The sequence below is a fragment of the Staurois parvus genome, unplaced genomic scaffold, assembly GCF_062004578.1.
Source record: "Staurois parvus isolate SC_StPar_1 unplaced genomic scaffold, SC_StPar_1.0 ptg000575l, whole genome shotgun sequence".
Classification (NCBI taxonomy): Eukaryota; Metazoa; Chordata; class Amphibia; order Anura; family Ranidae; genus Staurois; species Staurois parvus.
The window spans coordinates 3119007-3191095 of record NW_028318371.1 but is presented as its reverse complement, the minus strand read 5'-3'; the positions used below and the strand labels follow the sequence as shown (position 1 = coordinate 3191095).

General features: G+C 46.0%; 1 protein-coding gene across 1 annotated transcript; it reads right to left on the bottom strand.

Moving 5' to 3' along the window:
• Positions 1–47156: 47156 nt before the first annotated feature.
• LOC149450342 (beta-1-syntrophin-like) lies at positions 47157–60787 on the bottom strand. The gene is made up of 3 exons (XM_089692000.1): positions 60393–60787; positions 53318–53525; positions 47157–47291 (listed from the first exon to the last, which is right to left on the bottom strand). Exons 1-3 carry the CDS (start codon positions 60785–60787, stop codon positions 47157–47159), a joined length of 738 nt encoding a protein of 245 aa, XP_089548126.1.
• Between the last annotated feature and the right edge of the window lie 11302 nt (positions 60788–72089).

Here is a 72089-nt window from a genome sequence, read left to right as displayed (position 1 = left end):
CCAGGAAAGGAATTGGTGGCGGGGGAGGGGGGCGGGCATCCCTCCTCCTGTAGAAGAGATCGCAGTCATAACTGAAGGCATTGTTTTATATATATATTTGGAAATGGTGGTCCAGGCATCCTGCAGCCACATCATAGCCAGCGTGGTGGGAAGAACCATTGTTTGAGATGGGGAAGAAGGCAGTCAACCCATCCAACCTGGTTGGCTGGAGAGCAGTAAAGCTGGCTATACACTATTAGATTGTCAAACGTTCATCTGCAAATCCTTTGTACATGTGTTGACCGTGTGAACATCCGACTTCAAAATTTCTCTTCCTTTTAACACTCAGTTTTGGAATGAAATGTAATTTCCTGAACAAAATCCGCATTCTCTGTTAGAAGGTCATTTATTTAAAGCAATCTTCCATCCTGATCCTTTGAATTTTCTCATCACTACATTTGGAAACAAACATCGATTTGAACCCACTACCCTTTGGGAATTCAAATCAACACCCAAAAAGAACAATTTTCAAACGAACATCCTGGTGTACGGCCAGATGCATTCACCATCTCGTTTACGATGGTTTGCTTGGTGCTGAGCTCCACCAATAGCTATCGGTATTCCAAAGCCATGGATCATAGCACACATGGATGGAGCAATGTGCAATCCTACCAGACTGATTGCTGCTACAGGCTCCTTAAAGGGTTGCTTCACCTTTCCAGAAAGAATGAACAGAATGAGAAGGTGAACAAACACTTGAAGTAGTTACTCCATGCGGACCCATTTATTCCGGTGGTGGTCAACTTGCTTAATACGAAGAGCCTCAAGTGCAGTCCTTGACATTTTAAAAGAAGAACTCTGGGATAGGCATAAAAATCACCCATTAGTACACCACCCTACACAAAACACTAAACAGATAATAAAATGTTGAGAAGCTTTACCATTTAGGAGAAAAGTCTCATTGAATTTTCATGACCTCATCTCTGTAATTCAAAAGATAACAGTATCTTCTGTACCAAGGAGGAGGAGTAACAGCCGGGATGACATCATATCCTCTCCTCTCTCTGCAGTAAAAGGAAACTACAGTTACCATCAACAAAATATTTAAATAATTACCGCACTCTAATATCATCAAAAAGGTGTACCGTATATACTCGAGTATAAGCTGACCTGAATAAAAGCCGAGGTACCTAATTTTACCACAAAAAACTGGGAAAAACTATTGACTCGAGTATAAGCCGGTGGTGTCAGTGGGGGGAGGGACACCAATGATTGGGCACTATTCCTCCCACTGACACCAATGATACTTACCTTGCTGACCCCTGCTCCAGCCTGGGCTCGCTCGCTCCCTCCCTCTCCCATGGTACACACTTACCGGTCAGATGCCTTCCTTCTCCGGCCGCTCTCCTACTCTTCACTCGCTCGATCTTCGCGGTGCCGCTCGGCTCCTCCTCTCCAAGCTCCACCTCCTCGCCGGTGTTTGGGCACCTGTGTGCCTCTCCTGAGCTACAGTTCCGGCGGCCAATCACCGGCGAGGATTGATCCCGGGGGTGTGTCCAGATGACAGGGACGGCATGTCATCCCGCCCACACCTGGAGACGGATAGAGGAGCGGTGTCTCGGTTCCTAAGGCAATCGGAAATATGTGTTTTCCGATGGTCTTAGGCGACCCCTGTGAAAGTGTCGTTCGACCCCCAAAGGGGTCGCGACCCACAGGTTGAGAACCGCTGCTTTAGAAGCAGCGCCCCCTGCTAGACATCTACAGACGTTGACTCGAGTATAAGCCGAGGGGGCCGTTTTTCAGCACAAAAAATGTGCTGAAAAACTCGGCTTATACTCGAGTATATACGGTAATCAAAAAGTGCTTATAAATAAATATAAATAATAATAATTATTGATGTGCCGTGGCTAATTAAATAAATAAATTAAAGCATGTGAAAAATTGATACAATCATATCATATTAGCAGATCCCTATATGTACAAAAAATAGTGCAGCGCTAACACCCTATACTAAAATACAAATGAGATAAATGGAAATATCACATATAGAATGCACAATAAATATTCAGTGTTAGGTGCTCATAAAATGAATACTATGTGCAGCAGTCCATAAATGCCAATGATGGTGAAAAATCACAGCAAAACTCCGTGAGGTGATCACAGTGCCACACAGTGTGCGGTCAATCCACGGATGGCCAAGATGGCCCCTCACCTCCTTGATGCGACCCACGGGGCCAAACAGCTATGTAGGTGACCTTATACACCCGATAAGGTATCATCAAAAGATGGAACGTATGGATAGATCCCTCCAATATCTTCTCCTATCTCCTAGGTACTCGATTCCACAAAACCATTTAAGATACCATTAAAAACAAAGAAGATCCTCCATAGTGTAATCCAGTTTTAATAACATGAATAGAAATAAAATGCCCATTCACATGTACAATGACAAAGATCAGCTTTTTCCCATATCATGGGTGTGTTTCCATGGTTCTCATGCTAAGAAATGCATGCAGCTCCACTTGCTCCACAATCCCTCCAGAAATGGCGCCGACGCCAGAAATGACGTCACCGCGCCACCGGAAATGATGTCAGCGCGTACCTTAACGCGTTTACATCACGATCCACGTGACTTCTTTAGAGTGAAACGCCCATACTGACACATCAGCCATTTATAGGCTGCAGGGGCGTCACCCTGCCCAGTGGGAAGACGCCCACCGCAGCCATGATAACGGAGCACAATACACTACTTGCAGCGATGCATTAATGCCCACTATGTCCTTATAACTGGCAGAAAAAAACAAAAACCCCAACTTTAATATTTAAAACCAAAGCACTTTAAATGGCAAAACCCCCTCAGAAAGGTAATCTAAATCAAAATTAATTTCATGGGAATTTGCAAAGAGTGTGTATATATATAAAATCATGAAGGTGCGGGACAGCCTTCAACATAGAAAGAATAGGCTAAAATACCTGCAATCTTTACCATAAATAATCAGAAGGTGCGGGAAATCCTTCCTCCTATAAAAATCTAAATATGTGTATATATAAACATATACACACATGTATATTTGTCTTTATAGCATCATGCCCCATGTAAACACACACATCCCAGGATCACAGATATAATGAACTATAATCCCCTCATGTTTTGCATTGTATTGGTATTGTTCTGTCCCCCTTTGTAATGTACAGCGCTGAGCGAACTATTGGCGCTTTATAAATACTGTATAATAATAATAATATATATTTAAAAACATAAAATGCCATTACAATAAATAAAAATATAAAAATAAAAAAATATAAATAAAAATAAAATAAAAATGAAATAAAATAAAAATTCCACATATCCTCAGAGTTAGCAGCATATATTCAAATCTTCAAAAAAAACCTCCCAAAAAATACATTATTTATTTGTCACACAATTCCGCAGATAAAGAAAAATGTTCCATTCCTAATAGTCACTGATGAAGCAGTTAAGGTCAAACTCCACATTGAGACCCTTAGGTGTCAAAGTTCGCATTAAAAAAATCCACTTTGATTCGGCTCTACTGAGTGACCTCACTTTGTGACTGCCCCTCCGATGACCATTATATTTTTCAATCCCCCAAAATTGGAGAGAAGAAGGATCCTTATTATGATGAATCAGAAAATGCTTTGAAACTTTATGTTTCAGGAAACCTTTTTTAATGTTCTGTATATGTTCACGAATACGTTTCCATAACGGTCTCTTTGTCCGACCCACATACTGCAACCCACATTTACATTGTAGGCCATATACCACCCCCTCCGTATTGGATGAAATGAAGTCTCTGATCTTAAATTCCTCTCCACTATGGGTGGTTGTAAAGGTTTTACGCCTCGTGTTAGTACCTCTCGTCTCTTTACAGGCAAAGCACCTCTTACAGGGATAAAAATCAATATGGTCCAAGAAAGTGATTTGTTTTTCCCCGGTGAGTCGAGAACATTTTTCACTAGTTTTGTCCGAAGTGTGGGGGCTTTCCTATATATAAATTTTGGATATTGGGTCAAAATATTATTTAAAATGGGGTCCATCCTCAACAGTGGCCAATGTTTTTTAAAAATTCTTTCTACCCTTTTATAATGTATATTATAGTCCAGAATTCTGGCCACCTGATTATCTTTAGCTACCTTATTGTCCCTAGTATTATCCAGCAGTAACGACTCTCTTGGCATATCAGCCACCATCTTATGTTTGGCCTCCACTTCCTTATATGTATACCCTTTGTCACAAAATCTGTCTCTTATCTTTTCAGCTTGTTCCATATATACTTCCTTGTCCGTACAATTCCTTCTCAATCTAACAAATTGTCCCTTGGGGATGTTACAAAGCCAAGGAGGAAAATGGCAACTGTCCCAGGGAATATAGCCATTACGGTCCACATTTTTTGTATTGATAATTCCCTCATTTAGATTGATTTCCAAATCCAAAAACTGGATCCGCACATCACTGACCTCCCAAGTTAATTTTATATTTTTATTGTTAGAATTGAGCGAATCTAGAAACATAGATAGAGCTTCAAAATCACCTTCCCAGAGGATAAACACTTCATCTATATAGCGGGGAAGAACAAATCTGTCACTTCCTTGGACCATATTGGTTTTTATCCCTGTAAGAGGTGCTTTGCCTGTAAAGAGACGAGAGGTACTAACACGAGGCTTAAAACCTTTACAACCACCCATAGTGGAATTTAAGATCAGAGACTTCATTTCATGCAATACGGAGGGGGTGGTATATGGCCTACAATGTAAATGTGGGTTGCAGTATGTGGGTCGGACAAAGAGACCGTTATGGAAACGTATTCGTGAACATATACAGAACATTAAAAAAGCTTTCCTGAAACATAATGTTACGAAGCATTTTCTGATTCATCATAATAAGGATCCTTCTTCTCTCCAATTTTGGGGGATTGAAAAATATAATGGTCATTGGAGGGGCAGTCACAAAGTGAGGTCACTCAGTAGAACTGAATCGAAGTGGATTTTTTTAATGCAAACTTTGACACCTAAGGGTCTCAATGTGGAGTTTGACCTTAACTGCTTCATCAGTGACTATTAGGAATGGAACATTTTTCTTTATCTGCAGAATTGTGTGACAAATAAATAATGTATTTTTTGGGGGTTTTTTTGAAGATTTGAATATATGCTGCTAACTCTGAGGATATGTGGAATTTTTATTTTATTTTATTTTTATTTAATTTATTTTTATTGTAATGGCATTTTATGTTTTTAAATATATATAGTTCATTATATCTGTGATCCTGGGATGTGTGTGTTTACATGGGGCATGATGCTATAAAGACAAATATACATGTGTGTATATGTTTATATATACACATATTTAGATTTTTATAGGGAGGAAGGATTTCCCGCACCTTCTGATTATTTATGGTAAAGATTGCAGGTATTTTAGCCTATTCTGTCTATGATGAAGGCTGTCCCGCACCTTCATGATTATATATATATATATATATATATATATATATATATATATATATATATATATATACTCTTTGCAAATTCCCATGAAATTAATTTAGATTTAGATTACCTTTCTCAGGGTGTTTTGCCATTTAAAGTGGTTTGGTTTTAAATATTAAAGTTGGTGTTTTTGTTTTTTTCTGCCAGTTATAAGGACATAGTGGGCATTAATGCATCGCTGCAAGTAGTGTATTGTGCTCCGTTATCATGGCTGCGGTGGGCGTCTTCCCACTGGGCAGGGTGACGCCCCCGCAGCCTATAAATGGCTGATGTGTCAGTATGGACGTTTCACTCTAAAGAAGTCACGTGGATCGTGACGTAAACGCGTTAAGGTACGCGCTGACATCATTTCCGGTGGCGCGGTGACGTCATTTCTGGCGTCGGTGCCATTTCTGGAGGGATTGTGGAGCAAGTGGAGCTGCATGCATTTCTTAGCATGAGAACCATGGAAACACACCCATGATATGGGAAAAAGCTGATCTTTGTCATTTTACATATGAGTGGGCATTTTATTTATATTCATGTTATTAAAACTGGATTACACTATGGATGATCTTCTTTGTTTTTAATGGTATCTTAAACGGTTTTGTGGAATCAATCAATAAACGCCTTCACTTCCACTCCCACCAAAAAGTCACACTTTCTCCCTAGAAAGCATACAATCCAACAAATCCTTTTCGTGATAAAACATATAAATCCCCCATAAAACTCAAAATAAAATCTACAAATATAATCAATTTATACAATCAAAATAAATGTTAATCACTTAAACTTAGAAATTTAAAAATTGTGTTCAATTAAATTCACTCCCAGTTATGTCTCAAAATCACAAAATAAAATTCATAAAACAAAATAAAATAAAATCCCAATGTGTCCAAAATCCAAGTTCCAAATTTTTCACTTCAATCCAGTTAAAGGAAATTGATCCTAAATATTCCATGAAAACCTCAAAAAAAAGAAAATTCATAGTGTATTATCTTTTTTAAATATATGTACTTCACTCTGTGCAAAACACAAAATCACTCAAAAAAAAAAAAAAAACTCGTGCAAGTAATATAAATGTATACTTATTCTCCCACTGCATAAATCAATAAATAAGTAAAACCCAAAACGTGAAAAACTCGTGATCACTCCAACCACTTGTGAATAGTGATCCTAGGTACTAGTACCCTCTATAATCCAGCCAAAAGTGATACCAGGTACTATTACCCTCTTGAAGTTATTCTCAAGCATGGGCTAACATAGGGAATCCATATCTTTCAATCCTTCATTTCAGGGGTATTCCTCCAAACTCCTCATAAAGAAATAAAGGCTCTTAGGCAGAGTCCACATTATAGAAACAAATTTAATCGAGCCTTGCTCCAGTGATACAGTGGCTGAGTACCAGGGACAGGTCTTAAATGTCCCATGCGCTTTAACATGCGCTATCTGGTTAGTGCATTAGTTGGCTTTTCTTTATCATTTCTGATATCTACTATCCCTGGCTCCTCAAGTGTTGGAGACTGTATACGTATTTAGCACATCTGATGAACTGACGCCGTCTTTTTGCCGATCCACATTCATATGGGATCTATCATATGTGTAATCATTGTTTTAAGTTAGCGCTGCACTTTCATATTTTACCATTTACTCTGGAGGTTCACGAGGTGCCTTTTAGTGCCAGCAGCTACCCTATCAACATCCACATACTGCGCTCGATTTTATATATATATTTTATATATAAGTTTATTTTATTTTATCTAAATTTAATCGTAACTTACATTAAAAACAGGAAAATCCAGCTTCCAACATTGCTCTCTCAATGGCTCTGTACTAACTGAACAAACATTTGGTTGAAACCACATGTATACAACCAACAAAATGGCCGCGGCGACACTTCCGGTTGGCGTGCGTGCGTCTTGACGTCACTCCCTAACGCGTTTCGTCACTTCCGGACTTCGTCTGAAGGGATACCGACGTCTCATTGGCCTCTCCTTTTATCAGAATGTCTCTTAATTAACTGAGGCTAACACCGCCATTTTGGATGATGGAAAAATACCGCAAAACATGATTCTACCTATCGCAAATCCGGAAATGCCGGATACCTTCCTTATTATCTCAATCTAACCTCACTACATAATAGGTTTACATTCAAAATCTCTCTACATACAAATACATAAGATAAAGTATATTATAAATCTATCAACAATTATATCCTATTTCACCACATACGATATTTATTCCTATAATTAATTACATTTATTTTATAAACTAATACTTAGATAGTCACCCTAACAAAAATTATAAATATAAATAAATAAAATCAGTAAATACAATCTTTAATATCCCTTCATCATTAGAAATCTATTAAATACATTCAAATACTCCCTGTACTGGTCCTTCTTGTCATAGCCCTCTACATTACACTCCAGTATACAAAATAAATAAAATATACTTAGAACTCATCATTAATTCAGTACTATTACAACAAATACCCAAGTTATTAAAACCACAGCTCATATATAACTCATCTATATATATAATATAATTTAAAATAAATAAAATAGACTAAAATAAATAAATAAAATATAAAACCCCCACTCATATTATCTCAAGCTCTATATCCTATCTCCTCAATTAAAATATATCCGACCAAATATTTTACTATCTATCCGAAATGAAGCAATTTAAATCCAACTCTATATTTAATCCCTTAGGTTTGAGTGTATTTAGCCGAAAAATCCAAAAGGTTTTGTTCTGAGATAATTTCTGAATTCTATTACCCCCTCTCCAGTGTCCTTCCACAGTATCAATTCCACAAAATTTTAACAAACTCGGATCCGAGTTGTGAAATTCTTTGAAATGTCTCGAGACACTGTGATCTTTTTTGCCCTTTATAATATTCCTAACATGTTCTTCAAGCCTCACGCATAAATTTCTCTTTGTTCTACCTATATATTGGAATTGGCACGGACATTCCAACATGTATGTAACATACCGTGTATTACATGTAATGAATTGTTTTATAAAAACCTCTTCTCCGGTTGAGTAGGACCTAAAGGATGAAATCACCCTATTCCTAATTCCAGTGGTTTTACACATCCTGCATTTTTTGCAAGGATAGAATCCTTTTAAATCAAACATTTTAATAACCTTTTTATTTGGTGGGGAAATTATTCCTTTAACCAGAGTACTTCTTAAATTATTTGTTTTCCTATATATAAAAGTTGGTTTCTTTGGTAAAACTGGACCCAGGACATTATCTTTCTGCAATATTGGCCAATGTCTCATAAAAACCTTTTCAATTTCTTTAAACTGACAATTAAAACGCGAAATGAATGCATACTCTATTCTTGTATTATTTTCTTTCATTTTCAATTTTTTCTTAACTTTTCCATCCCCTAAATAGTTCTGACTGATTTTAAATCTCAAATCCTCCAATTTATTTGGGTCATAACCCTTGGACAAAAACCTGTCTTTGATGATATCAGATTGTGCAATATAGTCTTCCAACCTAGAACAATTTCTCATAATTCTTGTAAACTGTCCTTTCGGTATACCCTGAATCCAATGAGGATGATGACAGCTACTCGTAGGAATGTATCCATTTCTATCCGTATCTTTAAAAAAAGTTTTAAAACATAATTTATTATTAAATTTAAAAATAGTTAAATCCAAAAAATTGGCCAATTCGGTACTGATATTATGAGTAAATTCCAATTCATAACTATTAGTCCCGATAAAATTCAAAAACCCTTGTAAACTCTCCTCTGTCCCTTCCCAAATTACCAGAATATCATCAATATATCTTTTCCATATTTTTAACCCTTCCCAACTTTTACCATAGATTTCTTTATCCTCCCACTTAGCTAAAAAAATGTTGGCCAGACTTGGGGCGAATTTAGCGCCCATTGCAACACCCTTCTTTTGCTCATAATAATCTCCGTTATACCAGAAGTAATTCTTTCCCATTGTAAATTCCAACAATTGGATAATGAATTTCCTCTGTTTGATATGCAAATCAGTATAGTTTTTTAAAGCCCACTTGATAGCTTCTACTCCATCCTTATGCTTAATACTTGTGTATAGGGAGTTCACGTCTATGGTGACTAGATACATTTCTTGAGTACTTTCCATTCCTTCCAATAAATTAATAACATCCTGACTATCTTTCAAATATGAATATAAATAAACAGCACAAATTTAGATGATTAATCAATATAATAAAAAATATACAATAGGTGCATAAATTAATCGTGTTTGTCCTTAATCTTAAACAAAGACACCCAAAAGTCCATGTGCTGAAAACATAATTAAATTGTAAAAATAAAAGTGCAAACTTCTTTTCTTCAAAAAATACTTTCACCGTCCACCCGTGCACAAACCAACATCGAATACACTCACCAGAACTTGGTGAGTAAAAGACCTTTAAGGAATTTTTAGGGATCCTAAACCCTCTTTGGTGCCACGCTAGGGAAAATCTTCACCCTCCGAATAGACTCCACCATCCAACCAAAAGAAAAAAACTCACATAGCATAATATTGTCACACAATAGTAACTTTTTCCAAATGGAGATTAAGGCCACTCACATGTTAAACACTTGTTAAAGGCATGTTTATTATGTATAATAGGCTTCAGTTCCAGCAAATATACAAACTTTTCCTTCTAGGAATCTCACATCCCTAGAAGGAAAAGTTTGTATATTTGCTGGAACTGAAGCCTATTATACATAATAAACATGCCTTTAACAAGTGTTTAACATGTGAGTGGCCTTAATCTCCATTTGGAAAAAGTTACTATTGTGTGACAATATTATGCTATGTGAGTTTTTTTCTTTTGGTTGGATGGTGGAGTCTATTCGGAGGGTGAAGATTTTCCCTAGCGTGGCACCAAAGAGGGTTTAGGATCCCTAAAAATTCCTTAAAGGTCTTTTACTCACCAAGTTCTGGTGAGTGTATTCGATGTTGGTTTGTGCACGGGTGGAAGGTGAAAGTATTTTTTGAAGAAAAGAAGTTTGCACTTTTATTTTTACAATTTAATTATGTTTTCATCACATGGACTTTTGGGTGTCTTTGTTTAAGATTAAGGACAAACACGATTAATTTATGCACCTATTGTATATTTTTTATTATATTGATTAATCATCTAAATTTGCGCTGTTTATTTATATTCATATTGTTTGTGTTTTCACGATTGGCACAGCAGCAGTTTTAGAGTGTTATTTGGAAAGTTTTGGCGCAGGAATAAGTTTTTTTGTATAAACATATCTTTCAAATATGACGGCATTCTCTTAACCACTGGTTGTAAATAAAAATCAATGTATTGTCCCACCCTTGAATGTATCGAACCAATCCCATTAATGATGGGCCTACCTGGAGGTTCTATCAAACTCTTATGAATTTTTGGTAAAATATACATATATGGTACCTTACAAAATGAAGGAACCAGATATAGAGCTTCTTTTTCATTAATAATCTTATCTTCCTCTGCTTTTTTAACTAATTTCTGGAGCTGTTTTTTATATAAAATAATTGGATTTTTTAAAATCTTCACGTTTCAGTATCACTTAAAATCCGGTCCATTTCATCTTCATATTTGATTCTATCCATTATCACCACCCCTCCACCCTTATCTGCTGGTCTAATAACAATGTTCTTCTTTTTCTTTAACCACTTGCCTACCAGGCACTTATACCCCCTTATTTACCAGGCCAATTTTAAGCTTTCAGCGCTGCCGCACTTTGATTGACAATTGCGCGGTCATGCAACATTGTACCCATATGAAATTTTGATAATTTTTTTCTCACAAATAGAGCTTTCTTTTGGTGGTATTTAATCGCCACTGGGCTCTTTACTTTTTGCGCTATAAATAAAAAAATTGCAAAAAAATTGAAAAAAAAAAAAAAACGTTTCTTTGTTTCTATTATAAAATTTTTCAAACAGGTAATTTTTCTCCTTCACTGATGTGCGTTGATGAGGCAGCACTGATGGGCACTGATAGGTGGCACTGATAGGCAGCACTAAAGGGCACTAATAGGCAGTACTAATGAGGTGGCACGGATAGGCGGCACTGATAGGCAGCACTAATGAGGTGTCACGGATAGGCGGCATTAATATGCAGCACTGATAGGCGGCACTGACAGGCATCACTGCTGGGCACTAACTGGTGGCACTGACTGGCACAACCGCTGGGCACTGACTGGTGGCACTGACTGGCAGCACTTCTGGGCTGCACTGGTGGGTGGCACTGGTGGGTGGGCACAGGTGGGTGGCACTGGTGGGCACAGGTGGGTGGCACTGCTGGGCACAGGTAGGTGGCACTTCTGGGCACAGGTGTGTGACACTGCAGAGTGGCACAGGTGGGTGCACTGCTGGGCACAGTGCACAGATGGGCGGAGCTAGTGGGCACACTGCTGGGCACAGGTGGGCGGAACTTGTGGGTGGCACTGCTGGGCACCGATCATCAGGGCACTGATCATCAGTGCCCTGATGATCGGTGCCGATCCCCGCTCTGACAACTGCCGGTTCTCACGATCTGACAGCGTGAGGAAAGTGCAGCCGAGAACCGGCACTTGCATTTCCCTGTGATCAGCGTGTCATTGGACACCGCTGATCACGTGGTAAAAGGCCGCTGTGATTGGCCTTTTACCACATCACGTGATCAGCTGTGTCCGTAGGACACAGCGATCATGGAGATCGCCGGGTGCGCGCCCCCTGGGGCGTGCAGGAGAGCGTGTTCTGGGAGGACGTCATATGACGTCCACCCAGAACTGGCCGGCCGCAGTGCAGCCGTCATTCGGCTATCTGCGGTTGGCAACTAGTTAAAGCGACCAAACCCTGATGTATAGATTCTACTTCCTTAAAGTTACGTACATTTGCTTCATATAAATCATCTACTACCATCTGCTTGAATACTTCTATATTCATATTCCTAGAATTCGACGGGTTAAAAGTAGACTTATTTTTTAAGTCACTATCAGCATATTTAGACCTTGACATGGGGTTCGCAGTTTGCGTTGGGCCTGGTAAGGAAGCAAAATATTTTTTAATATTTAATTGCCTAATATATTTATATCGATATATGTCTCAAACTTATTAAAATTCAATTTTGGAGCGTACTTAAGACCCTTATCTAACACCAAGATTTCATTTTCTGTCAAAGGAACCGAACTTAAATTATAAATACCTTCTCCTATACCTCCTTTCTCTTTCTTTTGTTTGTATTCCCTTTGTCTTGTGTTTGGTCCCCTGTATAATAGTTCTGGGGTCCGCTTCCTTCCTCCTCTCTTGGAGCATAACTTTCTTCCCATTCCCTCCTCTGATAATATGGAGGATTCCTCAGTCCTCCTCTTCCCCATTGGGGTTGATAAAATGGTCTCATGAACGGTGGCGGGCCTGGGGGACGGCCTCTGTAGTTCCTCTGAAAAAAATTTCCCCTTCCTCTATTCCTATTTGGGGTATGAAAATTACCCCTTGGGCTATAGTAATTATTCCAGCCCTCTAGAGGCTGAAACCTATTTTGTACTGGGATACTAAATGCCCGATTAGATGAGTTCTTAGGCTTAGGGTTATCTCTCCCCGACACTGCTTTTGATTCCACTCTTTTCCCTGGGATTGACAAACTGTCCTTATTCCTATTTTGACCCTGGGAAATCTGTCCTTGTACTGGCCTATTCCTTTCATTATCCTCTGATAATGATTTAGCTGGTGATGATTCAGTTGATGGACAATTATTAATAGTAGCCGATTCTTGCCATTTATAAATTTTGTTAGCCTGATAATCACCCATATCTCTAACAAATTTTTATGTTTCTTTTTCTTAATTTCCCCATCTTTCTTATTAAGCTGTTCCTGTAAAGTCTGAAATAGTCCATTTAGATCCCTTTTATCTTTAAATTCTTCAACCTTCTTTTTCATCTCCTCCAATTTTATTTCTACCGTCCTTAATTTCCTCTTTTTCCTCTCTATCAGCATAGTAAGTAATTGTTCCTCACATGTGTGAAAGAATTTCTTCCACTCAGTCAAGGAATCTTCATCATTAAGTCCATCATTGGGAATTAGATCCCATCTTAATCTCCTTGGTACTATACCCTCTGCAATGTATTTCTCAAATGTTACAATATCCCACCATAATTGCAACTTCCTTTCCATAGTGTAGCCCACTTTTTTCATCAATAACTCAAAATTTGCATCACAGGCTGAGTAGTTGAGAATACTTCCTCCAAATTTATTTTCGTAGTATCCATAAAATTAAACACATCCATTTTCAATAAATCCGAAAACCAATATTCAAATACCCAAAATTCTATAATAATCTCTCTATTCTTAACCCAAATCCACCTACCCAAACGAGAACTTAACACCCCCTGGTGTAAAAATCAATCAATCAATAAACTCCTTCACTTCCACTCCCACCAAAAAGTCACACTTTCTCCCTAGAAAGTATACCATCCAACAAATTTATACAAATTTTGATTGTATAAATTGATTATATTTGTAGATTTTATTTTGAGTTTTATGGGGGATTTATATGTTTTATCACGAAAAGGATTTGTTGGTTTTGTGGAATCGAGTACCTAGGAGATAGGAGAAGATATTGGAGGGATCTATCCATACGTTCCATCCTTTGATGATACCTTATCGGGTGTATAAGGTCACCTACATAGCGGTTTGGCCCAGTGGGTCGCATCAAGGAGGTGAGGGGCCATCTTGGCCATCTGTGGATTGACCGCACACTGAGTGGCACTGTGATCACCTCACGGAGTTTTGCTGGGATTTTTCACCATCATTGGCATTTATGGACTGCTGCACATAGTATTCATTTTATGAGCACCTAACACTGAATATTTATTGTGCATTCTATATGTGATATTTCCATTTATCTCATTTGTATTTTAGTATAGGTTGTTAGCGCTGCACTATTTTTTGTATTTTTATGTTCTTTCCTTGTGGTTGAGGCGAGTGTGTGCTGCTTATTAATAGGCGTTCCATTGAGCGCAGGAGTTTTTTTCATTATCTAGATCCCTATATGTGCAATCCTTATGACAATGTGCAAATCTTCCATTTGTAAACCTCAAGAAAAATCAATAATATAATATAAAAATGCAATAATCTGAAAGATAATTAAAAAATAAAATAAAAAGTCTATTGTGAGAAAACTGTCCCAATGTGCAAATGAATCTCCAGCCTGAACAGATATACTCTCCTTCGGTGTGAAGATCTTTGCAGTGATGTTGTAAACCTGTGTGGCTGCAGGACTGTGAGGGATATTCCCTCCTTTGATCCACTCCTTAGTCCTCTGCCTTTGTATTCCTCGTATGTCTCATACAAAGAGATAAAAGATATAGTGTCTCATCCCCGGGGTAAAGCAGCTTTAATGTGCTTCCATGTCGCACTCACATTTAGTAGAATACAATTGCGCTTTGTATATATAAGATCCCACAGCTTGCAGCTAAAACAGAGCAGAGGGGGTGTGTCCACACACCTTCAGTACTCGCCGTATCGTAGATAGAATGCGCGGTGACGTCACTGCCCCTTGGGGAGGGGGAAGTGACGTCAACGCGCATTCTATCTACATGCCGGCTTAATGGGAAGTCAGATCATCTGCCAGGTTATTGTGTCTCATCGACTTACAAGGAATCCCCAGTTCTGATGAAAACTACCAACATACAAAGGTAATGCTGACTTCTTCACCATGGTCCGCCCTCTAAGCCGACACAGAAAAAACGCAAGATCCGCAAACTCCATGTAGGCCCTTTGCCCCATCATTAACCCTTACCAGCCGGGGGAGCCGGCCCTTTAACCTTTCCGCTGCCAGAGACATTTTTGCTTTTTCTGCACACATTTAAAACATCATTTTAGGCCTGAAGATTAGTTAAAACCCCCAAACTTCACACATTTTCTGAAAGCAGACACCCTGGAGAATAAAATGATGGCAGTTCCAATTTTGTATGTGACGTGTTATTTGTGCAATGGGTTATCAGGGGCACAGTAACTAAAGTTAAAGTGGTTGTAAAGGCTCAAGGATTTGTACCTTCGTACATTGTATGCATGAAGGTAAAAAACCTACTGAGTGCAGCAATGCCCCCAGCCCCCCAATATTTACCTGATCCCCTGGATCCTCAATGTGAATGACAGCCTCACCTGTCCCAGGTCTCTGCCTCCTCATTGGCTGAGACAGAAATTGAGAGCCATTGGCTCCTGCTGCTGTCAATCACAGCCAGTCAGCCAATCAGGAGAGAGAGAAGGCAGGGCCAAGCCGCAGCTCCATATGTGAATGGACACAAGGAGCAGCGGGTGCCCCCATAGCAAAATGCTTGCTGTGGGGCCACCCGACAGAAACGAAGGGCCAGGAGAGCCTGCGGGGGACCCGAGAAGAGGAGGATCCAGGCTGCTCTGTGTAAAACCACTGCACACCGCAGGTAAGTATAGAAATGTTTGTTATTTAAAAAAAAAAAAAAAAAATCAATCTTTAGAATCGCTTTAAGTTTCTGGCACACAAATGAAATCTACCCCATGTGACCAACTCTGTGTGACAGCTTCTCTGTAATGTGGAACTGCGCTGCATCTAAGCACCACAAATCAAGAATGCTATTTAACCCATTGTTAATATTCAAAGCAAACCCCCCCATCCATCCATGTCTCCATGATTTATTTTGCTGAGAATTCATTTGAAAACCCCCCCCCGCATTTCTTGCTGTGACCCTCTTGAGTAAGGGCAGATGATTCACGCAGCATTTACTTATTTATTTATTTATCTATCGAGTTTATATAGCGCCAAAGGGTTTGCTCAGCGCTGTACAATAGAGGGGGGGACAATACATGAAACAGTACAGTAACAACAAACAGCACACAAGGGGTAAGAGGGCCCTACTCTTTCGAGCTTACAATCTAGGATTTACTTCCTGAAATGCATCTGCCCTTAGCTCAGGCAGAAATAGTCGATTAAAAATAGTCAATGCTGATTGAGAGAGTGAAGTTCCACTTTAACCACTTGCCACCCCGGCCAATTCTGACATTTCTCTCATGTAAAAATCACAATTTTTGGGCGGTAAAGGCGGAGGAGGCGTCGGGAGGGGGGAGGGGACACCCTTCTGCCGCCTCTAATAGTAATCCAGCTGCTAGGATACTTTTGCATAGAAGGGAATTGTTGGCTCTGCAGCTGCAGAGATGACAGAGATATCACCCTTCCCAATGAAGGACGTACAAGTGCATCCTATGGATGGGAAATGCTGGATGGAATATCAGAGGCCTTTTACACCCCTGATGTCTCACCTGCCTTCCAATGAAGCTGACAGAACACAAGGGGGAGGAGCAGACACAGTTTCGGGGGTCACCCTGTACGGCCATCCAATCACTTTCATCAGAAAGCTGACAGACGGCTTGTCAAGTGTACACACACTGGGGCTGATTTACTAAAGGCAAATAGACGCTGCACTTTGCAGTTGCTCCAGAGCTTAGTAAATGAGGTAAAGCTCTACCTTGCCAAGAATACCCAATCATGTGCAAGGAAAATAAATAAATAAATAAAGCATTTTAAAGGTGTATACTTGTGAGCTACTATGATGTAAAAAAGGTGCTTACAATTAGTTATTTTAAATGAAGTGGTGCATCAACACATGAAACACATACTCACAACATTGTGTGAAAAATAGACAAAAAATAGAATAATATATGTGTTGCGCTCCTCAAAATATTATTAGGTGATATATAATATAATATATTATAATGTGTGTTTGAAATAAATTAAATAAATAAATAAAATAAATATAATCTCATGATGATATAATGTGAATAAAGTAAAAAACGTGCCCAGTGCTATAATTGATGTGAAAATAAATAGCTAAAAATAATGTGTATAATAATGAAAAATTATAATATAATGTGCCACAAATCAAATTATTTCAATCAATCATTATAATCAAATTATAAATCACATTATTTTTAGCTATTTATTTTCACATCAATTATAGCACTGGGCACGTTTTTTACTTTATTCACATTATATCATCATGAGATTATATTTATTTTATTTATTTATTTAATTTATTTCAAACACACATTATAATATATTATATTATATATCACCTAATAATATTTTGAGGAGCGCAACACATATATTATTCTATTTTTAAATAAATAAAGCAGTTTTGCTTGCACATGATTGGATGATGGAAGTCAGCAGATCTTCTGCTCATTTACTAAGCTGTGAAACAATTGCACTTGCAGAGTGCTCAGTCTATTTGCCTTTAGTAAATCCAGCCCACTGTGTGTCGGGATGCACTGAAATTTCAAAACATAATCGGCTGAAAAAAGGCTTACAGAAAAAAGTGATCCGATACAGGTGCCGATTATTACAGCCGGAGGGGTTGGGGGGGCTGTGTGTACTGCACATGGGGGAGGAGGCAGGAGGGGGGGTAAGCAGTGTATACAGTGAGGATGCAGTGTACACACACAGGCTCCCTCACTGGCTGCTGATAAATATCATTGCCGGTTTTTAAAAGCAATTACCGACTTTTTTTTTCTCACTTTATATACAACAGCCGGTCGGGAAGTGGTTAAATGGCCAGACGGTGGCACTGCAGGGTCGGGTGGTAGTTTATAAACGGCCTCCCCACACCCTGCTTGTACGCGCTCCCCGGGAGTGCACAGCACCGCGATCCGGTGCCCGCTGTGTCCTCCGGATGCAGCAGAACACCGATCGTTGTACGGGACCTCTGTACGAGGACCCGGTCATGTGATCACTGATTGGCCAATCAGTGATCACATTCAAAGTAGTAAGCAAGATGTCACTTGTGACATCATTGCTTACTACATGTGAAATCTGTGAATGATCACAGAGGTCACATGGTACAGGGCTATTCACAACAGCCTTGTACCATGTGACAAGCTGTGACCAATCACAGCTCACTCAGTAGTTCTCAATGGTTGCAAGAATGCAGCCAGAGAGAAGGAGAAATGATTGCTTTTACACCCATATAGGATGTAAAAGCAATCAGTGTAAAAAAAAAAATCTTCATCACCCCCCAAAAGTAATACAGTGTCACCATGGTGACAATGTACTGCTAGGGTGACAGTATGTAAAAAACAAAAAAATAAATAAATAATAATATAAAAAAATTAAAATGTAAAAAAAAAAATGTTTAAAAATTATAATTTTTGGTTATAAACTAATTTGGCTTATTTTTTTTTTAATAAAAAGATAACGGAATACATTTTGGCCAAGATTTATGATGAAATTTACTTATTTGCAAAATTTTATAAGAAAAACACTTTTTTCAAAATTTGTGGACATTTTCATTTACATAGCAAAAAAATAAAAATCCCAGCGGTGAATAAATACCACCAAAATAAAGTTTTATCTGTCTCAAAAAAAATGGTAAAAAATTCATATGGGTACAGTGTTGCCCGCAACCCATGCCTGCACTCCTTCCTCTTACGCTGCCTCTCAGCACTGCATCTTCGTTTTCTTCTCCCCCCCCCCCCACACTCCTCCATCTCACCCCTCTAGCACTACTGCACCTGCCCAGCCCCCCTTCACCCACACCCAATGCTTATAGCCCCCACCATTGTGCCTGCACCCCCCCCCCCCGCCGCAAACAGCACACCTGCCCCCCTAACACTATTATGCCTGCACCCCCCCCCCCCAGCAGACAGCACACCTGCTTCCCTAATACCACTGTGCCTGCACCCTGCCCCCTCCCTGCAGACACCACACCTGCCCCCCTAACACCATTATGCCTGCACCCCCCCCCCCCCCGCAGACAGCACACCTGCCCCCCTAACACCATTATGCCTGCACCCCCCCACCCCTTGCAGACAGCACACCTGCCCCCCTAACACCATTATGCCTGCACCCCCCTTCTCTCCAACTGACCCCAGCCCTTCACTGTCAGCATTGCACCTGCAGGCTCCTCTTCACCTTTCAGCACCATTCCTACACCCCCTGCTTTACCCTCCATGCCAGTCCCCTCCTCTCATAACTCACCCTCCTCCCCTCTGTGACTCCATGCCTGCACAAAGCACAGACCCCACAACACTATGCCTGTACTTTACTACTGTTCAGGAACGTCCAATCAGAACAGCGATGATCCCACCTGGCCGATTATGTGCAGTGGTCGGGGGGGGGGGGGGAAGCGGTTAAAGAATTTTGATGCACAAACACTATATAATACCCACATTTTTGGTAAAATAGAAAATCTGGTGTTGCACCAAGTAATAGATAAAAACCCGTCACGCTTTATAATTGCGGAATGGCGCCAAACTACGTGATTTACAAATCTTTATAGGAGACACTTTATAAGCCGTTCCAGGTTACCAGTTTAGAGTTACAGAGGAGGTCAGGTGATAGAATTATTGCTCTCCTCCGACATTCACGGCGATACCTCACATGTGTGGTGTGATCACTGGTCATGTATGTGTATGACACCAATGCCTGTGTTCACCTTTTTTTTTATGAATAACATTTTATTAAATTTTCCACATGTATATACATACATGACATTTTAAAAAGAAATAAAGATAAAGAAAAACAAAGGGATCATCGATGCTAGTAACATGGGTAGAAAAATAACAGTATGCAATGACAATAGGGCAACATTGGAAGGATGATCAAGTCCGCACAAGTCAAGCAAGTTGACCAGAGGTGTAAACATCCCACGGGTTCCACACAGCTTCAAATGAGATTATAGAATCGGCATGTGAAGCGGTAAGATATTCCATTTTTCTGATATCTGCAATAATCTTAAATAATGTCAACATTGAGGGAGGTGTAGGGGAGAGCCAGCTCATTGGAATGCTTCTCCTGGCCGCCGTCAAAATATGCACAGAGAGTCTCCTCGATGGTCTAGGGAGACCTGGAAAGGGCAGGCCCAATAAAAAATAAAGAGGCTCAAAAGGGAGAGAGGAATGTAATACCAGTTGTAATAAGGCCAAAACCTCTTCCCAAAAGGGAGTGATTAGCCTACAATCCCAAAAAATGTGAAAAAGGGAGCCGGTTTCCCTCCCGCAGCGCCAGCAAGCAGGAGAAGCACTCAAGTTACAAGAATGGAGCACATCAGGGGTTCGATACCACAACATTATGATTTTGTAAGCATTTTCCTTATAAACTACACACATAGAGGATTTGGATGCGTTCTCCCATATTTTCTTCCACTGCAACAAATCAATGTCAAAGCGGAGAAACTGGGACCACTTACGCATATAGCGATGGGTATCAATAGTTAAGGGAGGGACATCCAGCAGGAGCTTATATGTATTGGAGACTGTGCCCTTTTGATGTGGGCCCTGAATACATGGGCGCTCAAAGGGTGTAGGCTTCTGCAGAGTCAATGAGGGTGACAGGGTGGAGAAAAAATGGCGTATCTGCAAATAAACATAGAAGTGCTGAGGAGGTATTTGGGTATTTTTTTGGATGTCGGAAAATGATTTAAATTTCCGAGTTACGGGATGGACCAGATGACGCAGTTGGAAAAGATCGGCTGAGGCCCATGGGAGCATTCGGTGTAAGGACAAACTATCTGGAAGGGAGGGATTAAAGAGAACGTTAGTCAGAGGGGAGCACTCGGAGGACAAAGTGAATTTAGCCCTGCATCTCTTCCAGATAGACAAGGAGAATTGCATGGGTCCAAGTAAAAGGTGTCGGTGAGGAGCGATGGCCACCGCTGACATATCCCAAAGCAGAGAGCATAAATGGGTCGGAGTAAGTTGTAAGGTTTCAATCTCAGTCCATTTGTTAGAAGGGCGTCTGGTGGACCAGGAGATTAAAAAACGAAGGTGGGTGGCATAGTAATAGGTCACAATATCCGGTACTCCCAAGCCTCCTCTAGAACGTAAAGAAAGGAGTACAGAACGTGCAATTCTATGTTGTTTGTTGTGCCAAATAAAACGTAAGAGAGATTTTTGGATAGAATTTAGCTTGGACATAGGGATGGGGACGGGGAGAGTTGCAAATAGATACAAAAGTTTGGGCAGTATGGTCATTTTTATAACATTTATACGTCCAAGAAAGGAAATAGGTAGGGTGTCCCAAACTTTTAAGGAACGGGAAATAACAACAAATAGGGGGGGAAAATTAGCCTCATATATGGAATGGTAGGAGGAAGTAAGGTTGGTACCCAAATACTTCAGTGAGTGGGTACACCAACGATATTGGTAAGATGCTTGGAGAGAGGTTAACATGTCGGGTGGGATATGAAGTGGGAGTGCTTCGGTTTTGGATGTATTTACCTTGTAGCCTGACAGGGTCCCAAATAATTGTAAGGTTTTATGAAGAACCGGAAGAGAGGTGCAAGGACTAGTTAGAGTAAGAAGGATATCGTCTGCAAATAGGGACAATTTATATTCACGCCCATGGGAATGTACCCCTCGTATGTCAGGGTTAGATCGAATGGCAGTGGCCAGCGGCTCTAGGCAGAGGATAAACAGTAAAGGGGAAAGTGGGCACCCCTGCCTTGTACCGTTCGACATCCTGAAAGAAGGTGAAAGAAACGAAGACAATCTGACCTCTGAGGACGGGGAGGAGTAAAGGACCTTCAGGGCCATCACAAACGGGCCCCGGAAACCATATCTCTCCAAGATCATAAACATATAGGGCCAGCTAAGGCGATCAAAAGCTTTTTGAGCATCCAAACTCAGCAATATAGCAGGGGATGAAGTTCTGTTAATCAAGTCGATCAGGTCAATAGACCTCCTGGTATTGTCCGCAGCGTGTCTGGTGGGCACAAAGCCCACTTGGTCCCTGTGTATGAGCTTGGAGAGGAATTGGGAAAGCCTATTGGCCAAAATCTTAGTAAATATTTTATAATCAGAGTTTAACAGGGCAATGGGGCGATAATTGTCCGGAATAGAAGGATCCTTATCAGGCTTGGGGATAACGGAAATATATGCACGTGAAAAATCAGCCTGAGGGGGGACACCTCTTAAGAGATCCTGAAACAAAGAGAGAAGATGGGGGGCCAAAATGCCTATGAACGTCTTGTAATAAGAATAAGGCAAGCCATCAGGTCCTGGTGATTTGTGAGAAGGGAGCTGCTTAATCGTATCATACAGCTCCTCAGATGAGATATCGGCATTAAGGGCCGAAAGGTCAGAAGGTGATATCTGCGGCAAAGAGAATGACTCAAAGAAGGCATCGAATGACGTTTTACAAAAAGGAGGATGGAGATCTGGGGTTAAACAGTTGTAGAGAGTCTTATAATATGATCCAAAAAGTGAGGCCATTGCATGAGGGTCATATGTAGGTGTACCATCTGATTGGAGAAGATGGTCTGGTAACGAGGAAGAAAATTGCGTTTTAAGCCTGTTGACTAGCATACGGTGGGGCTTATTGGAAAATTCATAAAATTTCTGTTTGACCCAAAGAAGTGATTGCACAGCTCTATGTGAGTCAAGAGCTTTGATTTGGTCGCGTAGAGAAGTAACCCTACGTAGACGGGATATGGACGGCTTGATTAGCAGTTGACGCTCAGCCGAGGATAATTGGTGGATGAGAGAAGCCTTGGCACTGGCTGAGGACTTTTTCAAACGGGAGCCTATAGAGATACATATTCCTCGGAAAACGGCCTTGTGGGCTTCCCAAAGTGTCGAGGAAGAAGTCACCGAGCCAACGTTGTGTTGGAAGTACATATCCAATCCCCGAGAGAGTTCTTCACGGAGACAGACAGTAGTGAGAAAGGTCTCATTGAGACGCCAATGACAAGCTTTCGGTAAAGAATCAGGGAAGAAAAGATTCAGAGACAAAGAGGCGTGATCAGACCATGTACTGGGATTGATTTCGGATGAAATCAAGAGAGGGAGTAAGGGGGAAGAGATAAAAAAGTGGTCCAAGCGGGAGAAACTCCGATGAGGGATGGAGTAGAAAGTATACTGTTTATGAAGGGGATGTTTGATCCGCCAAGCATCAAAGAGACGATGTTCCCTTATCAATTTGCGAAAAGATTTTGAAGAGGAACACTGCCGCTTTGAGGGGGTGGAGTCAAATAGTACTTTCCTATCCTTGTGGGGGGACATGATTAAATTAAAATCACCTCCAATGATCATATGTGGTGTGGTAAAGGCATTCAGTCTAGCAAGGGTTTGGGAGAGGAAATGTAATTGACCTGCGTTCGGGGCATACAAGTTTAACAGGATAAGGGGGGAACCAGCAAACATACATTCCAAAATGATATAACGACCCCGTGGGTCGACTTTGGAGGAAATGACCCGAAGGGAGCAGTGTGTCCGAATCAAAATAGCCACTCCGGCTTTCCCAGTGGGATCAAAAGCTGAGTAGGAGTGGGAGAAAAACCTTGTGGCAAAACGAAAAGAGCCAGTCGACTTGAAATGGGTCTCCTGGACAAAAATAATATCTGCTCCTGAAGATCGAAATTCCCTCAAAGCCATCCACCGTTTTTGGATGGAGTTAAGACCTTTGACATTGTACGTTAATAACCGTAAAGCCATCATTAGATAAACATACAAATAGCAAATGTACCCAGATAAAGAATAATGAAGATAGCATCGATGAGGCGAATCTAAGAACAGTAGGGACACGAAACATTAGAACTAATAACATTAATAGACAAACCAAAAAAATTACAATAAAGAACATAGATATCCGTATGGATATGAACTTGGGAAAGACATCAGCACCCAAGTCGTCCAGGCAAATGTCTGGACGTGATCGGGGGCAACATGACAACCGGAACATAGAAATCGGCAGACCCGGCCAAAAAGATACAGCATAAAAAGGCACCCAGCGCAAAAATAAAATGAAAAGAAAAAAAAAAAAAAAAAAAAAAGGGGAGGAAGAAGGGAGGGTGAGGAAAAGAAGGGAGAGGGGGAAAGGGGGGGAAAGGGAAGGGGAGAAGAAGGGGGGGAAGAAAAGGAGGGGGGATGGAAAGGGGAGAGGGGAGGAGATAGGGATACAACCTTGAAGAACACCTCAAAAAAAACATCAAGCAGGATCATCACTACAACGAGCAGGGCGAGAGCGTTGTGGAGTACGGGAAGGACGCCGCCGGCCCCTACGAACTGGTGTCCAGATCTTGCTGGGGGTAGCAGAAGGACGAGATGGAGTAGATGGTAGTGAGGCATTGTCGTCCGGCAGGGGGGGTAATCCCAGTTGCTTCAGGAAGGAGTCCGCTTCAAAAAGATCACGTAGAATAACTGGGGCGTTATCTTTGGAGACGACCAGCTTGAAGGGAAAACCCCAGCGGTAAGGGATACGAAGGTGTTGAAGATGCGTGGTGAGTGGTTTCAGCGCTCGCCGTTTAGCCAGGGTAATAGGAGAAAGATCACAAAAAAGCTGAAGCCGGTCCCCTTTAAATTCCAGGGAGGGAACGTTGCGTACAGAGGCCAACAAGGCTTCCTTGCTCTCAAAAAAATGGAAGCGGACGATGACATCACGTGATCTGGTGCCGTCAGCAGGTCTGGGACCTAAAGAACGATGAGCCCTGTCCATGCGCCACTCCGCTTCTGGGACCAAGGGTGCGGTTGTGGTGAAGAAAGACAGGAGGTGTCGGCGAAGTTGGGAATCGGCAATGGATTCAGATATACCTCGAATACGGACGTTTTGCCGGCGTTCCCTGTTTTCCAAATCTTCTTGCTGGAGCTGAATTTGGGACATGGTGTGTTTCAGGTACGCATTGTCTTCTTCCAAGACATGAACGTATTGCACCAATTCATCAAATTTATTCTCCAGTTGATCTGCACGCTCCCCAATCTGCGCTATTTCTCCACGAAGATCCAAGGCTAATTTGCCCACTTCAGCGGCAATAGTGGCGGTGATATTGCGCAAGAATACCTGCAATTTTTCTTCTAGCGTAGATACCGTGAGGGCAGGTGACACACGGAGATTTGTGAGAGCGGATGAGGAAAGGCTCATCAAAGGATGCTCTGCTGTCCCCTCTATAGGGATTTGGGATTCAGAGTCATCCATATGTTGGTGCTGAGAGAGTGAGGAGATTAGCTGCATTGTGGAGGCAGCAGGTGTAGTACCTCCTGCCGCCACTGGGGGCCCGTCAGAGCTCATCCCTGGGAGTGAGGAGGTTGGCTGCATTGTGGAGGCATTGTGGAGGAAGCTGGAGGCAGCTGGTGTAGTACCTCCGACTGCCACTGGGGGCCCGTCGGAGCTCGTCTGTGGGATCCCTGTTGTAATTGAGGCCGAGGATTGCGGCCTGTGAAGAAACCTCTGCAACGATGACGGCCGCGGCTCACGTGGCGGAGGGGAGGGGGGCTTCCAGCGCCCTATCTTCCCCATTATAGGACTGAGGTCTGGCGCGCTGGGTGCCCTGCTACTGTGACTCACCCAGGGACGAATATGGAGCAGCGGGGCGCCGTGGGTGAGTCTCTTAGGTCGGGGGATGTACGGAGCTCACAGGAATGCGGCCATCACTGTTCCCAGCCGCGCATGCGCCCCCCCTGTGTTCACCTTTACACTTCAGCGAGGGGGGGATGGGGGCACTTTACATTGTTTTTTATTCTTTATGTTTTTGTGCCCTGTACAGTGTGACAGGTGATGACATGTTTGTGGGACACTGACAGGTGATGACATGTTTGTGGGACACTGACAGGTGATGACATGTTTGTGGGACACTGACAGGAGACGACATGTTTGTGGGACACTGACAGGTGATGACATGTTTGTGGGACACTGACAGACGCTGACATGTTTGTGGGACACTGACAGGTGATGACATGTTTGTGGGACACTGACAGGTGATGACATGTACGTGGGACACTGACAGGTGATGACATGTGTGTGGGACACTGACAGGTGATGACATGTTTGTGGGACACTGACAGGTGATGACATGTGTGTGGGACACTGACAGGTGATGACATGTGTGTGGGACACTGACAGGTGATGACATGTTTGTGGGACACTGACAGGTGATGACATGTTTGTGGGACACTGACAGGTGATGACATGTTTGTGGGACACTGACAGGTGATGACAAGTTTGTGGGACACTGACAGGTGATGACATGTTTGTGGGACACTGACAGACGATGACATGTTTGTGGGACACTGACAGGTGATGACATGTTTGTGGGACACTGACAGGGGATGACATGTTTGTGGGACACTGACAGGGGATAACATGTTTGTGGGACACTGACAGGCGATGACATGTTTGTGGGACACTGACAGGGGATGACATGTTTGTGGGACACTGACAGGCGATGACATGTTTGTGGGACACTGACAGGTGATGACATGTTTGTGGGACACTGACAGGTGATGACATGTATGTGGGACACTGACAGGTGATGACATGTTTGTGGGACACTGACAGGTGATGACATGTATGTGGGACACTGACAGACGCTGACATGTGGACAGGGACAGATGCTGCTTGGTGTCCTGGTGTGGGGGGGCTGCAGAGCTGTGTAATGGAGGAATAAAATCATCAGCTACACACATCAACTGTCACAATTTGCAGCATCCCCCCCTCCCCCCCTCACTGAGCTCTCACAGATCTCAGCTGAGGGAACAGCTACAGAGACACGTGTCAGCTGACATTCAGAGATGGCTGTGATTGGACACTGCCATCACCATTGGAATGTCCAATCAGAGAGCCCATATCCCAATCCGTAATGGGCTGAGTCCGACGGGCGCGGCCAACACAGATCTGTGCTGTTGCGTGGCCCCGGGGCCGCACACAAGCTCATGTTCTGAGGGATGTACAGGAACGTCCAATCAGAACGGGGAAGCTCCCAGCTGGCCGTTTATGTACATTGGTCAGGTGGGAGGGGTTAAAGCCCCTTAAAGGTCATCAGTGTAGTGTATGGAGGAGGTCTGGTGCTGGAATTATTGCCTCATCCTGGCGTGTGCGCTGATATGTAACGTGTATCGCAATCCACATCTTCATGTGTAGGGGCCCCACTGTGTGCTCAGACGTTTCAACGTGCATATATGTGGGGGGTCACAATTTTTATATTTTGGAGGGGGGAGGAGATGTGCTTGGGTGTAACTTTCATTTATTACTTTTATTTTTTTTTACTTTTTTTCTGTGTGACAGGTTCTCTTTATTGAGACATCAAAGGTCTAAAAGCCCCGGGTGTGTCCCCTGTACTACACTGACAGGAATACAGTGCACTGCATTACATTCTATCCTGGCCTCCATGGTCAGGAGTCTGTCAATGGGGCCCCAGAAGTCATATCATCACGTCACTTCCGGGTCAGGACACCCAGGAGCCACACACAGCCCGATACCCAGGAGCCACACACACAGCCCGATACCCAGGAGCCACACACACAGCCCGATACCCAGGAGCCACACACAGCCCGATACCCAGGAGCCACACACAGCCCGATACCCAGGAGCCACACACACAGCCCGATACCCAGGAGCCAAACACACAGCCCGATACCCAGGAGCCACACACACAGCCCGATACCCAGGAGCCACACACAGCCCGATACCCAGGACCTCACAGTCTGATACCCAGAATCGCACAGCACCATACCCAGAACCACACAGCACCATACCCAGAACCACACAGCACCATACCCAGAACCACACAGCCCCATACCCAGAACCACACGGCACCATACCCAGAACCACACGGCACCATACCCAGAACCAAACGGCACCATACCCAGAACCACACAGCACCATACCCAGAACCACACGGCACCATACCCAGAACCACACGGCACCATACCCAGAACCACACGGCACCATACCCAGAACCACACAGCACCATACCCAGAACCACACAGCACCATACCCAGAACCACACGGCACCATACCCAGAACCACACAGCCCCATACCCAGAACCACACAGCACCATACCCAGAACCACACAGCACCATACCCAGAACCACACAGGACCATACCCAGAACCACACGGCACCATACCCAGAACCACAGTGGTCATGAACAGTTTGCAACAAGAGAGACAACAGAGTTGATCCCGGCTGAGCAGATGAACTGCAACACCCTGTGGTACAGACATAGAGGCACCTCTCTGGGATAAGACCTGGAAATGAACACATTATCATTTGTGAGTTTATTGCCCTTCTTCACACCCGGCTATCACAGGCTATAACCTTTCATCAGTCACTGTTCAACCATCGCAGACCTGACTGTTATCAGGGGCAGAGAGTGGAAGAGATGGAGTCCTTCATCTGTTTACTCACTACCTCCAGCAGAGGGCGCTGTAGCCGGGTACACACTACAAGCTTTGTTTTCATTCAACCCAGCGGACTGATTTTTGTAAAGAGTAGCGTGGATTGTCAGCTCCTGGGGCAAGGCGACTTTTGGGGGACAAGCTTCACACCATGTGACTTACCGCACGACAATCACGGCAAAACTGAAACGTTTTCAGGGCTCATGTACACTGCAGCTGCTACACTGACGGTCAGGAACTGTGGAGCAGATTTTTCAGCAGCCCCTGAACTCTCCTTTATGTCTCCCTGTGTCCATGTACACACAGGCGTTTACAGACGTTTACAGGCAGATCAGTTTAGTCGGCTTTTTTTTAACGCACCAAAATTGCATTCAGGAGTAGATTTTACCGCCATTTCAACTCAGCTTATGAACGCTGTTATCCGCCTTTACAAGCGTTTGCGTTCAGACGCGTTCTTTGACAGGTCCATATCCAGATGCTGTCCAGAGCCGATTTTCTTCATCAAAAATGCATGCAAAGCGTTTTCCATATATTCCAATGGACCCGGTACACCAGCGCAGTCAGGTCCAGGTATCGCGTGAAGGAAAAAATTGTAAAACGCGTCGCATTATGATGGGATCCATAGTGACTACAACCAGAATAGACAGGTCATCTCCACACATACTGCTCTCTCTGCTTCTGCTCTCTCTATTCCTCTCAAAATGTCTGAAATTGTTCATTATTTACTATTTTTCAGTGCATTCTGGGCATTTGGAAGGTCTCCTGACGCTATTGTTTAAAAACGCTTCTAAACGCAAACGCGTATAAACGCGGTATGCAAACGCGGCTAAACTGACATTTTATAACCTACGTTTTCTAGCAGTCAGTTTCCAGAGGTCAGAAGAGTTTTCCAAACGCCCCGTGTACATGACCCTAATAATAAATAATGGCGCCTGAACCTGCGTTTTGCGATCACAGCGATTCTGCCGCAATCCCAAAATGCCCAAATGTGAAAGGAGCAGCCCTGGTTCACACATATGCCATTCTGGATGCATTTTCAAACTCACAGATTGACATGACAGGCGAGATATTATGTGCTCCTATTGAGGAGGTTCACACAGATGCCACCCACACGCATTGTGCTTTGAGTGCCATTATGGAAAGGGTTCCGTGCGAGTTTGTTGCGGTGCGTTCCAGAATCACAAGTGATAGAGCAGAGCCTCAAGAGAACAGAAGTGTTCACATAGGATGGCTACTGAAAGGTGTTTTTGCATTAAAGTCTATGGGAGGTGTTTTCACATTGAAGTCTATGGGAGGGGATTTCGCATTAAAGTCTATGGGAGAAGTTTTCGCAATGAAAAAAAAAAAAAGTCCATTTAGGGAAATAACGGTAAAAGACAATATAAATAAAAAAACAAGACAGAAATGAAAATATTTGTTGGGCAGGAAATCTTTCTATTCAGCGATAAGGCTCCAATCACAGAGTTCTCATAGGAAGAAAGTCCTTTATTTTAAGCCGTGGGACTGTAAGGTTGAAATATCAATCAAAATAACTCACTTAAATTTAAAAAAAAAAAGAAAAAAACCTCTTCTCCTGGTATATGAGATCTATATACTGAGGCTGCATTCACATAACTGCCGCCCCTTTAGGAAAAATCGTCAGTTGTGTTTGTCTGAGTACCAGGAGATTTGAAAAAAAAAAAAAAACAGTCACCTAGAGTTCTTAAAGGGGCCACGTCCTTGTTTTTGAATTAAACCTGCAGGTGGCTGAATTTAAAAAGGACGTGGCCCCTTTAAGAAAACTTTGGAAAAAAAAAAAAAGTCTCTCCAGCACCGTGATGTCATCGCCTGGCCCCTCCCCCTCCCCCCCTCCCCCCCCCTTTCTCCCCCTAAGCCAGCTCTCCCAGAGTCCCTTCAGTCGCTCCTTGTACCCGGTACAGAGCAGACGTGATTGTTCCTTCTCCTGAGTTTGGCTTGCAGTCTCATCGGTTGGGATTTGATCCGATTGGCTGCACTTCCTCTCTCACACAGGTTGAAGCGGGTTTCATTATTTTCCGTAATGAGACAATTGAAGATTAAAACGTTTATTTCTCAGAAAACCACCAAAGAGGAATCGGGGGAAGGAAAGCCCCCTATGGAAGGAGGGATCACTGAGCAGTCTGCAGATCCCACCACCAAGAGGCCCACCACCATGAAGAGGACTCGGGCTTTTCTGCGCGGCTGCATCAGAGCCGTTGCTGGATGTTTAGGCGCCGGCAGTAAAGTCAATGGGCGCCACCACAAGGCAGAACACCAAAATGGTATGTATTGTGGATCTAGAGAGAGACGAGGGAACTCACCTCCTCTCACTGGACCCTTTTTTCCCCTTTTTCCCGGCTGACATTCCCATATGGACACATGTACAGGGATCCCCATAGACACTGAGGAGAGCTGACATTCCAGCAGGGATGGGGAATTCATATGGCCGGGCATGTCCGGACACGTCCCGGGGGTGGGGCAGGTAGTTTCCTCTCCCCTTCAGCCCTGCTGCGGGGCTCACCTGTCAGGTGGAAGCATTGGAGGGGCAGCTCAGCCGCTTCCACACAGTGCCGGCCCCCTTGTGATCCGCCCCCAGCCCCGTGTGGCCCTCCCCCCACCCACTATCTCCCGGGCTCCACCCCCTTACCTGCGGGCCCCGGGGCCGGCTCACCGCCCTCAGCAGGAGAGGAAGGAAGAGAGCGCCCGTCCCCGTCTGGTCCTGACCAGGAAGTGACAGTGTGATGTCACTTCCTGGTTACCGGTCAGAGATCCCCGCCCACCGAGGGCGGGACATATGGAATCCGATGTGCATTGCAGTCCATCCAGTGTAGTACAGGGGAGACATCCGGGGTCTATTACACCTCAGATGTCTCCATAAAGAGAACCTGTCACCAAAATACATCACAGACGGCACATTGTTCCCTATGTCATGGAAACAAATTCAGAAACAAAATATATATTTTTTTTAATTGAAAAAATTAAAGTAACAACCAATCACATTACACCCCCCCCCCCCCCCCAGACATATACACATGTACACATGTAAAAGCACACGCTGGGGCGCCTACACATGAAAACATTGATTACAATACACGTTACATATCGCCGCACACGCCAGAATGAGCGCAATAATTCTAGCAGCAGACCCCCCCCATACACTATACTGATCACCTAGAAGGGGCTGTAACAGTCCGACATTTTCTGTAGTTGACGCTTTTACAGCCCCTTCTAGGTGATCAGTATAGTGTATGGAGGGGGTCTGCTGCTAGAATTATTGCGCTCATTCTGGCGTGTGCGGCGATATGTAACGTGTATTGTAATCAATGTTTTCATGTGTAGGCGCCCCAGCGTGCGCTTTTACGTTTGTAAGTGCGTATATGTCTGGGGGGGGGGGGGGGGGATTGGATGATATGTACTTGGGTGTACCTTTCATTTTTTACATTTAAAAAAATGAGGGAAAATTTTTTTATTTTGCCCGCAGCAAAAGGTGTTGGGCGATAGGATTTCAACATCCCTGGGCCATAGACACTGATGACGGCTCGGATTCCCATATGTATCCATGTACAGGGATCACCATAGACACTGATGACGGCTGACATTCCCATATGCACACATGTATAGGGATGGTCATAGACACTGATGACGGCTGACATTCCCATATGCACACATATATAGGGATGGTCATAGACACTGATGACGGCTGACATTCCCATATGCACACATGTATAGGGATGGCCATAGACACTGATGACGGCTGACATTCCCATATGCACACATGTATAGGGATGGTCATAGACACCGATGACGGCTGACATTCCCATATGCACACATGTATAGGGATGGTCATAGACATTGATGACGGCTGACATTCCCATATGCACACATATATAGGGATGGTCATAGACACTGATGACGGCTGACATTCCCATATGCACACATGTATAGGGATGGCCATAGACACTGATGACGGCTGACATTCCCATATGCACACATGTATACGGATGGCAATAGACATTGATGACGGCTGACATTCCCATATGCACACATGTATAGGGATGGCAATAGACACCGATGACGGCTGACATTCCCATATGCACACATGTACAGGGATCACCATAGACACTGATGACGGCTGACATTCCCATATGCACACATGTATAGGGATGGTCATAGACATTGATGACGGCTGACATTCCCATATGCACACATGTATAGGGATGGTCATAGACACTGATGACGGCTGACAATCCCATATGCACACATGTATAGGGATGGTCATAGACACTGATGACGGCGGACATTCCCATATGCACACATGTATAGGGATGGTCATAGACACTGATGACGGCTGACATTCCCATATGCACACATGTATACGGATGGTCATAGACACTGATGACGGCTGACATTCCCATATGCACACATGTATAGAGATGGTCATAGACACTGATGACGGCTGACATTCCCATATGCACACATGTATAGAGATGGTCATAGACACTGATGACGGCTGACATTCCCATATGCACACATGTATAGGGATGGTCATAGACACTGATGACGGCTGACATTCCCATATACACACATGTATGGTCATGAATACATGTGACGCTCACATTGCAACTCCACCAGCAAAAGTATGAATATCCATATAACATTGATAAAAACATATGACTAGACATAAATATTCCTACTACATTAGTCACATGTTTACTCTCCCTGCCAATGCAAACAATCAGCTGTTGTCAGGCTGGTGTATGACCCCCCCATAGTGGGTGACCCGTATCCTGTCTGACCTCAGGGCTGATAAATGACACACTTTATGGGCAAAACTGCCAGTAAAAAAAGGCTGTGCTTAGCTGGCCCAATGATTCACAAACCCCAGCCACAATGCAGAGCCAGGAGGGTGACACCACTACTTCCTACTGCCACTTCCCTTGTGACCCGCCCACTCATTTAACTTGCCGGTTTCTTCAGTCATTTAATTGTAGAGGCTTGGCATAACTGCCACCCAACTAGCATTTTTATATGAAGGCCACTATAGTCATCCCTGTGTCCCTATCATGTCAGGTCTCCTTACTGTCCCTGGCACAGGTGTTTCTAACTTTATTCTCTGGAATTTGATTTTGTATAAAGAAAAATATATAAAATGTAGATTAAGGTGCTAAATTCAATTCTTTTTTATTGTAGATGTAACCAATATTTACTGCAAACACAGCTCACCCGGCAGGCTTGCCACAGTGAGCGAGAAGAGATATGATATCGACATGGAGACTCCGTCAGCATGTGCCGAGCACTTGGAGGCTCCGACAGAATGTGCCGAGCACGAGGAGGCTCCGACAGCATGTGCCGAGCACGTGGAGGCTCCGACAGCATGTGCCGAGCACGTGGAGGCTCCGACAGAATGTGCCGAGCACGTGGAAGCTCCGACAGAATGTGCCCAGCACGTAGAGGCTCCGACAGCATGTGCCGAGCACGTGGAGGCTCCGACAGAATATGTCCAGCACGTGGAGGCTCCGACAGAATGTGCCCAGCACGTGGAGGCTCCGACAGAATGTGCCCAGCACGTGGAGGCTCCGACAGAATGTGCCCAGCACGTGGAGGCTCCGACAGAATGTGCCGAGCACGTGGAAACCCCGACAGAATGTGCCGAGCACGTGGAGGCTCCGACAGCATGTGCCCAGCATGTGGAGGCCCCGACAGAATGTGCCCAGCACGTGGAGGCTCCGACAGCATGTGCCGAGCACGTGGAGGCTCCGACAGAACGTGCCCAGCACGTGGAGGCTCCGACAGCATGTGCCCAGCACGTGGAGGCTCCGACAGCATGTGCCCAGCACGTGGAGGCTCCGACAGCATGTGCCCAGCACGTGGAGGCTCCGACAGCATGTGCCCAGCACGTGGAGGCTCCGACAGAATGTGCCCAGCACGTGGAGGCTCCGACAGCATGTGCCCAGCACGTGGAGGCTCCGACAGCATGTGCCCAGCACGTGGAGGCTCCGACAGAATGTGCCCAGCACGTGGAGGCTCCGTCAGTAGTTGACATTCACGTGGAGGCTCCATCAGCATGTGACATTCACGTGGAGGCTCCGTCAGCTTGTGACATTCACGTGGAGACTCCGACAGAACGCGACGTTAATGACAAGACCCTACCAAAATGCCAGGGGAACATCTCCTCCAGTGAAGATGGGGGCAAGGATACAAGAAAGGATAGACATATACTGGTGGTAGGGGACTCCATTCTTAGAGGTACAGAGAGAGCAATCTGTCACAAAGACCGTCATTGCCGAACAGTCTGTAGTTTACCAGGCGCTCGGGTTCGGGACATTGCAGATCGCATGGACAGATTGCTGAAAGGGGCTGGGGAGGACCCAGCTGTCATCGTACATGTCGGCACCAACGACAAAGTCAGAGGAAGATGGAACGCCCTACAAAAAGATTTCAGAGACTTGGGAGCTATATTGAAGAAAAGAACCTCCAAGGCAGTATTTTCAGAAATACTGCCTGTACCTCGAGCCACACCAGTGAGGCAGAATGAGATTAGAGAGCTTAACAAGTGGCTGAAGAACTGGTGCAGAGAGGAGGGGTTTGAGTTCATGGAGAACTGGGCAGACTTTTCGTTCAGTTACCAGCTCTACAGCAGGGACGGACTGCACTTAAATGGCCAGGGTGCGACTGTTCTGGGAGTTAAGATGGCCAAGAAGTTGGAAGAAATTTTACACTAGGAGGTGAAGAAGAGGAGGATCTTCATCATCGGAAAGTCTCCTATGTCATCGCTCTATTGAAGGATTGTCATCAGCACCTGCCTCCAAGAAAGCAATTACACCAGCTCTCTTCACCCACAAGAGAGCTACAATATTTTTTATCCAGGTGTGTGTTGGACCGGCTATAAGGGGAGGTTGGAGGCCGGTAGCTAAATGGTTAGCACATTGGCTAAATGGTTAGCACTTCTGCCTGGAAGGCTCCAACAGCATGGGCCGAGCACGTTGGGGCTCCGACGGCTTGTGCCGAGCACGTGGAGGCTCCGACGGCTTGTGCCGAGCACGTTGGGGCTCCGACGGCTTGTGCCGAGCACGTTGGGGCTCCGACGGCTTGTGCCGAGCACGTTGGGGCTCCGACGGCTTGTGCCGAGCACGTGGAGGCTCCGACGGCTTGTGCCGAGCACGTGGAGGCTCCGACGGCTTGTGCCGAGCACGTGGAGGCTCCGACGGCTTGTGCCGAGCACGTGGAGGCTCCGACGGCTTGTGCCGAGCCCGTGGAGGCTCCGACGGCTTGTGCCGAGCCCGTGGAGGCTCCGACGGCTTGTGCCGAGCACGTGGGGGCTCCGACGGCTTGTGCCGAGCACGTGGGGGCTCCGACGGCTTGTGCCGAGCACGTTGGGGCTCCGACGGCTTGTGCCGAGCACGTTAAGGCTCCGACGGCTTGTGCCGAGCACGTGGAGGCTCCGACGGCTTGTGCCGAGCACGTGGAGGCTCCGACGGCTTGTGCCGAGCACGTGGAGGCTCCGACGGCTTGTGCCGAGCACGTGGAGGCTCCGACGGCTTGTGCCGAGCACGTGGAGGCTCCGACGGCTTGTGCCGAGCCCGTGGAGGCTCCGACGGCTTGTGCCGAGCCCGTGGAGGCTCCGACGGCTTGTGCCGAGCCCGTGGAGGCTCCGACGGCTTGTGCCGAGCACGTTGGGGCTCCGGCGGCTTGTGCCGAGCACGTTGGGGCTCCGACGGCTTGTGCCGAGCACGTTGGGGCTCCGACGGCTTGTGCCGAGCACGTTGGGGCTCCGACGGCTTGTGCCGAGCACGTTGGGGCTCCGACGGCTTGTGCCGAGCACGTGGAGGCTCCGACGGCTTGTGCCGAGCACGTGGAGGCTCCGACGGCTTGTGCCGAGCACGTGGAGGCTCCGACGGCTTGTGCCGAGCACGTGGAGGCTCCGACGGCTTGTGCCGAGCACGTTGGGGCTCCGACGGCTTGTGCCGAGCACGTTGGGGCTCCGACGGCTTGTGCCGAGCACGTGGAGGCTCCGACGGCTTGTGCCGAGCACGTGGAGGCTCCGACGGCTTGTGCCGAGCACGTGGAGGCTCCGACGGCTTGTGCCGAGCCGGTGGAGGCTCCGACGGCTTGTGCCGAGCCCGTGGAGGCTCCGACGGCTTGTGCCGAGCCCGTGGAGGCTCCGACAGCATGTGCCCAGCACGTGGAGGCTCCGACAGAATGTGCCCAGCACGTGGAGGCTCCGTCAGTAGTTGACATTCACGTGGAGGCTCCATCAGCATGTGACATTCACGTGGAGGCTCCGTCAGCTTGTGACATTCACGTGGAGACTCCGACAGAACGCGACGTTAATGACAAGACCCTACCAAAATGCCAGGGGAACATCTCCTCCAGTGAAGATGGGGGCAAGGATACAAGAAAGGATAGACATATACTGGTGGTAGGGGACTCCATTCTTAGAGGTACAGAGAGAGCAATCTGTCACAAAGACCGTCATTGCCGAACAGTCTGTAGTTTACCAGGCGCTCGGGTTCGGGACATTGCAGATCGCATGGACAGATTGCTGAAAGGGGCTGGGGAGGACCCAGCTGTCATCGTACATGTCGGCACCAACGACAAAGTCAGAGGAAGATGGAACGCCCTACAAAAAGATTTCAGAGACTTGGGAGCTATATTGAAGAAAAGAACCTCCAAGGCAGTATTTTCAGAAATACTGCCTGTACCTCGAGCCACACCAGTGAGGCAGAATGAGATTAGAGAGCTTAACAAGTGGCTGAAGAACTGGTGCAGAGAGGAGGGGTTTGAGTTCATGGAGAACTGGGCAGACTTTTCGTTCAGTTACCAGCTCTACAGCAGGGACGGACTGCACTTAAATGGCCAGGGTGCGACTGTTCTGGGAGTTAAGATGGCCAAGAAGTTGGAAGAAATTTTACACTAGGAGGTGAAGAAGAGGAGGATCTTCATCATCGGAAAGTCTCCTATGTCATCGCTCTATTGAAGGATTGTCATCAGCACCTGCCTCCAAGAAAGCAATTACACCAGCTCTCTTCACCCACAAGAGAGCTACAATATTTTTTATCCAGGTGTGTGTTGGACCGGCTATAAGGGGAGGTTGGAGGCCGGTAGCTAAATGGTTAGCACATTGGCTAAATGGTTAGCACTTCTGCCTGGAAGGCTCCAACAGCATGGGCCGAGCACGTTGGGGCTCCGACGGCTTGTGCCGAGCACGTGGAGGCTCCGACGGCTTGTGCCGAGCACGTTGGGGCTCCGACGGCTTGTGCCGAGCACGTTGGGGCTCCGACGGCTTGTGCCGAGCACGTTGGGGCTCCGACGGCTTGTGCCGAGCACGTGGAGGCTCCGACGGCTTGTGCCGAGCACGTGGAGGCTCCGACGGCTTGTGCCGAGCACGTGGAGGCTCCGACGGCTTGTGCCGAGCACGTGGAGGCTCCGACGGCTTGTGCCGAGCCCGTGGAGGCTCCGACGGCTTGTGCCGAGCCCGTGGAGGCTCCGACGGCTTGTGCCGAGCACGTGGGGGCTCCGACGGCTTGTGCCGAGCACGTGGGGGCTCCGACGGCTTGTGCCGAGCACGTTGGGGCTCCGACGGCTTGTGCCGAGCACGTTGAGGCTCCGACGGCTTGTGCCGAGCACGTGGAGGCTCCGACGGCTTGTGCCGAGCACGTGGAGGCTCCGACGGCTTGTGCCGAGCACGTGGAGGCTCCGACGGCTTGTGCCGAGCACGTGGAGGCTCCGACGGCTTGTGCCGAGCACGTGGAGGCTCCGACGGCTTGTGCCGAGCACGTGGAGGCTCCGACGGCTTGTGCCGAGCACGTGGAGGCTCCGACGGCTTGTGCCGAGCCCGTGGAGGCTCCGACGGCTTGTGCCGAGCCCGTGGAGGCTCCGACGGCTTGTGCCGAGCACGTTGGGGCTCCGGCGGCTTGTGCCGAGCACGTTGGGGCTCCGACGGCTTGTGCCGAGCACGTTGGGGCTCCGACGGCTTGTGCCGAGCACGTTGGGGCTCCGACGGCTTGTGCCGAGCACGTTGGGGCTCCGACGGCTTGTGCCGAGCACGTGGAGGCTCCGACGGCTTGTGCCGAGCACGTGGAGGCTCCGACGGCTTGTGCCGAGCACGTGGAGGCTCCGACGGCTTGTGCCGAGCACGTGGGGGCTCCGACGGCTTGTGCCGAGCACGTTGGGGCTCCGACGGCTTGTGCCGAGCACGTGGAGGCTCCGACGGCTTGTGCCGAGCACGTGGAGGCTCCGACGGCTTGTGCCGAGCACGTGGAGGCTCCGACGGCTTGTGCCGAGCCGGTGGAGGCTCCGACGGCTTGTGCCGAGCCCGTGGAGGCTCCGACGGCTTGTGCCGAGCCCGTGGAGGATCCGACGGCTTGTGCCGAGCACGTTGGGGCTCCGACGGCTTGTGCCGAGCACGTGGGGGCTCCGACGGCTTGTGCCGAGCACGTGGGGGCTCCGACGGCTTGTGACGAGCACGTGGGGGCTCCGACGGCTTGTGCCGAGCACGTGGGGGCTCCGACGGCTTGTGCCGAGCACGTTGGGGCTCCGACGGCTTGTGCCGAGCACGTTGGGGCTCCGACGGCTTGTGCCGAGCACGTTGGGGCTCCGACGGCTTGTGCCGAGCACGTTGGGGCTCCGACGGCTTGTGCCGAGCCCGTGGAGGCTCCGACGGCTTGTGCCGAGCACGTGGAGGCTCCGACGGCTTGTGCCGAGCACGTGGAGGCTCCGTCAGAATGTGCCGAGCACGTGGAGGCTCCGTCAGAATGTGCCGAGCACGTGGAGGCTCCGTCAGCATGTGATATTTACGTGGAGGCTCAGTCAGCATGTGATATTTACGTGGAGGCTTCGTCAGCATGTGATATTCACGTGGAGGCTCCGTCAGCATGTGACATTCACGTGGAGGCTCCCTCATCGCTCTATTGAAGGATTGTCATCAGCACCTGCCTCCAAGAAAGCAATTACACCAGCTCTCTTCACCCGCAAGAGAGCTACAATATTTTTTTTCCAGGTGTGTGTTGGACCGGCTATAAGGGGAGGTTGGAGGCCGGTATTCTTTTTTAAAGGCGTGTGTTGGACTGGCTATAAGGGGAGGTTGGAGGCCAGTATTTTTTTTCAGTCATGTTTTAGACGTCTATAGATGGTAGTTTCGTATAGAATTGCAAATATATGCAACCAAAACCTCTGTTTTTGATGTAATTTTTGTTGATCTAGTTTACATTCTGAATGTATTTCTTGCTCTGTATGTCACAATTTGGAAATGACATTAGAGTGGAGTTAGGGACCGCACTGTACAGAGGAGCCTTGACGTGGCCGTGCGGCTTCACATATATTTGCAAATGTATCCAACAAACTGAACACAAATTGCTGAAACATTTTAGGCTTTTTCCAATTTTGCTGGCTGGCTGGTAAGTATGCTGGAGGACTCTGTGTATTGTAACGTTCTGTGAATTGCCCTGCCTATGCGCACCTTACATGAAGCATCCAATCACACTTTTGTGTTGCGGTAAGATGCATTACTGCAACATAGGACGACACGTGGTCCATGCATTAGCGTGTTGCAGTGCCATCCATTGTCAATAGGAACCGAACGCACATCTGACAAACATGCATTGCTGCGCACCACACTGCACATCGAGTCAGAAGAAACGATGCGTGTCCGATATTTGGTCTATTCTGGCGTGTGTCGGCAGCCCGTTCAATGGAACACAATAAATTGATCAGAGGAGGGGCAACTTCAGGCAACAGAAAAACTTTAATGCACAACTTGGGCAGCACAGTGGCTAAATGGTTAGCACTTCCGCCTGGCAGTACTTGGGTTGTTGGTTCGAATCCCAAAGATGGCACCACCTGCCTGGAGTTTGCATGTTCTCCCTGTGCCTGTGTGAGTTTCCTCCCACACTCCAAAGACATGCTGGTAGGTGAATTGGCTCCTGTCTAAATTGTCCTAGTTTCATCCCTGGTCATGTGGGATCTCCTGCATGGTGGGGGTTGGAGAAAGACCTGGCAACCTACCCTGTAAAATAACTGCTAAGAGAATTCATGGAAAAAGTTGCTTACGAGAGACGGTCCATGCAATCACCAAGGGTTGGATACAACTGGATAGATAGATAGATAGATAGATAGATAGATAGATAGATAGATAGATAGATAGACAGTGTATGTATGGATGTGAGTTAGGGACCTTAGATTGGACGCTCCTTGAGGGTTAGGGACTGATGTGAATGTACAATATATATGTAAAGTGCTGTGTAAATTGACGGCGATATAGAAGTACCTGAAATAAATAATAAATAAAATACACTTCAATCTCAATAAACATGAGATATTTTCAATCCTTCTGCTGCTATCCTTAGCAAATACACGGCTCAAAAAATAAAGGAACACTTTGAGAACACATCAGATCTCAATGGGAAAATCTCATGTTGGATCTCTATACTGACATGGACGGGGTGATGTGTTAGGAACATAAGGACGCCCCATCGTTTCATGAAAATGATCAACCAACAGAGGACTGAATTCAAAGACACCCCGAAAACCAAAGTGAAAAAAAAATGCAGCAGACGAGTCCATTTTGCTAAAATTGTATTGCAGCAACTCAGAATGGTCCTCAGTAGTTTGTATGGCCCCCACGTGCTTGTATGTATGTCTGACAACGTCAGGGCATGCTTCTAATTAGACGACGGATGGTGTCCTGGAGGATTTCCTCCCAGATCTGGACCAGGTCACCACTGAGCTCCTGGACAGTCTGAGGTGCAACGTGGCAGCATCAGATGAACTGAAACATGAGATCTCAGAGGATGCTGGGATATCTTTTTAACCACCTGCCAAGCGCGCTATAGCTGAATAACGGATAGAGCGCGGTTGTCCAGTTCTGGGAGGGCGTCATATGATACAAAACTAGTGAAAAACAGTCAGAAAAGATGAGTAGGGAAAAAAATGTCAGTGGCCTCCACCTGTAAAACCATTCCTGTGTTGGGGGTTGTCTCATTGTTGCCCATCTAATGCAACTGTTGTTCATTTCATTAATACCAAAGCAGCTGAAACTGATTTACAACCCCCTCTGCTACTTACCTGACCAGATAAATATCCCAGAAGTTTAACTGACTTGACACTATACTCTGATTAAAAAGCGTTCCTTTAATTTTTTTGAGCAGTGTATTTAGGAACGTAGATCACATTTACTTGTTTTAAACATATTCTTTTTTATTAACAATTCCTCAGTTACTTCCTGGTTTCTAGCCTAGGCAAATAAAGTCATACATCCCAGAAGTATTCAGGAGTGGAACAGGGGCTTTATCAGCAAAGCATACCATCATGCCTGAGCTAAGGGCAGATGGATTCCAGGGAGTAAATGCTACATCAGTCATTGCCCTTACTCAAGGTGGCCACAGCCAGAAATGCTAGACAAGAGTTTTTCAAAGTGATTTCTCAGTAAAATAAAGCATGGAAACATGGATGGATGGGGGAGTTTTCTTTGATGATTACAAATGAATAAATGATCATTTTCTCTTTGTGGTGCTCAGATACAGTGTAATTCCAAGTCTGTGGTGATGGCATTTCTATCATTCCGTGTGTCCCGCACTCCTTTCATTTGTGTACCACCACCATATCCTGTACAGTTAAAGGGTCAGTCCACCCAAAAGTGAGATTTTAGTTCCCAGTGGAGTCTACGGGGCTTAGTCACCCTCTGGCCTCTTCTGTCTCTCATAGTATCATCTGTTCCCACTAATTCTGCTGCATGGACCATCCAATAAAATGAATCCCACATCTAGAAGAGTTGGACCCTCTAGTCATGGCTGCACTGGATGTGAAGATCTGGGATCCCGATTCCAGACATCTCACCACAACATATAAGAGACTATTAGGTAGTAGAACTCTGTTCCATGAATCAACCAGCTGCCGACAGGCCCATGCAAATATACAGCAGCCTGGGGTCTCTTCTGCACCAGGTCACGTACATGTATGTGATCTTTCATTTCTAGGTAGGGGGCTTGTGTGCCCGTTACCCCCATCTGTGCTGCCATTCGCTACAGCCCAAGCCAATCAGCAGGTTCAGCCAAATGATTTATGGCTGGGACCTGCTGAACGTCTGAGCGAATGACTTAGCAGAGCTCTGTGTTGACAAGCAACACAGACCTCTGTACAAACAGCAGCGATGTGTCTATTTTTTTCTCCCTGCAAAGCAGAGAGTAAAAACAGCCAAATGGATTAGTAAAAGCAGCCCATACTACACACAGTACACACCGCTAACCCTTTGATTGCCCCTAGATGTTACCCCTTCCCAGTCAGTGTCATTTATACAGTGACAGTGTATAGTATTAACACTGATCACTGTATCAGTGTCACTGGAGATGTCAGTGTCAGTTGTGACAAAGTGTCAGATTGCTCGGCGCACTATCACAGCCCCACTCATCATCGCCATTAATAGTATAAACATAAATAAATGTAAAAGATAAAGAAAACTTCCAGTATTTATTATTTATCCCATTGTTTGTAGACGCTGCAACTTTCACACAAACCAATTAATACACATTTACTGATTTGCATTTTTTTTTTTTTTACCTAAAACGTAACAGAATATATGTTGGCCTAAATTTATAAAGACATTTCTTTTTTTTTAATTTTTATTGGATATTTTTTATAACAAAAAGTAAAAAATATAGTTTTTTTTGTTTCAAAATGTTCATTTATATAATAAATACCTCGTGGTGTTCATATATCACCAAAAGAAAGCTCTATTTTTGTGGGGAAAAAAGAAAAATATCATTTGTGTGCAGCGTTGCATGACCGTGCTATTGCCAGATAAAGCGAAGTGGCAAATAGCTAAAAAATGCCCAATGTACCCCATAGTCATTCACATGGATGGGGGGGGGGGGGGGTTGGGTTGGCAGGATCTGGGGGTCTCCCCCCTTTACTGGCAAGCCGAGCCACATGCTCGGATAAGGGTTTTTTTTTGGCATGGGGTTACCCTCAAAATCCATACCAAACCAGGACAAGCAGCCATCTACCTGGCCCCCTCCTTACCCTCTTCCCGTCTGACCATTCTACATAGACGGCAGACGGGAAGCAGCGCCGATGCGGGCTAATGTTCCTGTACGTTAGGCTGCATCGATGGCTCGTGTGCGGCTCACAGAGCGCTCACCACGAAACCCGGTGATTGGTGTGTCACCCGGACACAGTGGATCACATTACCGCTGTGTTAGGGCGATCACATGGTGTATCACATGTGACTGCTGTGACCAATCGCTTCTCTCTGCTCTCAGTGTGAACGATCCTGCAGTGTGTGAGATTACACTGAATGTCAGGCTGCTTGTACCCTCACACACTGCACTGCCAGCCTCCCCAGTGCCCCACTTTAGTTCCCCTGTGTCCCTGATCACTGCCTCACAGTATCAATAATACATCATTCAGGAGGCCTTGTCACCTGTCCCAGTGCAAACAAAACACCCCCCATACACCATACCAATGTCCTGATCACAGCCACACCCCGTACCAGCATCCTGATCACAGCCACACCCCATACCAGCGTCCTGATCACAGCCACACCCCATACCAGCATCCTGATCACCGCCACACCCCATACCAGCGTCCTGATCACAGCCACACCCCATACCAGCATCCTGATCACAGCCACACCCGATACCAGTATCCTGATCACAGCCACACCCCATACCAGCATCCTGATCACAGCCACACCCCATACCAGCATCCTGATCACAGCCACACCCTATACCAGCATCCTGATCACAGCCACACCCCATACCAGCATCCTGATCACAGCCACACCCTATACCAGCATCCTGATCACAGCCATACCCCATACCAGCGTCCTGATCACAGCCACACCCCATACCAGCGTCCTGATCACAGCCACACCCCATACCAGAGTCCTGATCACTGCCACACCCCATACCAGCGTCCTGATCACAGCCACACCCCATACCAGCATCCTGATCACAGCCATACCCCATACCAGCATCCTGATCACAGCCACACCCCATACCAGCATCCCGATCACAGCCACACCCTATACAAGCATCCCGATCACAGCCACACCCCATACCAGCATCCCGATCACAGCCACACCCCATACCAGCATCCCGATCACAGCCACACCCCATACCAGAGCCCTGATCACAGCCACACCCAATACCAGCATCCTGATCACAGCCACACCCCATACCAGCATCCTGATCACAGCCACACCCCATACCAGAGTCCTGATCACAACCACACCCCATACCAGCATCCTGATCACAGCCAAACCCCATACCAGCATCCTGATCACAGCCACACCCCATACCAGCATCTTAATCACCCCCGTACCACATAACAGCGTCTTGCCTACTGTCATACCACCATCCTGATCATAGCCATACCTCATGCTAATGTCCTGATCACCGACATACCCCATAATAGCCCCCTGATCACTGCCATATGCCATATATTTCAAATATATATCCCATAGTTTATAGACTCTATAGCTTTCACACAGACTAAATAATATAAACTGTTTTGGGTTATTTTTATACCAAAAATGTAGCAGAATACATTTAGCCTAAATTTATGAACAAAAATGATCTATTTGCAAAACTATATAACAAAAACTAAGCAAAAAATGTTTTGTTTTTTTTCAAACTTTTCAGTATTTTTTCGTTTATATAGCAAAAAATAAAAAACCCCGTGGTGATCAAATACCACCAAAAGAAAGTTCTATCTGTCACAATAAAAAGATAAAAATGTAATATGGGTATAGTGTTGCATGACTGAGTAATTGTCACTCAAAGTGTGATAGTGCTGAAAGCTGAAAATTGTCCGAGACTGGAAGGGGGTGCAAGTGTCTGGACCTGAAGTGGACCAGGTATTGTTAAAGACGCCAGTGGCCAGCAGCGCCATAAATCTGCATCTGAACCATATTTGAAAACCGCAGCTGAACCGCTGAATAGCTGCATTGGAAATTGGCAGTGAAAATGACCAGGAAATTCACACCAGACATGTGTGAACCTAGCCGTAGGCAAATTAGGCGCCGCAAAGCCCCTGTGAGGGTGAGGCATTAGGCGACCGCCTAATCAGCCGCTTCTTGAGTTTTGGGAATCCCTGCCCTTTCACAATTTCAAATGTGCATTGAGCTTGAGAAAGGGGCGGGAATGCCAGAAACGGTCATTCCTATGACTTCTAATATACATCCATCCATACGATATAGGGAATAACTTTTTAGAGAAAGAGCATAGAGAGGGTGTTAACCTAGCCTTGTATAGATGGAGAAAGGGGGAGGTGTACTGTAGTCCTAAAAACCCACAATGTGCCGCGCTTCACTTCAAAAATAATATGTGTATCCAATCACTAATATTTCTAATGCATATCCAAATATATAAATGAATATAAATATATGTAATTGTGCATCCAGTTACTATTAGTTATATATCAAAATAAATGAAAAAGTGAATGAACCAATGATGATTGTCAACAACAGTGTCCATATGATTGTTATTATTATACAGGATTTATATAGCGCCAACAGTTTGCTCAGCACTTTACAATATAACGGGAGACAATACAGCAACAATACAAGAGGGTTAGGAGGGCCCTGCTCCTTGGAGCTTACAATCTAGGAGGGAGGGGCTAGTGGTACAAAAGGTAGTAACTGTGGGGGATGGACTGGTTGGAAAAGTAGAAGACTCCATTATTAGCTGAGGGCAGGATAGGCTTCCTTGAAGAGATAGGTTTTCAGAGATCGCCTAAAAGTGAGCAGAGTAGGCGATAGTCTGATAGATTGGGGTAGAGAGTTCCAGAGGATAGGGGAAGCTCTGGAAAAGTCCTGGAGACGAGCATGGGAGGAGGAGACAAGGGAGCTAGAGAGCAGGAGGTCTTGCGAGGGGCGGAGGGGGCGGTTTGGGTGATATTTAGAGACAAGATTGTTGATGTAATTTGGGGCAGAGTTATAAATGACTTTATACATACACACACGTATACACATGATTTAACTATAGGAAAGAACACTAAGGGCTCCTTCACACAGCCATTTAGCTGCATACATTGGATTTCCGCAGCAAGAATCAGTAGACTCCCGCCATCGGAATGACAGGTACACACAAATAGTGACTGAGTAGCCGCACACCACGGGGTTACCTGAGGTCAGGAACAGATGTCTCAGCCTGGACACAGCCCCTAACCACAGGTACCTGCTTGGTGTGCGGCTACATGTGAACTGTGGTGGCCACTGTCAGCCTGTCAATAGTTTACATAGGCTGAGCGGCCTCCTCTCTTCGCATGCACCTGTCACTCCAATCACAAGAATCCGATGACTCTTGCTGCTGGAATCTGTTTTATGCACCCAAATGGTCATGTGTAGGAGGCCTTACAAACAAATCCCAGTGTAGTCTAACACTGCCAAGCTGAGGAATGACAATGATGACTTTAACATGTAAGCAAGGTGTGACCCTGACTGAAGAACATAAAAATATAAAAATATAGCAATCATTTCCTATAAAACAGGAATCCGGCAGGATGAATACACTCAGCTAGGACAGTACAAGAGCTGACAGGTCCTCTTTGTGGGGGTTGGTCTTGCATCTGTACACAACGTTTCTCTACATACAGTACAGTGTGGAGGTCTCAGTGAAAGTGAAGCGGTGTCTGATGGGGTCACATAGCTCATAAAAAGAGATCTCACCAGCCTCATAATCCAGATACACCCTGAACCTCCTCATGGAAATTCCTGATAGCTGTTGCAGACAAAGGTCATGAGAGAAGTCATAATTGCTGTAAAACCTCATCAAACACAAGTACCGTATTTTTCGCCGTATAAGACGCACTTTTTCTTCCTCAAAACTGAGGGGGAAATGTCAGTGCGTCTTATGGGGCGAATATGGAGCGGCCGGTCCGGTATTTCCACCGCGGCCGTGTCAGAATACCAGGCCGGCCGCTCAGCTCTGCAGCAGGACCTTACCTGTTCCTCTATCCAGCGGCGCGCTCTCTTCCCGGCTTCTGTAGTGTGGGCATGACAGCCGGGTGCCAAGTGCGCATGCGCAAGAAGCGGTGCTTTTTGTGAATGGTAAGGCGGTACCTGGGACACATGACAGATCCCAGAAGCCGCCGGACCAATCACAAAGCGCAAGTGCTTCTCGCTCATGCGCACTGGGCACCCGGCTGTCATGCCGAGCGCCATTACAGAAGCCGGGAAGACAGCGCACGGCTGGATCGAGGAACAGGTAAGATCAAACAAAAACTCTGCGGAAGTAAGAGCGGGTACCTGTCAAATTCAGGTACCCGCTCCCCACCTAACCAAAGGTCAGCAGTCATCTGTACTGTCCGCAGTCTCTGGTCATCCCTGTGCTGTCCGCAGTGTCTGGTCATCCCTGTGCTGTCTGCAGTCTCTGGTCATCCCTGTGCTGTCCGCAGTCTCTGGTCATCCCTGTGCTGTCCGCAGTCTCTGGTCATCCCTGTGCTGTCCGCAGTCTCTGGTCATCCCTGTGCTGTCCGCAGTCTCTGGTCATCCCTGTGCTGTCCGCAGTCTCTGGTCATCCCTGTGCTGTCCGCAGTCTCTGGTCATCCCTGTGCTGTCCGCAGTCTCTGGTCATCCCTGTGCTGTCCGCAGTCTCTGGTCATCCCTGTGCTGTCCGCAGTCTCTGGTCATCCCTGTGCTGTCCGCAGTCTCTGGTCATCTCCTGTACTGTGTCTGCAGTCCATTAGTTCAGAATTTTTTTTTTCCTGTTTTCTGCCTCTAAAACCTAGGTGCGTCTTATGGTCAGGTGCGTCTTATACGGCGAAAAATACGGTACTTGTTATTAAATGCAATCCACAAAAAAGGTCCTAATCTGTCCATGCTGGAATAGCACATCCCTACCCCCCCACTCATTCTTTTAGAATCTCTACCTCCCAGTAATGTCGCCCTGAGGAAAATGTCCCAGTGCTTAACACCTAAGGAAGCTGCTGGAATCTGTTTGGCAATCCTGGGCAAATCTGCTTTTTATGGGTCCAGGATACAGTTTTCATGCCATCTGATATGCACAGATGATTACCGGCTGTGTTTACATCAAGTAATAGGTTTGCATGTTCTGGTGTACAAATGCAAAGATCTACAACTTTCTTAAAATCAGTCCAACCTGTGTGTAAAACTCCTTCGATCAGAGAACGACCTATATAGCTTCCATCGAGGTGATGAAAACAAGCTTATGAAACATCTCTCTGTCCTATGATTGTTATAAGCAGTCAAAAGAAAAATCCAAATATGAGTTCCTTCAAACGTGCAAACTTTGCTTTACCGTATAATATCCCGTGCTTCTTAAAAAGTATTTGGTGCGAATAACTTGCATAAACGTGCTCCATCCAGCGTCATGACGTCAAAGCCCCTCAGGATGATCGATGGTACCATACTGACACCAGCTTGCAATTTTTAGGATTTTCACCTGGGAAAAAGTTCTGGAGGACACATTTTGTGCAGAAAGCAGTTTTAACAGAGTAAATGTGAGTGCATTACCTTTATTAATAAAAATGATTTTTAAAGGGTAATACACTATGATTTGATGTATTCCTCTATAATAACCACCGTGGAAGGGGAGTTTATCGTCTGAGTGGAGAAGGACCCCAAACAGCAGGATATCGTCCCATCCACACTTTGGTCCATTTAAAGGGACACAAGCGCTATATGACCTTACTTAACGGTTTGTTCATATATTGGAGGTGAGAGCACAACCGGGGGGGGGAGCACGTTTATGCAAGTTATTCGCACCAAATACTTTTTAAGAAGCACGGGATATTATACGGTAAAGCAAAGTTTGCACGTTTGAAGGAACTCATATATGGATTTTTCTTTTGACTGCTTATAACAATCATATGGACACGGTTGTTGACAATCATCATTGGTTCATTCACTTTTCCATTTATTTTGATATATAACTAATAGTAACTGGATGCACAATTACATATATTTATATTCATTTATATATTTGGATATGCATTAGAAATATTAGTGATTGGATACATATTATTGTTGAAGTGAAGCGCGGCACATTGTGGTTTTTTGTTTTTTTACACACTAGTATGAGCATGTGTTAGGTGCAGGCGATTCACAATCAGCACTTGGTAAGATTTATTACTCACATAGCAGCTCACAAGCCGACACGTGTTTGTTCTGTAGCCCTGACACACTTCTTGTCCTAGGGTGACAATGCTGCTCTCCATAGTGTGACAGTGCGGTGATCTGTCATGTTGGTAAAAGGATATTATGCTACCCAGGATCCTCAACAAGGCAGGTTAAGGGGCTCCAGGGAGTTTGTGTAATGCCGAGGAAACTGGCTTTTCAGTTTCTTCATTGTTTCATAAAGGTCCATTTTGGGACCTGGAGCCTGGAAATTTCAAAGTGATCTTGGCGGGAAGAAATCTGCAATCCTGGGACTAGATTTTAGGAATAGCCAGAACACGGATTATGCAGGTGGGTTCTGGGCTTTTTGTAGAGACAGGACCAGGGTTCTGGGCTCTATCCTCCCGAGGAATCCAGGTATGTGCAAGGGAGAATCCAGAGGAGTGCATATGTGCATTGGAAAGGACAGAGTCCAGAGCCTGAGGATCAGGGCAGCAAGGGGCTGCCAGCTGTGTGGACAGTGTTGGTGAAGAAGTGGTCTATGGGGGACTGACGAGGGTCTATAGTGGAAGGCCTGAGCAGAACTGCTGTACATAAGCCAGGAGGCTGAAGAACTAATTTGTTGCAAGTGCAAGCCAGGAGGCTGGATTGGTTGTCTTCTGTTGATGTGGCAAACATACATTGTATGGACTTTTTTTTTCTTTAATAAAAGTGGGCCAAGAAACTCTAAAACAACAATTTCTGGTGTGGATTCTACATGCTGGTGAGCGCTACCCTGAGCTAAACAACCCCCAAACATTACAATAGATATAGTACATTGAGTGTTGTCACCCTAGGAAAGGAAGTGAACATGATTACCAGCTTAACATAAAAACTAGATAATCCTAATAAACATAAAACAATGGCAGCCACCAAATCTAAAGATTGCTAAACTGGAAAAGATTTTGTTCTCGGGTTTAGATACGCTTCAACTTCTGTGGAAACATAACAAAAAAACAGAGAAATCGCTCAGGGACTGTTATAAATGGGCAAAACTTTTGGAAATGACGTGTTCATAAAAAGCAAATAATAACTACAAAGTAAATACATAAACGATGTCTATCAACACCTAGACTGTCCATCCTCCATATTAACAGGAAGCATTCACTGGATGCATCTGTCTTTACGGACATCCAGCCAATCCAACCGCCAACGCTAACAAGTGTGATGCTCATTAAATCTGCATTGGCTCAGCTGAACAAGTCGTCTCACCATCTACACTTACTACTGTACCTCCCCAGAGAACGATGTACACGGCGTGACCCAAATCAGAGCCCAGAGTACCTTTACCTTTACACGTGCTCCCAATATCGGAACGGACACCTTCTTGTAAGCACCGTGCATGGCCCCTTAAGACGTTAAAGGTCCGCTTTAGGGGAAAATATTGTATTTTGGAAAATGTAAGGTCAGTGACTGTAGAGATAGTATTCTCGGTACACAATAACTGACTAAAAAGGGTTTCCAGTGTTGGGCCTTAAAAAATTAACTCCTGAAGGAATTAAAAACATAAATACAGATCCATCCTTGCATGTCTAAATGCCTGTATTCACTTCTCCAATGAAACAGTATTGAAATGTGAAGTAAATCTCTTTTTGGTTCCCTAATTTCCAGCTTCTCTGCTCCTCCCCGACGAATGCCCAATTAGTGGGCGTCACTAACAGTGACCTCAGACACAGCATAGCTGCCCTATCCTCAGCCTCCCCCGATTCCTAAGTGTAACAGTAAAACCCCAAATTCAAACAAACCGACTAATTACACTTCCCAGGAGACTGGGGCATATTTGATGTGTTCAGTGCTTGCTGTTAAGTGGCAACATTCAATGAAAGCTGCATACGGAGTCCCCTCTTTAATCGCATACATTGCACAGAAATGACAAATTCCAGTAGGTGGCAGAGAAAGGTCTCCGCCTAAGTAACTGATCATAGTTTAAAGTGGACCCAAATAACAAGCAGACAATAAGCACATTAAACAGATACAGCAAGAACACGATGACGTCAAACTACTAAGATTTTAACACGAACCTTCAGTCCCAGTTACAGGGGTTGGACAAAATTATGGAAACACTAGGTAAAAGAACAAAATCATTAGCTCCTATAGTGTTGGACTGCCTTTAGCATCCAAGATGGTCAGAATTCTCCTGGGAATTGACAAATATAAGTCTTGGGAGGTGGATAATGGAATCTGATACTACTCTTCAACACAAATCGTTCCAGTTCTCGCAGAGATGCCGGAGGCGAAAACGAGCCCAAGTCTCGTTGACCATAATGGCTCTATGATATGGAGGTCCGGCGACTGTGGCGCCCAGGGAAGGTGTGAGACTTTGTCTGCATCCTCGACAAACCGTGATTTGACAACGCCAGCTGTGTGAATTCAGAGCATTGTCAGCTTGGTAAATGGCGCGGTCTTCGGGAAACAATGTCTGCACCATGGGGTGCACATAGTCGGCCAAAATGTGTACATAGTCACTGGCAGTGACTCTATCTTTCAAGGTGACAATGGGTCCTGCAGAATACCAAGATATGGCTGCCCAGACATTGTTTTCCCAGAAACTGTATATGCCGCCATAACCTTTGATATTGTACCTCGTGACACGGCAAATAAATTGGCAACTTCAGTAACAGAGGCTCCAGCTAAGTGGCACCAACAATTTGCCCTCTTTGAAGCTCAGTAAGCTCTGACACAACTCCCTATTACTAGCTGCGCACGCAGTAAATGACGGACGTGAGGCTTTCCACCTGTTAGCTAGGTGTCTCATCACACAGCGGAAGCAAAAGAATGTTACGTCACTTCCGCTTTCAACGCAAACCATGTCGTCACTTTCACACCTGCAAATCATGTAGTGTTTCCATATTTTTGTCCAACTCCTGTACTTCTTTCTTTCTTTCTTTAGGAGAACACACCCCATGCTTCTGCCTTCCTCGCTTAGGTAAGAATGACATCCTCCCCACCCCACCTGAAGCCCCCTAGGATACCAAAACCATGTATCCCAGGTGGCTTTGGGGCTATGTACAATACGCTGTGCATGCGCAGTGGAGTGTCATCGGGAGCTGCTTGCTAGGACCTGGAAGAGAAAGCTGGCTCCAATGATGGCGGCACAAGGCCCTGTGGGTTCCGCTGTCAGCAGATTACTGCAGGGCAATGCTGCAGTTGATGGCTGGGTATGTTATTTAAGTTCACCCCAGCACACAAGGTAGGAGGGGGTTTAGAGTAAAATTAAACCTGGGGGGGTTAAGTTCCACTTTAACCTGTTGTCACCCAAATAACACATATTTGCAGCCACAAGGGCAGGCTTTAACACCCACACATGTGCGTTGTTGGGCAGCCAATGTTTCTGTGCTGAGAACAAGCTCACTGCAAGCTCCCAGCACAGACACTGGGCTGTCACAGACAGCTCTCGGCCCTCACTAATAATCCATAGCCAGTGGAACGACTCCTGATCATGTGACCACTGTGACAGCCAAACACAGTAGTCACATGATCGAAAATCTTCCCGCCCCCCAGGCACTCAGAACTTTGTACAAGGACACCGGAGTAGGCGGAAAAGGGTTAAAGGGACTTCAGATGAGACATTTTTGTGGTCATTTAGCTCGTGAGATAAACAATATAAAGCCAAAGACACAACAAACTGACCTTTTCTGCTAGCCAGCCCATGTGCCGAATTTCATGACTTCCAGAGATTCTGTTTTTTCCCAGCTGAGTTTGGACTTCGGCCATCACCTTGGGAAGTAGTTCCGTCACCGCCCCGTGAATTGCGTTGAACCAGGTCTGGGCCGCCGCAGGATCTTTTGCTCGCAGCACCGCAGTATGCTTGGCATCAGGTGAATGCAGTTCTAGATATCTGCAATACAGAACACATGCGTTTACAGCGGGAAATCCCAGGATCTTCTTAGAATCCCCTGTTCATAGCTCTGGATTTTTAGGATATTTTGCCACACACAGTTGAATAAAAACTGTACATCTTTGGACTAATCTCCAGACAGATATAACAGACACAAATGAATGCAACTCTGTATTCATTAACCCCTTCTTCCCAGCCTTTTAAGAGATCGCAACACCGGAGCATCGTTACCTGCTTGCTCAGCTTCCGCACCATGTGATCACTGTGATTGGATGATTAGATAATTGGAAGCCCATCCTACCAGCTTCCAATTGTCAGTGACGGTACTGTCAAAGTGCTGGGGGCATGCTGCCAACACAAAACAGGTATGTGTATACGTGGAGGCACAGAATACGGCCAATCTCTGTGCTGCCACATATATACATACATCCGACAGGAAGGGGTTAATACATCTGGAAATGTGTGTTTTTAATGCCACTAGTGGAAGTGCCTGAAATTGATTTGGTATCAGCCTCTTACTATGCAGCAGTACTGGAAGAAGAAGGGGCAGAACCGAGAGCCAATCAGGTGTGCTGCATGTACATGTACCAACATAGAACATACTGATAGGAGAAGAGAGCAAAGAGATGACCTAATCAGTCTGCTGCTGTTGTTTCACCATCCAATCAGACGGTTGGGGGTGAACAGAGGACACCACTGTATTTCCTAACTGTAAGTAGTCTTGTCTGCTTGGCTGTGCTGTCTGGCAGAGCTGTGTAAATCCCAGAAATGGATGAACAGATATAAAAATCTTTTGACAGGCAAAACATTTCTCATATCTGTATTTAGAGTCCAGCTTTCTAGGACTGTGAGTGTACTCCATGCACCTAGAGATGACAGGATCCACCCTAACTGCTTTAAGGAACAACATGTACTGTATATAATAACAAAATAAATCCCATATAATAACCATTACAGTCTGCCTAAGGTGGCAACAAACAGGCCCCAGAAATAAAAACTGGGCCCCCCATCTGTGGGAATACAAACCAACCAATGAGATGTAGATATGAGTGCGTTTTGTATGATTGTCGCTCTTGTTTCTTCCTATTATGTAAGTACCGGTCGGGTTTTAATAAAGAACATTTTTTATGGCAGAACATTATTGCAGATCCCTTTGGCTTTTCTTTGGAGAGACACTGAATAGTGAATTTGTGAGGAAGGTTTGTTTTCTGCCCGGTATATTGTGGCTCCTGGAGGTTGGACGTTCATATGGATATAGCCAGTGTTGCTGAAAGGAATATACCTCTATATATAATATATCTCTACAAATCTGAGGAACGGCTCATTCCAGACAAAGTGTAGAAAAACAGCGTACTTTGATTAAAAAGTTCATTGGAGAGGAGAAAATATATAAAGAAGTGCAGAAACTGATAGGCTGCTCAGCTAAAATGATCTCAAATGCTGTAAAATGGAAACCAAAACGTGAAAGTAAACAGAAAACTGCCATTTGAATGGATAGAAGAATAGCCAAAATGGCAAAGACAGCCAATGATCAGCTCCGGGGTGATGAAAGAAGGTGTGACGTTCCCTGTGAGGACTGTTACAATTAGAAGACGCCTATGTGAAGCCAAGCTATCTGCAAGAAGCCCCCGCAAAGTCCCACTGTTGGAAAAACGACATGTGCTGAAGAGGTTACAATTTACCAAAGAACACATTGACTGGCCTAAAGAGAAATGGGGCAACATTTTGTGGACTGATGAAAGTAAGATTGTTCTTTTTGGATCTGCAGACAGTTTGTCAGACGACCCCCAAACACTGAATTCAAGCCACAGTACACTGTGAAGACAGTGAAGCATGGTGGTGCAAGCATCATGATATGGGGATGTTTCTCATACTACGGTGTTGGGCCTATTTATCGCATACCAGGGATCATGGATCAGATTGAACTCATCCAAATACTTGAAGAGGTCATGTTTTTTTTTTGAACAGCCAAATATTCCTTTTTCTTCACTTTTTGTAAAGTAATAACAAATTTGAAACATTTTTCTTTTTGTTTTGATTTGGAATAGACTGTGCAGTACACTCGTGGAACATCTACAAACTACGGGACCTACAAATCTCCACAGGTGACACTTTAAAAGCCTCTACAGGTTACTAGTTTAGAGTGATGCAGGAGGTCTGGTGCTGGAATTATTGTTCTTGTTCTGACGTTCGTGGCGATACCTCACATGTATGGTGTGATCACCATTTACATATGTGTGCTGGATTCACGTATGTGTATGTATTTGCACATGAGCACGGGGGGGGGGGGGGGAGACACTTTAAAATGTGTTTTTAATAATTTATTTTATTTTAAACTTTTTAACTGTCCCTTTTTTCTTTTTTATAAATCAACTTTATTGCTATGACAAGGGATGTACAACATCCCTTGTGACAGCATGGGCTATGACAGGTCCTCTTTATGGAGACATCTGGCTCTATCAGACCCCAGATCTCTCCTCTGGCCTCCAATGCAGCTGATCAGACACATATGGGTCAGCACAGTAGCTGGTCGCCAACGGCCCAGTAAACACAGAACCAGAACCAAAAGTGACAAAATCCTTGTTGCTTCCATTTTGTGATCCCACAGAGAGGGAGGAACTACATCAGCTCCTTTCTCTGTGTGTATTGAAGTCGGTGCTGCCGGTTGGAGCGGTCCCAGGATCCCCAATGGAATGAGAGAGCCCAGGAAAGGAATTGGTGGTGGGGGAGGGGGGCGGGCATCCCTCCTCCTGTAGAAGAGATCGCAGTCATAACTGAAGGCATTGTTTTATATATATATTTGGAAATGGTGGTCCAGGCATCCTGCAGCCACATCATAGCCAGCGTGGTGGGAAGAACCATTGTTTGAGATGAGGAAGAAGGCAGTCAACCCATCCAACCTGGTTGGCTGGAGAGCAGTAAAGCTGGCTATACACTAGTAGATTGTCAAACGTTCATCTGCAATCCTTTGTACATGTGTTGACCGTTTTACCATGACAGGTCCCCTCCCCCCCCATGGTGTGCAGTATTCAAAATAGACTTTGCTATGGCAGGACCCCACATAAGACTCTCCAATTGCCATGGTAGGTACCCGGCCCCCCCAAAGGTATACAGAACAAGCCTTTCCCATAGCAGGACCCCCAGTAAGACTCTCCTATTACCATGACTGGTCCTTCCACCCTCCAATGACATACAGAATAAGACTTGTCCCCCCCCCCCCATTGGTACCAGAAGATGACTTTGTAATGGTTCCCATGGCAGGACCACCTACTACGACTCCCATTACAATGGCAGGTCCAGAGTCCCCCAATGGAATATTGTAAACAAAGTAGACTTTCCCAGGGCAGGACCCCTCCCAGTAAGACTCCCCTATTACCATGGTAGGTCCTTCCATCCTCCAATCACATACAGAACAAGACGTGTCATGGCAGAACCGTCTGGGTAAGACTTCCCCAATGCCATGGCAAGACCCCCAAAACGATTCTGCCATGCCAGGTCCCCCCCCCCCATGGTATACAGTATCCACAGTAGACTGAGGGGCCACTCCCCCTCATAAAACTTTTCCATTGCTATGGCAACCCTCCCCCCTCCAATGGCAGCAGAATAGGACTCTGCCATGGCAGAGCCCCCAATACCATAGCACCCCCCATATCATACATGGTACTTACCCCCATGCCCCCCATTTCCATGTCCCCTACACATATATTCCCCCCAGCCCATGTCACAGGTGGTACTTACCCCCCATGTCCCCTACACATACATGCCCCCCCATCCCATGTCAAAGGTGGTACTTACCCCCCCCATGTCCCCTACACATACATGACCCCCCCATCCCATGCCACAGGTGGTACTTACCCCCCATGTCCTCCACGCATATATGACACCGCCCATCCCATCGGTGGTACTTACCCCCCCATGACCCCTACGCATACATGCCCCCCCCATCCCATGCCACAGGTGGTACTTACCCCCCATGTCCTCCACGCATATATGACACCGCCCATCCCATCGGTGTTACTTACCCCACCATGTCCCCTACACATACATGCCCCCTCCATCCCATGTCACAGGTGGTATTTACCCCCCCTGTCCCCCACACATACATGCCCCCCATCCCATGTCACAGGTGGTACTTACTCCCCCATGTCCCCTACACATACATGCCCCCCCATCCCATGTCAAAGGTGGTACTTACCCCCCCCATGTCCCCTACACATACATGGCACCCCCTATCCCATGTCCCCTACACATACATGCCCCCCCATCCCATGTCACAGGTGGTACTTACCCCCCCATGTCCCCTACACATACACGCCCCCCATCCCATGCCACAGGTGGTACTTACCCCCACATGTCCCCTACACATACATGCCCCACCCCCATCCCATGCCACAGGTGGTACTTACCCCCCCATGTCCCCTACACATACATGCCCCCCCATCCCATGTCACAGGTGGTACTTACCCCCACATGTCCCCTACACATACATGCCCCCCCCATCCCATGTCACAGGTGGTACTTACCCCCACATGTCCCCTACACATACATGCACCCCATCCCATCCCACCGGTGGTACTTACCCTCCCATGTCCCCTACACATACATGCCCCCCCCATCCCATGTCACAGGTGGTACTTACCCCCACATGTCCCCTACACATACATGCCCCCCCATCCCATGTCACAGGTGGTACTTACCCCCACATGTCCCCTACACATACATGCCCCCCATCCCATGTCACAGGTGGTACTTACCCCCACATGTCCCCTACACATACATGCTCCTCATCCCATGTCACAGGTGGTACTTGCCCCCCCCCCATGTCCCCTACACATACATGCCCCCCCCATCCCATCCCACAGGTGGTACTTACCCCCCCATGTCCCCTACACATACATGCCACCCCATCCCATGCCACAGGTGGTACTTACCCCCCATGTCCCCTACACATACATGCCACCCCCATCCCATGCCACAGGTGGTACTTAGCCCCACATGTCCCCTACACATACATGCCCCCATCCCATGTTACAGGTGGTACTTACCCCCCATGTCCCCTACACATACATGCCCCCCCATCCCATGTCACAGGTGGTACTTACCCCCCATGTCCCCTACACATACATGTCCCCACATCCCATGTCACAGGTGGTACTTACCCCCCATGTCCCCTACACATACATGCCCCCCCATCCCATGTCACAGGTGGTACTTACCCCCCATGTCCCCTACACATACATGCCCCCCATCCCATGTCACAGGTGGTACTTACCCCCCATGTCCCCTACACATACATGCCCCCCCATCACATGTCACAGGTGGTACTTACCCTCCCATGTCCCCTACACATACATGCCCCCCCATCCCATGTCACAGGTGGTACTTACTCCCCCATGTCCCCTACACATACATGCCCCCCCATCCCATGTCAAAGGTGGTACTTACCCCCCCCATGTCCCCTACACATACATGGCACCCCCTATCCCATGTCCCCTACACATACATGCCCCCCCATCCCATGTCACAGGTGGTACTTACCCCCCCATGTCCCCTACACATACATGCCCCCCCATCCCATGTCACAGGTGGTACTTACCCCCCCATGTCCCCTACACATACACGCCCCCCATCCCATGCCACAGGTGGTACTTACCCCCACATGTCCCCTACACATACATGCCCCACCCCCATCCCATGCCACAGGTGGTACTTACCCCCCCATGTCCCCTACACATACATGCCCCCCCATCCCATGTCACAGGTGGTACTTACCCCCACATGTCCCCTACACATACATGCCCCCCCCATCCCATGTCACAGGTGCTACTTACCCCCACATGTCCCCTACACATACATGACCCCCCCATCCCATCTCACCGGTGGTACTTACCCTCCCATGTCCCCTACACATACATGCCCCCCCCATCCCATGTCACAGGTGGTACTTACCCCCACATGTCCCCTACACATACATGCCCCCCCATCCCATGTCACAGGTGGTACTTACCCCCACATATCCCCTACACATACATGCCCCCCATCCCATGTCACAGGTGGTACTTACCCCCACATGTCCCCTACACATACATGCTCCTCATCCCATGTCACAGGTGGTACTTGCCCCCCCCCCATGTCCCCTACACATACATGCCCCCCCCATCCCATCCCACAGGTGGTACTTAACCCCCCCATGTCCCCTACACATACATGCCACCCCATCCCATGCCACAGGTGGTACTTACCCCCCCCATGTCCCCTACACATACATGCCACCCCCATCCCATGCCACAGGTGGTACTTAGCCCCACATGTCCCCTACACATACATGCCCCCCATCCCATGTTACAGGTGGTACTTACCCCCCATGTCCCCTACACATACATGCCCCCCCATCCCATGTCACAGGTGGTACTTACCCCCCATGTCCCCTACACATACATGCCCCCCCATCCCATGTCACAGGTGGTACTTACCCCCCATGTCCCCTACACATACATGCCCCCCCCATCCCATGTCACAGGTGGTACTTACCCCCCATGTCCCCTACACATACATGCCCCCCATCACATGTCACAGGTGGTACTTACCCTCCCATGTCCCCTACACATACATGCCCCCCCCATCCCATGTCACAGGTGGTACCTCCCTCCCATGTCCCCTACACATACATGCCCCCCCATCACATGTCACAGGTGGTACTTACCCTCCCATGTCCCCTACACATACATGCCCCTCCATCCCATGTCACAGGTGGTACCTCCCCCCCATGTCCCCTACACATACATGCCCCCCCATCCCATGTTACAGGTGGTACTTACCCCCCCATGTCCCCTACACATACATGCCCCCCCATCCCATAGGTGGTACTTACCCTCCAGGGTGACCTCCCTGCCCGCCCTCGTCACGTGTGGCATCCCGGAGGTCGGTGCCAGTGACGGAGAGGATGGCGCCCCCGACAGAGGGAGTGGGTGAGGTCGGCGGCCAGCCCGCGGAAGATGTTGGCGATGAGGACGGGCATCTTGTTCTTCCGGCCCCCCTTCATGGATCCCCAGCCCGCCCGGCTCCACCACCCGCACCGTCCGCTTCTGGTTGGCGATGGCCTCGGGCTGGGGGGGCTCGGAGGGGCCCCGGAATGATCCATTGGTCACCCCGTTGTCCCCGGACCGGTCCGCGCTCAGCACCGGGGAGACCTCCGACAACTTCCCCGCAACTGTGTACCAACCGTCCCGGAGCAGCACCTCCACCCCGCCTTCTACCGCCATCCCTCCATACTGAGCACACCGGGGAGGAGGGACCGACACCCCACCGGCACCCCGCCCGCCGGACACACAGGGGTTAATGAGGACAGCCGGGGATGGAGAGCCGGCGGAGCGGGGCTGAGCGGGGGAGACATCTAGTGTGGGAACATGGGTACTGCAGGCGTGCGCTGGAACTACAACTCCCCACCCACAGCACACACCTGTCCTCGTATGGAGGGGGAGGGGATTGTAGTCCTGACCTGCACCAATCCATACACAACACAGGCCACACTAAACTTTTTTTTTTTACCCTAAAACGTTTTTATTTGTATTTCTTTTAACACTAAAACTTTCTTTTTTACTTTTTTTTTTAACACTAAAACTTTTTGTAATTTTTTTTAACACTACAAGTTTAAAAAAAAATAACATTAAAACATTTTCTATTTTTTCACACAAAAACATTTTTTATTTAGTTTTTAACAATAAAATTGTTTATTTTTACCCCAACACTTAAAAAAAATATAATTTTAATACTACACTTTTTTTTTTATTTTTTTAACACTTTTTTTTATTAACACAAAAATATTTTTTTATTTTTCTTGTTCAAACAATGTTCTTGTCATTATAACATGGGGATGGAGACATTAGCAGGAGGCATTAGACATTATATTGACAACAAGATTCAGGGGTAAGTATGCAGAGTATCAATGTCTGTATATAGAGGGGGAGGGGAAGAGCCAAGAAAACAATGCAGCATATCTGATGGTGTCCAGTGAATACAAACATGCACATAAAAGTTAAATATGTTAAGGCAAACATGTGTCCAAGCTGCAGTTCTTATGCAAAACACCAGTTTAGAGCCTCTTGAGGTTTTACTGCTTTCTGTAACCTTATTACAAAAACGTAATCTAATATCCTGTCGTTTGGTTAGTAGTTAGTGCTTATAAAAGTGCCTGATTCAACTTATGAACAAATTCGACTTATGAACAAACCTACAGTCCCTATCTTGTACGTAACCCGGGGACTGCCTGTATTAGTAAGAGGTAGTAACATATCAGAGAGAATTTGATCGGTGGGGGTAATGACTCTGCAGAGCTACGTGGGGAGTTAGGGATAGACAGAGGAGGAGTGAGGAAGAGGGGGGCGGGGACAGAGAAGGGGGGCGGGGATGAAATATTTTTTTATTTTTATCTTTTAACAATAATAAATGTTTTTATTTTTTTAACACTAAAGCATTTTTTTTTATTTCTTAGCACATAAACTATTTTTTGTTTTATTTATTTTTTAACACTTAACTTTTTTTTAATTCTTTAACTTCTTGCCGACCGCAGATAGCCAGATGACGGCTACACTGCGGCCGGCCAGTTCTGGGTGGGCGTCATATGACGTCCTCCCAGAACACGCTCGGCGCACACCCAGCTATCTCCGTGATCGCTGTGTCCTACGGACACAGCTGATCACGTGATGTGGTAAAAGGCCAATCACAGCGGCCTTTTACCACGTGATCAGCCGTGTCCAATGACACGCTGATCACCAGGAAATTCAATTGCCGGTTCACGGCTGCACTTTCCTCACGCTGTCAGATCGTGAGGAAAGTACTGCCGAGAACCGGCAGTTGTCAGAGCGGGGATCGGCACCGATCATCAGGGCACTGACGATCAGTGCCCTGATGATCGGTGCCCAGCAGTGCCACCCACAAGTTCTGCCCACCTGTGCCCAGCAGTGCACCCACCTGTGCCCATAAGTGCCACCTACCTGTGCCCCCCCACCAGTGCAGCCCAGCAGTGCTGCCAGTCAGTGCCCAGCGGTTGTGCCAGTCAGTGCCCAGCAGTGATGCCAGTCAGTGCCACCTATCAGTGCCATCTATCAGTACCCATCATCAGTGTCACCTATCAGTGCCGCCTATCCGTGACACCTCATTAGTGCTGCCTATCAGTGCCACCTATCCGTGCCACCTCATTAGTACTGCCTATCAGTGCCCTTTAGTGCTGCCTATCAGTGCCGCCTATTAGTGCCCATCAGTGCTGCCTCATCAATGCACATCAGTGAAGGAGAAAAATTTTATAATAGAAACAAAGAAACTTTTTTTTTTTTTTTAATTTTTGCAGTTTTTTTGTTTATAGCGCAAAAAGTAAAGCACCCAGCGGCGATAAATACCACTAGAGATGAGCGAATCAAACCAGGCGAACCGGAATTCGAGTCGAATTTCAGGAAATATTCGATTCGCGTCGAAACCGAAATTTTGCCTACTTCGGGTGCGCGAATCGAACATTTCCAGATCAGCCGGCAAAAGTGTCCCTGCAGTGAGCTCCGCTATTTCTGACAGTTCTCTGACAGAAGGAACACATGTTTAGCGGTTGAAACATTGTATCTATTAGTTTCCATTTAGGATACAGATGTTTCAACCACTGTACATGTGAAGAAGCTGTGAGAGAACTGTCAGAAATAGAGGAACTCTGCACATACACTTTTTGCCGGCTTGGAATTATTCTTCTTTTCATCCTACTTCTTCTTCTTTCTTCATCCTCATCCTCAGAAGAAGAGGATGAGGATGAGGATGAAGAAGAAGAAGAAGAAGAAGAAGTAGGATGAAAAGAAGAATAATTCCAAGCCGGCAAAAAGTGTATGTGCAGAGTTCCTCTATTTCTGACAGTTCTCTCACAGCTTCTTCACATGTACAGCGGTTGAAACATCTGTATCCTAAATGGAAACTAATAGATACAATTTGGATCCATTTATGGAAACAAATTTATGGAAACAAATACATACAATGTTTCAACCGCTGTATGGAAGGACAGTCCCAGAACTGTCATTAATAGTCTATTTCTGACAGTTCCATGACATTCCCTCCATACAGCGGTTGAAACAGCTGTATGGAGTGAATGTCCCAGAACTGTCAGAAATAGACTATTTATGACAGTTCTGGGACAATCACTCCATACAGCTGTTTCAACCGCTGTATGGAGGGAATGTCATGGAACTGTCAGAAATAGACTATTAATGACAGTTCTGGGACTGTCCTTCCATACAGCGGTTGAAACATTGTATGTATTTGTTTCCATAAATGGATCCATTTATGGAAACAAATACATACAATGTTTCAACCGCTGTATGGAAGGACAGTCCCAGAACTGTCATTAATAGTCTATTTCTGACAGTTCTATGACATTCCCTCCATACAGCGGTTGAAACAGCTGTATGGAGTGAATGTCCCAGAACTGTCAGAAATAGACTATTAATGCTAAAAATTTCATGTGGGTACAATGTTGCATGACCGCGCAATTGTCAATCAAATTGCGGCAGCGCTGAAAGCTGAAAATTGTCCTGGTAAAGAAGGGGGTAGAAGTGCTCTGCAGGCGAGGGGTTAAACACTAAACACTTTCTATTGTTGTGGAACTCTGAGGGGGGGTCGCACTTTCCTGTCTCCCCCCCTCGTCTCTTACCGATCTTCCTCCACATAAGCGGCTTACCGGCTGCCGCTGCCCCGGGAGTGATGGACGTGTAACCAAGGAAGGTGAATCCGGGTGCACACGCGGTTCCTCCATCACGGCGCCAAGATTCCCTTGTTGTTTGCTCCAGTACTATACCGGCTTTTAGAGTGTGACTTTCGGACGAGAAGATGTGATTGGCTTGAAGAAAGAAAACTAATGCAGCCATCACATGGAAGGACTGCCATAACATCTGAAGTCAAAGGTTGCAAAGGTGTCTTTTCTCAGTTTGCTGGGAAGTCCTGGTTTAGGTGGCATAAAGATGAGTATAAGCCGTGATGAGGATACTTTGTGGTGTAGCGATACTTGCAGGAGTCGGGATTCTCCCATTCAGCATTCACTTTTGGTATAGAGAGCCATATCAGCCGGTCTGATATCAATGGTGCCCTGGTGCCACCTGCTGCTTTCATTTCCATCATTCACAAAGGATTGCAGTATGTGGAGGCAGAAGTGAGCATTGATGAGGATGGCACACTTTGTGACGGGAGGACGATGGAATCTCCCTGATTGATGCAGTTATACCTGATGTGGTACAGACAAGACAGCAGGCATACAGAGACAAGCTTGTGCAGCAACAGGCAGCCGCTGCAACGGCAAACAACCAGCAGCCATCTGCGAAGAATGGGGAAAATGCAGCAAACGGGGAGGAGAATGGAGGACAGGGACTGGCAAATAACCACACTGATAGGATGGAAGTTGATGGAGATGTAGAAATCCCATCTAGCAAAGCAGTAGTATTACGTGGTCAGGAATCAGAAGTGTTGGTTTGTGCCTGGAACCCAGTTAGTGATCTATTGGCATCAGGGTCAGGTGATTGGACGGCACGGATATGGAATCTCAGTGAAAACAGCACCAGTGCTTCAACACAGCTGGTCCTTAGACACTGTATATGAGGGGGGGGGGGCAAGATGGTCCTAGTAACAAGGATCCTTAGATTGGAATAGTGAAGGAACACTTCTAGACACTGGATCCTATGATGGCTTTGCCAGAATCTGGACAGAAGATGGAAACCTTGCAAGCACCTTGGGGCAACACAAAGGACCTATATTTGCCTTGAAATGGGACAAGAAAGGAAATATTATTTAAAGTGCAGGCGTAGACAAGACGACCATAATCTGGGACGCACACACAGGGGAGGCAAAACAACAGTTTCCTTTTCACACGGCACCAGCGTTAGATGTGGACTGGCAAAGTAACAACACATTTGCATCATGCAGTACAGATATGTGCATTCATGTCTGCAAATTGGGACAAGACAGGCCAATAAACACATTCCAGGGACACACAAATGAAGTGAACGCAATAAAGTGGGATCCCACTGGTGACCTTCTTGCATCCTGTTCTGATGACATTATTATTATTATTAGAGATGAGCGAATTATTCAAAAATTCGATTCGGCTGATTCGCCGAATTTGCGGGAGAAATTCGATTCGATGCGAATTTATTCGCTGCGAATTTAACTAATTAAAAGGGTTTCTAGGCTTCAGAGAGCCTTTATATTAGTGCAGAACACTGTACCTTTAATTTAATGCCCTTGGAGTCTGCTGGGGAAGAGAAATAATACTGTCAGTCAGTATGACATGCAGATGAGTGCCGTCGATCTTAGAATCACCGCACACTTCACTCATTTGGGCAGTCACGGGGCACGACGAAGAAGAAGAAGAAGAAGAATGAAAAGAAGAAGAAGAAGAAGAAGAATGAAAAGAAGAAGAAGAAGAATGAAAAGAAGAAGAAGAATGAAAAGAAGAAGAAGAATGAAAAGAAGAAGAAGAAGAATGAAAAGAAGAAGAAGAATGAAAAGAAGAATGAGAAGAATGAAAAGAAGAATGAAAAGAAGAAGAAGAATGAAAAGAAGAAGAAGAAGAATGAAAAGAAGAATGAAAAGAAGAAGAAGAATGAAAAGAAGAATGAGAAGAAGAATGAAAAGAAGAATGAGAAGAATGAAAAGAAGAATGAGAAGAATGAAAAGAAGAAGAAGAAGAATGAAAAGAAGAAGAAGAATGAAAAGAAGAAGAAGAATGAAAAGAAGAAGAATGAAAAGAAGAAGAAGAATGAAAAGAAGAAGAAGAATGAAAAGAAGAATGAACTATATTACTATATCAGTCTCTAATGGATGCTGGAGAGTTAAACATCCTAACACCTGCTGTGCCCATTATGAGGGGTTCCCACCATCCCTGTGCTGAGGTTCCAGGTCTGCACACCTGCTGCGCCCATTATGAGAAGTTCCCACCATTCCTGTGCTGAGGTCCTGGGTCTGTACACCTGCTCTGCCCATTAGGAGGAGTTCCCACCATCCCTGTGCTAAATTCCTGGGTCTGTACACCTGCTGTTCCCATTATGAGGGGTTTCTACCATCCCTGTGCTGAGGTCCCAGGTCTGCACACCTGCTGCGCCCATTACTAGGGGTTCCCACCATCCCTGTGCTGAGGTTCTGGGTATGCACACCTGCTGTGCCCATTATGAGGGGTTCCTACCATCCATGTGCTGAGATTCCGGGTCTGCCCACCCGCTTTACCCATTATTAGGGGTTCCCACTGTCCCTGTGTTGAATTCCTGGGTCTGTATGTACACCTGCTGTGTCCATTGTGAGGGATTCCCACCATTCCTGCACTGAGTACCTGAGTCTGTACACCTGCCAAAAGAAAGTTTCAGGATTTTGAAGGAGCAAAATACAGTAATACTGGAACAAAAATGAGCTGCGTGGTGGAGTTGCCAGAAGAAGAAGAAGAAGAAGAAAAGAAGAAGAAGAAGAATGAAAAGAAGAAGAATGAAAAGAAGAAGAAGAAGAATGAAAAGAAGAATGAAAAGAAGAAGAAGATGAAGAATGAAAAGAAGAAGAAGAATGAAAAGAAGAAGAAGAAGAATGAAAAGAAGAATGAAAAGAAGAATGAGAAGAATGAAAAGAAGAATGAAAAGAAGCAGAAGAATGAAAAGAAGAATGAAAAGAAGAATGAGAAGAATGAAAAGAAGAATGAAAAGAAGCAGAAGAATGAGAAGAAGAATGAGAAGAAGAATGAGAAGAATGAAAAGAAGAATGAGAAGAATGAAAAGAAGAATGAGAAGAATGAAAAGAAGAAGAAGAAGAATGAAAAGAAGAAGAAGAATGAAAAGAAGAATGAAAAGAAGAAGAAGAAGAATGAAAAGAAGAAGAAGAAGAATGAAAAGAAGAATGAAAAGAAGAAGAAGAAGAATGAAAAGAAGAATGAGAAGAATGAAAAGAAGAAGAATGAAAAGAAGAAGAAGAATGAAAAGAAGAAGAATGAAAAGAAGAATGAGAAGAATGAAAAGAAGAATGAGAAGAATGAGAAGAATGAAAAGAAGAAGAAGAATGAAAAGAAGAATGAAAAGAAGAAGAAGAAGAATGAAAAGAAGAAGAAGAATGAAAAGAAGAATGAAAAGAAGAAGAAGAAGAATGAAAAGAAGAAGAAGAAGAATGAAAAGAAGAAGAAGAAGAATGAGAAGAATGAAAAGAAGAAGAAGAAGAATGAAAAGAAGAATGAAAAGAAGAAGAAGAAGAATGAAAAGAAGAAGAAGAAGAATGAAAAGAAGAAGAAGAATGAGAAGAAGAATGAAAAGAAGAATGAGAAGAAGAATGAGAAGAATGAAAAGAAGAATGAGAAGAATGAAAAGAAGAAGAAGAAGAATGAAAAGAAGAAGAAGAATGAAAAGAAGAATGAAAAGAAGAAGAAGAAGAATGAAAAGAAGAAGAAGAAGAAGAATGAAAAGAAGAAGAAGAAGAATGAAAAGAAGAATGAAAAGAAGAATGAGAAGAATGAAAAGAAGAAGAAGAATGAAAAGAAGAAGAAGAAGAATGAAAAGAAGAATGAAAAGAGGAAGAAAAAGAATGAAAAGAAGAAGAATGAAAAGAAGAATGAAAAGAAGAAGAAGAATGAAAAGAAGAAGAAGAAGAATGAAAAGAAGAATGAGAAGAATGAAAAGAAGAAGAATGAAAAGAAGAAGAATGAAAAGAAGAATGAAAAGAAGAAGAAGAAGAATGAAAAGAAGAAGAAGAATGAAAAGAAGAAGAAGAAGAATGAAAAGAAGAATGAGAAGAATGAAAAGAAGAAGAAGAAGAAGAAGAATGAGAAGAAGAATGAGAAGAATGAAAAGAAGAATGAAAATAAGAAGTATTCCAGTAAAGCAAAAAGTGTCCCTGCAGAGAGCTCCGCTATTTCTGACAGTTCTCTGACAGTTCCTTCACATTTACAGCGGTTGAAACATTGTATCTGTTTCCGAATAAAAACATCTGTATCCTAAATGGAAACAAATAGATACAATGTTTCAACCGCTGTACATGTGAAGGAACTGTCAGAGAACTGTCAGAAATAGCGGAGCTCTCTGCAGGGACACTTTTGCCGGCTGATCGGGAAAAATCCGATTCGTGCACCCGAAGTTGGCTAATATTCGGATTCGGCACGAATCAAATTTTTCCCGAAATTCGAAACGAATTCCACTTCGCCTGGTTCGATTCGCTCATCTCTAATTATTATTATTATACAGTATTTATATAGCGCCAACAGTTTGCTCAGCGCTGTACATTACAATGGGAGACAATACATGGGGCAGTACAGTAACAATACAATACACAAGGGGTTTGAGGGCCCTGCTCCTTGGAGCTTACAATCTAGGAGGGAGGGGAGAGTGGTACAGGAGGAAATAGCTGTGGGGGATGGAGTGGTAGGAAGAGTGGAGGAGATCGGCAAATAGCAGGGGGTGGGGTAGGCTTCCCTGAAGAGGTGGATTTTCAGGGTGCATCTAAAGGAGAGGAGAGTAGGTGATAGTCTGATGGTTTGGGGTAGGGAGTTCCAGAGGATGGGTGACGCCCTGGAGAAGTCCTGTAGGCGGGCATGGGAGGAGCAGACCAGGGAACTAGAGAGAAGGAGGTCTTGTGAGGAGCGGAGTGTGCGTGTTGGGTGGTACTTGGATATTAGGTTGGTGATGTAGTTCGGGGCAGTATGGTGGACGGCTTTGTACATCAGTGTTAGGATTTTGAATTTGATCCGTTGTGCAATCGGAAGCCAGTGGAGGGATTGGCAGAGGGGGGTGGCAGAAACGGAGCGGTTCCAAAGGTGGATGAGTCTGGCCGCAGAGTTCAGGATAGACTGAAGCGGGGATAGCCAGCGGCGAGGCAGGCCAGTGAGGAGGGAGTTGCAGTAGTCGAGTCGTGATATGATGAGGGAGTGGATGAGCTGTTTAGTGGTTTCTGGGGTTAGGAACGTGCAGATTTTGGCGATGTTGCGGAGGTGGAGTCTGCATGAGTTTGTTAGTGATTGGACTTGGGGCTGGAAGGATAGATTGGAGTCAAGAATGACACCAAGTACTCTGGCCTGCGGGGCGGGCCTGATGGTGGCATTGTTGGACGTGATGGAGAAGTCAGTAAGGGGTGGGGTCCGGGCTGGGGGGAAGACTAGGAGCTCGGTTTTGGAGAGGTTCAGTTTAAGGAAGTGGAGCGACATCCAGTCTGATATGTCGTTCAGTAGGTGTGTGATTCGGGCAGAGACCGAGGGGGTGAGGCGAGGGGTCAAGAGATAGATTTGCGTGTCGTTGGCATAGAGGTGATAGTTGAAGCCGTGAGAGTGTATGAGTTGGCCAAGGGAGGAGGTGTAGATGGAGAAGAGAAGGGGCCCGAGGACGGAGCCTTGAGGGACCCCAACAGAGAGGGGGAGTGAGGGGGAGGTGGTAGCATTATAGGTAACGCTGAAGGAGCGTTGTGACAGGTAGGATGAGAGCCAGGAGAGAGCGGGATCTCTGAGGCCAAGAGAGTGGAGTTTTTTGAGGAGGAGGGGGTGGTCAACTGTGTCGAAAGCCGCAGAGAGGTCGAGGAGTAGGAGCACTGAATAGTGGCCAATAAACACATTCCAGGGACACACAAATGAAGTGAACGCAATAAAGTGGGATCCCACTGGTGACCTTCTTGCATTCTGTTCTGATGACATTATTATTATTATTATTATTATTATTATTATACAGTATTTATATAGCGCCAACAGTTTGCTCAGCGCTGTACATTACAATGGGAGACAATACATGGGACAGTACAGTAACAATACAATAAAATACACGAGGGGTTCAAGGGCCCTTGTGAGGAATCTCAGAGATCACCACGGCGCACGAATCTGCACAGATGTAGGATCCCGACAAGACATACAGGGAGGTGGGCACTAGGACCCAGGCGCGCCTGTCACCAATGACGGCCGGGCAGGCACTAGGACCCAGGTGCGCCTGTCACCAATGACTGCCTGGCAGGCACTAGGACCCAGGTGCGCCTGTCACCAATGACGGCCGGGCAGGCACTAGGACCCAGGTGCGCCTGTCACCAATGACGGCCGGGCAGGCACTAAGACCCAGGCGCGCCTGTTGGCGCCGGGCGGGCTATTTAAATCAGCTCATGCAATGCTCACATTGCCGTATGGTCTTCATTCCCTGTTCCCTGCTCGTCTGTTCCTGCGTGAGATACCTTGTTGCCGACCCTGCTTGATCCTGACCTCTGCTGACCGTCTCCTGCTCTGATCCCTGGCTCGTCTGACTATTCTTTTGCTTACTCCTGATTACCTGACCTCCTGTTGCTGAAACCTGGCTTGCGACCCGACTACTCTCTGTCCGCTGCTCTGTACCGTTCTGCCTCTGCTGTTACCGACCCGGCCTGCCTGACTACCATCCTGCACGGATCCGGTCATCACTGCCCAGGTCTGCCAGCCTCTTCACATCAGGCTCTCTTCCGATACATACCTCCGGCGGTTCCCTCTACCACAGTCGGGTGTACTCAGGGGTCACGACCTGGTCTCAGTCTGCTCCAAGTCCATCCCCACCATCAGGGTCCCTGGTGAATAAGCAGACTGGGGCTTAGACCCTGCACCCTGGGGAATCCCAATCTGTGGGTGGCTAGAGATACCGCCGGGTGGTTCATGACAGAACCATACGGCCATGACTGAGCCTGGAAGAGGACCATCCCCGCTGGACAATATATGCCAACATCTGGCGGCGCTCACCCAAGCGGTTAAAACGCTACAGGAGGATTACACACATCTGGGAGGTCGTATTCAGACGCTAGCCTCGCCGGCATCCACATCTCAGAAACCGGTTACTCCATCTTCGACCAGGAACCCCTCGGAACCTCTTGTCAGAGCAATGGTCTCAATGCCTCCACCGGAACCCCGTGTACCGATGCCGGAACGGTTCAATGGGGATCGAGGAAAATTCAGGGCTTTCCGCAATGCATGCCAACTATACTTTGAGCTGCAGCCGCAGACATTTTCTGCAGAATCTGTGAAGATGGGGTTCATTATATCCCTACTGCAAGATGAACCCCAGGGCTGGGCCCACCGACTACTCGAGACCCGCCATCCACATCTGGATTCGGTAAAAGCGTTTTTAAAGCAATGGCGGTGTTATATGACGACCCGCAGCGGGCAGCATCGGCTGAAACAGCCCTGCATACACTCAGACAAGGTCGCCAAGCAGCGGAAGAGTACGCCTTGGAGTTCAGACGTTGGATGGGGGACACCCATTGGAATGATGCAGCCCTGCATGGGCTTATCCGAGTCACTTAAAGACAAACTAGCCAGAGTGGGCATACCCGATACCTTAGAAGACCTCATAACTCTGGCCGTCCAGATCGACCGCAGATTGCGGGAACGTAAGCTAGAGAGGTCCAGCCAGGGTCAGAGACCAACATGGTTACTACCTCGCGTTCCGGACCAGTCTACCTCTCCTGTTGGGAATCGGAACCCGGAAGCCACCGAGATGCCCGAACCCATGCAATTGGGATTGATGCAACCGTCATTAACAGTTGTAGAACGCCAGAGATGTTGGGCAAACCATCTCTGTCTGTACTGTG

Coding starts and splice junctions, on each gene's coding strand:
- LOC149450342 (XM_089692000.1), bottom strand. CDS start 60,787: ATGGCGGTAGAAGGCGGGGTGGAGGTGCTGCTCCGGGACGGTTGGTAC. Junction 53,526..60,392: donor GAGGTCACCCTGGAGGGTAA/GTACCACCTATG, acceptor TCTGTATTGCAG/ATATCTAGAACTGCATTCAC. Junction 47,292..53,317: donor TGGGCTGGCTAGCAGAAAAG/GTCAGTTTGTTG, acceptor TGTCTGCAACAG/CTATCAGGAATTTCCATGAG.